This window comes from Symphodus melops (assembly GCF_947650265.1).
Source record: "Symphodus melops genome assembly, chromosome: 8".
Lineage (NCBI taxonomy): Eukaryota > Metazoa > Chordata > Actinopteri > Labriformes > Labridae > Symphodus > Symphodus melops.
In genome coordinates, this window is record NC_136698.1 from 19,436,976 (window position 1) to 19,508,630 (window position 71,655).

General features: G+C 39.2%; 5 protein-coding genes across 7 annotated transcripts in view; 1 reads left to right on the plus strand and 4 right to left on the minus strand.

Moving 5' to 3' along the window:
* Positions 1-432: 432 nt before the first annotated feature.
* On the minus strand, positions 433-13,793 carry ctns (cystinosin, lysosomal cystine transporter). 2 transcript variants are annotated; one of them, XM_079350232.1, is made up of 11 exons: positions 13,704-13,793; positions 12,584-12,689; positions 10,793-10,871; positions 10,187-10,277; positions 9,210-9,313; positions 7,160-7,297; positions 5,003-5,102; positions 3,047-3,166; positions 2,431-2,601; positions 1,312-1,429; positions 433-788 (listed from the first exon to the last, which is right to left on the minus strand). In XM_079350232.1, exons 2-11 carry the CDS (start codon positions 12,660-12,662, stop codon positions 646-648), a joined length of 1,143 nt encoding a protein of 380 aa, XP_079206358.1. In that variant the 5' UTR covers positions 12,663-12,689; positions 13,704-13,793; the 3' UTR covers positions 433-645. The 2 variants fall into 2 exon arrangements, with proteins under 2 accessions (XP_079206358.1, XP_079206357.1); XM_079350231.1 differs by having other exon boundaries at positions 13,699-13,785.
* Positions 13,794-17,543: 3,750 nt separating this feature from the next.
* Positions 17,544-26,965, minus strand: ndufa11 (NADH:ubiquinone oxidoreductase subunit A11). Of its 2 annotated transcripts, XM_079349625.1 has the most exons (5): positions 26,961-26,965; positions 21,947-22,049; positions 20,825-20,917; positions 18,216-18,338; positions 17,544-17,719 (listed from the first exon to the last, which is right to left on the minus strand). In XM_079349625.1, exons 2-5 carry the CDS (start codon positions 22,023-22,025, stop codon positions 17,607-17,609), a joined length of 408 nt encoding a protein of 135 aa, XP_079205751.1. In that variant the 5' UTR covers positions 22,026-22,049; positions 26,961-26,965; the 3' UTR covers positions 17,544-17,606. The 2 variants fall into 2 exon arrangements, with proteins under 2 accessions (XP_079205751.1, XP_079205750.1); XM_079349624.1 differs by lacking the exon at positions 26,961-26,965 and having other exon boundaries at positions 21,947-22,058.
* On the minus strand, positions 22,520-24,639 carry mrpl55 (mitochondrial ribosomal protein L55). Its single transcript, XM_079351034.1, has 3 exons — positions 24,290-24,639; positions 23,782-23,953; positions 22,520-22,944 (listed from the first exon to the last, which is right to left on the minus strand). Exons 1-3 carry the CDS (start codon positions 24,328-24,330, stop codon positions 22,795-22,797), a joined length of 363 nt encoding a protein of 120 aa, XP_079207160.1. The 5' UTR covers positions 24,331-24,639; the 3' UTR covers positions 22,520-22,794.
* Positions 26,966-28,767: 1,802 nt separating the features above from the next.
* On the minus strand, positions 28,768-50,417 carry slc5a9 (solute carrier family 5 member 9). Its single transcript, XM_079350129.1, has 13 exons — positions 50,304-50,417; positions 49,504-49,575; positions 46,977-47,081; positions 45,754-45,918; positions 45,537-45,642; positions 44,600-44,680; positions 44,209-44,414; positions 39,697-39,832; positions 38,347-38,454; positions 37,166-37,316; positions 32,158-32,326; positions 30,655-30,870; positions 28,768-29,180 (listed from the first exon to the last, which is right to left on the minus strand). Exons 1-13 carry the CDS (start codon positions 50,319-50,321, stop codon positions 28,875-28,877), a joined length of 1,839 nt encoding a protein of 612 aa, XP_079206255.1. The 5' UTR covers positions 50,322-50,417; the 3' UTR covers positions 28,768-28,874.
* A 16,254-nt stretch (positions 50,418-66,671) lies between these two features.
* Positions 66,672-71,655, plus strand: part of LOC306828589 (putative nuclease HARBI1) — a gene marked incomplete at both ends in the record, with an annotated part of 15,012 nt that continues 10,028 nt past the window's right edge. Inside the window, 2 exons of the mRNA XM_079351112.1 lie at positions 66,672-66,689; positions 70,602-70,703. Of these exons, the coding sequence (XP_079207238.1) occupies positions 66,672-66,689; positions 70,602-70,703 (120 nt within the window). The remainder of the gene's footprint in view (positions 66,690-70,601; positions 70,704-71,655) is intronic.

A 71,655-nucleotide genomic window follows, 5' to 3' on the forward strand; every position in this document is an offset into this window, starting at 1 on the left:
TTGTGTCACAATAATAAAAGTTTACATCTCCATCAGTTAGCCTATCATCTATGGAAAGATGAAATAAGGAGTTCAGAGTCAGTACAGGTGTTCAACATCTTGTTGCTCCACACATTGAGTCAAATAGGATGCAGGAAGCTCAGGGGAACTTGTAGTATATGCTTGATGATCAGCATATACTATATACATATAGTATCAGCATATAGTAACCTAGAGGTGAAAAAAATACTGAACAAGCTGTTCTTTGTATGCTGTTCTGTGACTCTGACTTATCCTTATTCTTACAGACTGAAAGGAACATCACAATAGAATAATGAGGTTGATGGATGGGGAATGGATATTGATGTGTTATGCATTATTTTTGCCTAGCCTAAGCATGAATAATGCTCTGAACTACATAATCTCAAAAAGGCAATGATTAAAGCTGTGATATTCCATTTATTAAAAAGTGATTTTATTCGTCATCATTACATAAAGTGCAGAACTTGAGACATTAAAAAAATGCAGTGATTTAACTGTTCTGGAGAAAAGCATCATATCCTGATGATGACGGCCCCAATCAGTTGTCACTGTACTTATTTCATGTCATGTGCTCCCTTGTGATTGTGTAAAAAGAAAGTCCATCAAATCAGCATGGAGTGAGCATTAGTCTTGCTCTCGAATTGCTTCATATTGTGGTGGTTGTCTGTAGAGGCAGTAGTGCTGCATCATAAAGATGATATCAAACACCACAGAGAAAAGTCCAAGGCCAAACTTTGTCGGATCACCAAATATCAGCCTCCACTCTTCTGCGGAGAGACACATATACAAAACACCAACACGTTCTGTCAGTCTGATATTCATTCTATTAAATACAAAGGTTCAGGGAAGTAATGTTTTAAAAATGAGCAAATATCCATTTACAAAAGATCATTCACAATCATTTAATTGTTGTTATTGAATTGTCAATAACAATAAAAAATAAACCTTTAGAATTTAACTCTGTTGGTTTACTTTGCAGTCAGCGAACAGCATCTAATTAGGTTGCTGCAGAATCTTTACGCATTTTACACCATACATCACATGCACACAAAATTTACATTTTCATCCTTTACCTTTGAGATGAAGAACTTAGAAAGTACTAATATAATCCCTCCCCCTGACAGTAGTTTTTAGATAGATGGATGGACGGACGGACAGACAGATACTTTATTGGCCCCGAGGGAAATTTAAGGTAGAGAAACTAAATTGTCACTTGTTGCTACTCTAAAACAACAACTTATTGCCAAAGTACAGTTTATAGTATTAGAAGGCACAAGCTGACCAATTTACCATTGTTGTGAGACTGTAAGATCATCTGAAGAATACTTAAGACTCCACCAGTGAAATCCAGCAGCACATTGCCAATACTCCAGCCCTCAGTACTTTTTCTTCTGTAGTTCATGAATGCCTGGGGGGAAAAACATCAGCGGTACATCATCTGTCCAAAGCAATAACAATAAACAATACCACTTTATTGTGTCATAAACCATTGTATGTATAAAATCAATCATAGCCTGAGGGTTGTTGTTTTTCAACACGTACGCAGTCTAAAAATACAAAGTTCACATAACTGGTATTTTAACAAATACAATATTCACAAGAACAATTACGAAAAAGGTTTTCTGTAAACAATGTCACAGCTCTTGTCAATCATATGTATAGGGGAGACTGGGGTAAGATGAGCCACTTCTCATATTTAGGATCACTACATCAAGGCAATCATAGTTTTGTCGCTAACTCATATATCTGCATATATTTCAGGATGTTGTGCATCCCTTCAAACAAACACAATGAGTGTAAACAACTGTTGAGATAACATAGCATGTTAAAAAAAAAAAAAGGTCTCGTGGCTCAACTTGCTTATGGGATAAATTGAGCATAGGCGCTGGGTTAGTTGAACTCTAGTTCACTGCCTTCAATCTCTCCCAGCAAGCCAACGTAGCTGTAATTTCTTGGCCTACAGGCTCAACTTACCACAGAGCGACCATTGTAACTTTATTAGTCCCCACAGCTAAAATGGTGCACTTTTATGCTAGGTTGATGACCTCATGTTGTAGCTCATAGATACCACAATTGATGTATAAAACAAATTTAAAATGATCTATTTTGGTCTAAACACAATTATCGTTAAAGTTATGATGGACAAGTTCACTTTTAAGAGAGAAAAATGTTTTATTGGAAATAAATGTCTAACCACTTTGCCCAAGTGCTTCTTACCTTCACAGACTTCATGAAAGGCCTTCCTCCTGAATATTTGGTCACATGATCAATTTTTGTTTTCCATTTCCTAGCAACAAGGGGTGGCTCAACTTACCCTTTGGCTCAACTTACCCCAGTCTCCCCTCCATCTTTATTAATATCTGTGGTATGGGTTTAAAGGGTCCCAAAGTGTGAATGTGTAGAGCTTACCTGTGGTACATATTTGGTCAGAGTGACTCCCAGTTTAATGTAGGAGAAATAGTAGAGATATTCCAACCAGGTGATCTGACTGGCTACAGCAAGAAAGAAGCTAATGAAGGCAAAAGTCCAACCAATCAGCAACAAGAACATGGCTGTCCAAGACACCTTCTGACTGCCCCTCTAAAAGACAGATAACACAGTATTACATATGGATACACACCTAATGAACTGCTTGAAACACTGACTTGTAATAAAAATTGCTGTTCTGAAAATTCACAGAAAGAGACTATTTTTTAATTTTATTTTACTTTATTGATCCCCTAAGGGGAAATTATGTGTTTACACTCTGATTAACATGGACGACATGGCACATCATAAAGGCTTCTTCAGTTCTGAGTGGAAAATGGAGCTGGAAATGTGGTTGCAAACATTAATATGCTTACAATCATTACTGCACAGCAGAGGGGTTTTATTTGTACCAGTCAGTTAACAACGGAACTTTTTGATCAAGCTATGATTCCCAACCATATGGATGACTGAGAATCTACACAGATGACATGATCATTTCATCTTCCCTTTTTTTTTTTTTTTTAAATTACAAACTTCTCATAATTGCAGACAGTACCTCATACATAGCAGCCTGAATGGTGTATATCAAACAGAACAGGACGGCATGGAGACTGAAGAAGACATCATTGGCATCAACAGGGTTAATTCCATTGGGATTTTCCTTCAGAAACTCTTCCTGCAGGAAAACACCAAGCAGTTAAACAGACAACAGATGTTGAAGGTACCCAAGGTGTGCAGCCCTTTATAAGAGTTGAAATTCTTAAAGGCAGCATGAGTAACATTTTACACATAAATACAACAGAAATCAAGAATATCCTCCTATTAGAATATCCCAATAATGTCTCTGAGTCATGGCTGTCTACAATGAGTGAGTGAGTGAGTCTCACTGTCTGTGATGTTATCTGAACTGTGTTTACATAGAGGGGATGGTCAGCTCCTTCCCATGCATATAAAAGCTTTTTAAGTAAAGGACTAGAAAAAGAAGAATGACATACTATACTCACTGCTTATTTGAACTTCACATAACTAAAGAGCGCTACCATTTTAGCTCACTAACCCAACAATGCAGCTCGACACAAGGAGAGGTGCGTCTAACGCTTGCCTTTAATTAATGTGCGTTCCAATTATATAAGAGAGGGGTTGGAGGTGTGTCACAGGACGTTAGTAAGATGTTAAAGTAATATAATGTAAGATGATACATTACATTTCATCAAATCACAATTGTTTCGCCTAACTTTAAAATAATTCAAATGTCCGTCACATGCGTACTCTCAAATCACGCTGTCTTCCCTCAAACCCTCATCTCCAAGCGAGCGACAGAAATGTGGAAATAGAACTGTCATCTACTGTAAGTGAAGGGAGGTTAGAATTAATACATCAGAAAATAGACACTGACAATTTTCAAGATTTGTGTATTCTTTTTATCTGTGCCTAAACTATACTCAGTGTCCATACACCTTTTTACAATACAACTGTTACACAGCAAAAGTTTGTCTTGCACATTTGGGGTCGGTTTACAACAGCATAATTTAGTGCCTTTGTTCTGGCTTCTGATATAGGTTGTGCAATACATGGCATTTCAGTGTACTATCACCCACTACACTATCAATTAGCACCAATTTAGTTGAGAAAAAAACAACAGTTTTTGTCTTTAGAAAGGACATGTTCCAATCGAAGGTTTTATTTCAAACATGAAGAACAGGCAGACATAAAAAAGCGAGTTTTAGCAAATATGCACTCTTAATTTTTATATATTTATGGGGTTTTTTTTAGTAGCTAATTACATTTACTCGTGTTTTTGTAATTCAGTCATTTTTTGGGGGGGACTTTTCAAAATTTTAAATTTTACTTTTACTTAAAGGCAGATCTAGTAATTTTCCTCAGTGCTTCGTCTGCACCCACCCCCTCCCTCTGTGCTACCTCAAAGCCACGCCCCTCACTTACATACACAAGCGCCACTGCACTAGAAGCGGACCTGAGCTCATGCTCACAGTGTGGGCTTGTGCATGCATGGGTAAAGAATGAGCAGGGAGGCGTGATTGGTTCATCAAAGTGGTACCTCGCGGCAGACATTGGTCGAAATTTTTACAGGCTTTGAACTGCTACAGATAAGAGATTTTCTTTGTTTCTTTTTTAGAGCACATGAGTTATTAATTTCACGGTCAACTAAAATCTTAAAAACTGTATCTGGAGAAAAATGATCAATCAATCAATCAATCTTTATTTATATAGCGTAAATTCATAACAGGCGTTATCTCGAGACACTTTACAAAAGCAGGTAAAGGACCTTACTGATAAACCCTACCTTTAAGTCAAATGACATCGAAGTGATACTATTGTTACTTGAGTAGAATATTTGAATTCTTTCCACCTCTGGTTATCACAATATTAAACAATGGTTTTGTCTTATACAGTATTGTGCAGGCCTACCCGATACTGTAGTTCTGTAGCTCAATGCATGACTAGAAGACAGTATAAAACTGTGGAGTGACCCTTTAAAGGATTACATTACCTTGGTGTAAGGAATCCAGAACATCCCTATATTAAAGACACTGTACGCGATGAAGCCAGTTAGGTTGAGAGCCAGGAAATCAAAGTTGAGACCTACAACACTAAAAACAAACAGGTTGTATACAGTCAGTTATTGACAGTTTTTGAGGTCCTACTTCCAGACTAATCACACAGATTGCCCTTAAGACCCAAAAACCTCAAAAAGACAGAACAGACAATACAGTAAAAAACATATGATCAGACTCCATCATTTCCACTGATCATTTCATAACCAAAATACTTTTGTACCACAAGAGGAAAGGTATTTCTTAAGCGCTTTTTAAATAGTAAGTATATTAATAACTTATAGAAAAGGTGTTTTCAATTCAATGCGTCTGTTCTTTTTATGCTTAAGTTGACAGTGAGCTGGGATTCGAAGGTGGGGAGTGAGCTGATGTCACGGATGGTTTGTGGGAGAGAGTTCCAGAGACAGGGGGCTGCATGGATAAAGGCTTTGCCATTGAAAAAAGGAGGGAAGGAGGTGGGGTGACGAGCATGGGGGAGGATCTGAGAGGTTGAAGTTATAAAGGAGATCACAAAGGTACAGAGGTGTAAGCCTATGGAGAGCCTGGAAACTGGAAGATATTAAAGTCAATAAGATATTTGACAAGGAGCCAGTGAAGTTGTTGAAGGACAGGAGTGTTGTGATCCATGGAGGGGGTTCTGGCAGCTGAGTTCTGGACCAGCTAGTTTATGGAGAAGGTCGAGAGGTAGACCAGAGAGGAGAATGTTGCAGTAGTCCATCGGTTCTCAATTTTGTTCTCACCCCCCCTCAATTGAAAAACTATTGGGAACCTGATAATATGTCATTCCCTATCTGTGCAAACCACCGTATGAGCATACAATCACCAAGGGTCCGAAATGTAACTTTTTGCCTCACTGGCCAAGGTGGAGGGTGTTTTATACCAGCCGAAGTAACAAATGATGTTTTTGTGTCACATACACATCCAACACTTAATACAGTCAGCCTGCTCATTATTAGGGTGTGCATTTAACGCGCACTATGTACTATTAGCTGCAGATACGGTGCGAGTGAACGGAAAAAGTCGAACCAACAGTTTGACCGGAGCACGAGTTCCCGACTCGGCCCGTATGGATCATGGATTAACTGTGTGCTGATGCACTAAAAGTTAAAAGGGGCGCGGCGTGCGTGGTGGCTTGCTCTATAGAGTGTGTGTGTGTGTGTGAGTGTGTGTGTGTGTGTGTGTGTGTGTGTGTGTGTGTGTGTGTGTGTGTGGTGGAAATACGCTATCACTGAACTAGTCTTTTAAAAAAAGGGTGATATGTAGTTTAGAAGGCTGCACTTAAGTCAAGGAAGAGTATTGTTAAGAGTCCAGAGTCAGCTGCCATCAGGAGATGCAGTGTAATGTGTTTGAGGAAGCAAAAAGAGGAATGAATTGAAGATAAACCCACAAAGTGCTGTTGATGTTATCAATCTACGAGAACAAAGAGGTACCATTTTATCACATTTAAAAATGCATGCTTTTCCAACTTTCTTTCTAGAAAGGAATTTGGCAGATGGATCCTTTTTTCCCCATGGCAAAAGACACAACCCTACTTGTTCCTTCTTTTAACATGTAAATGGCTGAAAAGACAGCCACAGATTGTGAAGATGCAGGAAGAGGGAACTGGGTAAAAAAGGCATGACAAGGCATGACAAGTCCTGACACGATGAGCAGTGCACACTGATACTGGCCACCAAAATAAAAGCTTACTTTACACCGTGTCCTAACCGCATGAAAGCGTTACATTTATTGCCTCACATCGTGCATGAGTTATGAGTTTCTTCTTACAAACACAATGACAGTGCTTTTCTATTGAAAGTGGACAAACTGAAGTGTGGTGCTCTGTATTTAGGAGCTGTACACTCAGAGATAGAAGGCTTACGGTGAGCTGACACAAGTCAAAGCGGAGGACGTCTCAGGAGGGCTCAGCAGTAAATTCAACATGCTTCTCTCTGTTGCCTCTGACATTGCTTTCAGGATCTGACCTCTGACTTCGACGTCTCTGAGCAACCTCATTGTAGATGTCACCACGAAGCTTGATTGTTTTGCCTCAAACTATCGCCAGGACCATAACACTGCATGAATGAACATAAAAAAAGAGGACACATATCTACCTTTTTCTCCTCCAGTTTTCCAAGGCCTGTGGATAGAATGAGACAGACCAGGCGATAAAGTAAATCCAGCCAACCACCTGGCTGATCACAGAAAGGATGTTGCTATGGACAACCATAAATTGGATCCTGATGTATGAACTGGAATAGAGGGAGTCACAATAGTAAATAAAACTGATACAATGGGGAATTAAACAAGCATATTTATAATAGTCATCATTATTATAAATTGCTTTCAAATGCATTGTGTCATGTCATTTCAGCAGAGGGGACAAACGTAATACTGTAGATGGTACACTTTTGCCAATATCCCAGTTAAGTGGAAGCCCCTGGCATAACTTTCTGAGGGAAGCATGAACATTAAACATTGGTGTGGTTGTTGATAATGTTTTCATGCGACCTGATAACTACGGTTAAGTTTGCCCATTAGAGTGGCCAGCCTTATTTGCTTGTGTGATGCATGTACTATGTAAAGGTTGTGTCGTTGTAAACTGCTGATTGATAGCATAACCATAGCATGACTTAGCCTTTTCAGTAGCTGGTTTTGGATGCAAATAAAATAGTGTACCTTTTTGTTTGTGCCCTTCAGATTTCAGAAAAAGTCAGTGCTTGTTTATTTTTTACTCTACCAACAACCCAGCAACGCTCAATTAAATGCAGCCTATTACACATAGATCCTTAGCCTCTAAATTTCTTTCAGTAAATGATCTGATATCAGACAATCATATTGATCTACTTTGTTTAACAGACACCTGGCTGTTTGAATGAATCCACCCCTCCCAGTAATTTTAATACTCATATACCTCGAGACACTGAGTGGAGTGGAGTAGCAGCTATTTTTAATTCTGGTCTTGTAATTAGCACTCGACCAAAGCTGAATTATACTTCTTTTAAAAGTCTCGCACTCTTGTAGTGTTTCACATCCAGTCTCTAGAAGCTTTCAGCCAGTTCTAGTTGTTGTAGATTATCGCCCTCCTGGCCCAGTGTCTACATTTCTATCTGAATTTGCAGAATTTCTATCAAACACAGTCGTTAGCAGTGATGGAATAACTGCTGTGGGTGAAAATCCACGTGGATGTTGTTAATGATAGCCTTAGTACAGCTTTCATGTCATTACTAGAATCAATAGGCTTCACCCAGGTACAAACAGACTGGAGATCTGATTTCCTCAACGACCTCTTCTCAACTGCAGACAAACGGTTTATAAGTGAGGTTTAGGTCTGAGCAGTTAGCTTTAGAGAGTGTGTTTAATAACTGAGTTATTAATGTGAAACTGTGATAATATTTGTTATTTGACCACTGTGTCTCGGGTTTTACTACTTTAAACCTTTTGTTTTCTTTATTTGGGCCGCTGCGTCCCATGAGTTTTTCCTCTGTGAACTCCACTGTCCAGGCTTCATGATCAGACAGAGCAGTGTAAACACTGTCTAACAATCCATTTGGCCACTGACACACACACACACACACACACACACACACACACACACACACACACACACACACACACACACACACACACACACACACACACACACACACACACACACACACACACACACACACACACACACACACACACACACACACACACACACACACACACACACACACACACACACACACACACAACAAGTTAGCAAATGGCAAAGTGCTTGTAAGTTTAACAGTGATAACATAGACATCTGTGCATAAACAAAACTAAAGTTTGTTCCATCATCCTATTATGTCACATCAGGTTTACATACACTACTATTATACAACAAGAGACATATAATAAAGAGCTAAATAGTGCAGAAACACACTGCAAGCGAACATCAGAGATGTAATTGACATTGGACAAAAAAGGGGGAATAGACAAATATTGTATTGTTGTCCAAAGAATCAATATTTGATCATAACTTGATTGATTTGGTGCTTGATAACCCTTGTTCACTGTGATGTATCTGCCTCTGAAACATTTTGTACATTTTAGTCTTAGTTGACAGTATCTGGCCCTTAGAGAAGTTAAGTACAATTAAATATCCGTTCATCCAGCCTTTACACCAAAACCCACCTGTCAAGCTCTGTGTTGTTGCTCTGTATGTGTGTGGTCACCTGACCGACATCACGGGCAGTCACATTAAAGGTGACTGAGGTTGTGTCTGCTGGAATCAAAACCTAAAACAAGAGAATTGAATAAAGATGTTGTTATAAAAGGAGTGGTAGTAGCATGGAATAAGTATGTAGATTGTTAAATGCACTTGAGCTTTTGTGGCGCTTTTCTAGTTTTCTAACTACTCAAAGCACCTTAGGGCCCTGACATATACAGCAAAGCACTGTAGCGTCTGATGGCCAACCACCACGTACGTTCTGCGCGTGCGTCAAAATAAATAACTCTCTATGTCAGCAGGTGGCAGTAGTCCATTATTACGACAGGAGAAGACCATTTTCTCGCCCCTTTTGTGCAACACTCATATTTTAGGAAGCTTACTAATCAAAAATAATACCTACTAAAAACTCTGACAGTTTTGACTGAACTGAAGTAGAAAATGGCACTGGCGTTGTCACCGTGTCTTTTAGTCTTTTAGTGGAAAAAGAAAAGAGGCGGAGGTGACAAATAAGGAGTCAGTCAGTGACAGTCCAGCTAGGACCTCCTTGGTGTGTTAGGGCCTTTATACACCGCAGGTCCCACCTACACATTTGTAAACTGAGTTTGCTGTATAAACCATCCATCAGTATTAACTAATCCTATTCATACACATTCACATACCACCGACCAAGCAGCCAAAGTAAATTGGGGTGTTAAGTGTATTGCCAAAGAACACAAAGCCATAATCTTGCATATTATAATTTGTAATGTTTAACCGGAGGAAGGTAGGCGGGCTAACAAAACAAACATCATTAAAAAATAAAAGCATTTACATCAAACATTAAAAGTGGGTGGTTACAAGTAGCAACAAAGGAAAATATTAAAGCATGTTGATGGGTTATCTTTACTATACTAGACTGAGAGCATGATTATTGATGCAGTATACTTTTTTGGTGTGTTACCTGCTCAGGCACTATAATGATAGAGGAGTAGTTCCTTTTGGAGCTGTAGGTTACATTGAACTCAATCACAGCTGACTGGTTGACAGGGAAACTGGGGAAAGACAGAAAAACATAAACAATGAAAGCTGTTTTAACAGATGATGCTGTTACATCCCCAGTGCAGACGAGTTTTCCTGTTTCTGCTGACAATAAGAGGAGAAACACATGGATGATACCTGGGTGGGCTGCCCAAGTACATTTATGTCCACCCAAGTATTTTTCCAACCTGTTTTGATAAAAAATAATAATTCTTTACATTTAGTCATCTATTCATACAATTGCTGTGGGTGCATAAAGCGAGAAAGAGAGAAGATCAGCTTCAGAGAGAGAGAAGGTCCAATGTATGTAGACCCCTCTTGCACATATCAAACTGAAGCTTCTCATGGCTTCGTTTTAAAAATATTAATGTACAGCTTCTTGTTGCCGATGTCGTGCTAAACTCCTGAAACTTTTCAAAATGTGAGGTGTAATCCTGGTGTTTGTGTCTCTGTGCGTTGTGAAGATGCTTCTTCTATGCTATTGGATTACAGTAAGTGTCATAAAACTCTTTAGGGTTTCAATGCTTACCTGGAAGTAATTGTGATATTTGCCTGAGAATGTTCCTCTAGTGTAACCACAGAAGGAGTGAAGACATACAGCCTGGACTCTGGAGGGTGGACAGAGAAGTCAAAACAAACCAGAAAGGCTGGCATCAATAATAAGCAAATTCAATTCATGATGAGGATATCACACAGCTTTAAATTCAATTAAAGTGGACCTTTTTGTGTATGGTACAGTACTAACTGTTTTTCAATGTTTTAGGGTCACATTTTTCACGTTTTGAGGGGGACAGTCTGTGGGGTGTTCAGCTCCCTTTAAAAAGCTTCTTCTTTGCTATGTTTACAATGAGTATGTTTACAGGCACAGTGAAATACTGTCCCAGTATAAAAGCAGCAGTGGATCTTATTAATGAATAAAATAAAATGGCTTTATCGTCATTATACAGTCGTACAACAATATTATTTGGCTTCACCTTAAAAATGCACAAAACTAAAAAAAAACTAAAAAAAACACAACAACAATATCAACAACATGCAATATCATTATAAATAGATATTGCAGAAATATAAAAACATTATGCACAGTACGAACTGTAAACTACTTCAGAAATATAAATAAATACTTGAGTCTGAAAGAAGTGTGTGGGTGGTGAGGGTGTGTTTTTGTGTTTTTGTGTGTGTGCGTGTCATAAGTGGGATGGTCAACACACATCCTGTCCTTTAGGGAGGGGAGAGTGCAGCCGATGATCTTCTGTGCTGTGTTGATGACTCTCTGAAGCCCCTTCCCTCTGGAAAGACGCTTCCACAGACTCTCATCAGCCACACAGTCAGAAAACATTACAGTAATGTGAAGGCTGAAACTGTTTCTTTATGCATTACATGGACATTAAATTTATTTTCTCTCATGCACCCTTTGTACATTTTGTGTTTTTTTTATTCTTTATACTTCACATTTTTTAAATTCTATTGTATATATTCTTTATTGCTTGTCACAGTTTATTTCATTTAAGAACTTGTTTCTTTTAGCCTTGTTCTTTTCATTCGCACCAATTCACCTAGAAAAATTCCTTGGCAATAAAAACCAATTTTGAACCTAGCAATCAAACAACTAGTTAGTGGCAAACTGTTTTTATTCAATCCGTGTACTATAATATATTTACCGAATTCAGCTGTCAAAATATAAACTCCCCCTGTCTGTCTAAAAGAGCTTGGTTCTCTTTAGCACTGGCCATGGTGATACCTTTATCTTTTTTTGATCCCCAGCTTTACTCAACTGATGTAGCCTGCGATGTTTAAATCAGTACGGCGACGTTTGAGGTTGATTGTGTCTGTGTTTACATCCAAGATTATATTGACAAATTTAGTCTGACTTTAAGAAATTTCAGCTTTATTTGAATTCTCATTTCATGCAAGTTGTGCCAGTTTCGGGAATCATGTCTTCCAAGTTATGCTAAACATTAAATCATTTATTAAACAAAATTCAGCCTCCAACTTGTCATCAATATTGTGTAATTTTGACATAAGTCGTCAGTGACAGCCATCTTCAAAATGCCTCAATATCACATGAAAAACATATTCTACATGTCACATTCCTATTTTTCCATCATCCCACTCATTAAGAAGTAACAGATTCACCTGTAACTGAACAGATCTAACATTTATAAAACCTATAACTTTCCATCTTGCTATATATTATTGAGTGGAGGAGGAGACCCAAGTTTAAAGGTTAACATTTATCAATAACAAGCCAGCTTTTTGACCATGTTAACTCAAAAGGGGGATGATGAATGAGGGTAAAAAGGAAAAGTAGTCAATTCACCAGAGATGCTAATCAGCATCCACAGGAGCATCAGGTAAGCTGGCAGACATCTGGCTGACATCATTATCAGACCTGACATCGCTGCACAATGATGAATACTGCAAACCTGAAGGACACAAACCAACAGTCTTAGCATTTAGCCTTACTAGGTCAGTCATAGCAATCTTGTGATAATTACAAACAGCTATTTCTGCACAAATATTGTGCAAAAAGGGAACCACACCCAGCACTTGGGTTTTCGCTGTGTGTACAGAGGCTATTATCCTCCAAGCTGCAGCCCGGGTTCAAGTCTGACCTGTGGCTCGGTTCCCACGTGTCAGTCCCCACTCTCTTTCCCTCATATCTTGCTCTATCCACCAACCCAATAAAGGCATTACAGCCACCAATGTTACAATTGTAAGAATTCCTAAAACACATTGCTATTAAAAAAGTACGGTTTGGTTAATCCAGTGTGCACAGTACAAACGTGTGTGGACACGGTGAGAAAGTTTTGAGTCCTGTAAAATGAGAACATTGGGTAGTTTTGGTTCTGCAAGTGACAGCAAGTCATATTTCAAGTCCCATGACTGACATTGTACATCCCACGTTGGGCCTATTGCGTCTGTTTCTAGAGCCCGACTGATTAATCTGATAATATCAGCATAATATATTAGCATATCAAATGACTATTGGTATGGACAAATTTGATCGCAGATATGAAATATATAGTATGTTTGTCTTGCGTTGTAATAATCATCATCAAATCATCGGAAACAAATCGTCTTGAATTCAGCCTCTTACTTTTGTATTCCTTTTTTCCCAAAGCAACACTGGACTAGATAACCTGTTCTTTTCTATATAACACCTCATAAAACGTATTTGTGCTATTGCATTTTGGCCTCAATAATGATGGAGTTCAACAACATTTCCAGTGATCAGTATTTACAGTTTTGATCAATAACAAGCTCTGGCATCTATCAACTTACACGACTTTTCTTTCAGTGTTTTTTTCTTCTTGAAAAATAAGTTAAAGCAAACAACATGCTACAGCAATTTAAAGAAATCTGTATCATACATATAAAAAGCTTCATGATCGAAACAGTGAAAGTAATGTATAACAGAAGAAAGCTCCTTACTTCACCTGCTCAGCTGCTTCCTCATCATCAGCAAGTCACGAAGTCACGGGACGCACTTCTTCTTCGTTTAAATTAAAACGGCAGCTGGTACCCAGAGACACTTTTATTACTGCCATCTGGTGTCTTCTTCTTGTTATGATCAGTTCATTACCACCACAGCTGTTTGCGTGTGTTGGGGAACTTAATGTTTTCACTAATTTTAACTAGAGGTAGAAAAAAAAAGTCAAGTCAAAAGTCAATAAAAATTACAAAGCTCCATAGCTTTTCTTTGTGAATTTCCAGTTTCATCTTTTCTCATTCTTGTATCTTTTACAGTAAATTATAAGGTGGTCTATCAATAAAGATGCCATGCTTACTGTTAGTCCATGTACAAATTATAATTTCTATGCAATAGTTCATGTTGTATATTAAAACATGCCAGTTTAAAGGGGTATTGCTTAATTTCATTTTCCAACTTGGTGAATTAAAATATATGTTGATTCATTCTCTCACAGACGACTCAACTTAACGTTGTTAAATGAAGGACGTGCAAAGCTATTCAGCGCAGCTTGTTGCATTATCCAACTTGTATAATGAAAACTGAAAAAAGGAAGTTGACAACCAGAAACAAAAACAGCTTGAATTGTATTAGCTGTGTATGTTTTTGTGTAAACTTCCTGTTTATTCTTGGCTTATTATTTTTTTTGAAAAGATTGTGCAGGTGAGTTAGGTATTTGTGGTTTGAAGAAGATGTATACTTTTGAATACAGGGGGGATTAACATTGTTCAAGCTGTGAGGTCAGCCCAAAAAGGGGATCTTCTTGTACTTTTATGTTTTAACTAAAGAGCCGTATATACAGTTAAAAGTAGGTAGGCTAATATACTACCATTTCTAGCAGTCACAGTCTTTCACTCAAATAAGTAGACGAATACATTGACATCATTCCCGACCAGGGGAAAACAAGCCTCGACGTTGTAAACAATGACATACAGTCACCAACAGATGAAGCAGCGAGGACACAAAGTGGAGCTTTTCACCTGAAGCTAACACTGATTACTAAACTCAGTGTAGACCTATGTTGCTGACATGATGACACATTAAGATATTGAACTGTAATGTCATACTATGAGTTAAGTAGCTATTGTTAACTCCCTAAACTTGTGTGTGTGTGTGTGCGCGCGTGTGTGTGCGCGTGTGTGTGCGTGTGTGTGTGTGTGTGTGTGTGTGTGTGTGTGTGAGGGAGAGGGGTCAACAATCAGAAGTAGACACTATTAACAGTCTGTACAGCATACACACTTTAATGTTACTCACAGCATGCTAACTGTTAAGAAAGCTGCATGTCAGGTACAAATAGTGTCAACAGGTGAGTTCACATCCTGTCATAGTTCACATACAGTGGTGTTAGAGTGCAGATATGATATCTAAGATATAAGCAAGCTGGTCAGAGGAAGAGAAGAGGTCTACAGAGGACTGATGGCAGTTGGTGCTTACTGTAGGTGCTACACTAATTACACTAGCTGTGACTCCTTGATACCTTCAGAGAACTGACCACTCATCTATCTGTGGTGATTGTGTGTGCAGAAAGTCACAAGGGACCGTGGTGGGATGGCTGTTGTCTGATCTACCAGCAGACCAGATTCCTGTGATCTACTGCAGTGAGAGAAGTCAAGAGGTCCTGCTGCAGTAGACAGGGACTGGATGTGTTCAGTTATATTGCTTCATGGTGATATCTTCACACAGCAACCCTAGCTCCAACTAAGACCTGCTGGACCATTGTCCACTTGATTATATTATGTTCTAGGATGTTAGGTTGGTGGAAGTGCAGCTAATAAATTCATGTTCTGTGAGTCATTTGTGTCACAACAATAAAAGTTTACATCTCCATCAGTTAGCCTATCATCTATGGAAAGATGAAATAAGGAGTTCAGAGTCAGTACAGGTGTTCAACATCTTGTTGCTCCACACATTGAGTCAAATAGGATGCAGGAAGCTCAGGGGAACTTGTAGCATATGCTTGATGACAGTGTCAGCACATAGTAACCTAGAGGTGAAGAAAATACTGAACAAGCTGTTCTTTGTATACTGTCCTGTTACACTGACTTATCAATTTCTATCTTCTTACAGACCAAAAGGAGTTTCCATCAGAAAATCACAGCAAATGATCCACTTCCTGTCAGAGCTTCATTCTCAAGTGCCAACTGGATGTTCAGAACTGATTCTGGTACCAGTAACAAGACTTTATGGGGGTCTTGACAGCTGAATGTGATCAGCTAAAGTCGCTTTACATGACGCTGTCGAGGAAAGCACGTCTCATGTCTCTTAAAAATGAATTCCTCCTCTGCTTCATTTCCTCAATGCATCCCTGGTGGGAGGGACTAAGACGCAAGTGGAGGAGACAATTTGGAGGATACTCGATGCAAATAAGGGAACTGAGTGACTCACTGACAAACAAACCTCTCTCCTGGTGTAAATGATGGTTACCGTTGGTACATTTTGGATGAAACTTTTGCACCTTTTAGTTCAACCGTCTGTTTCCCTTGTTTTAGGCCTTAAAACATTTGGGGCGGCAGTAGCTCAGTCTGTAGGGACTTGGGTTGGGAACCGGAGGGTCGCCGGTTCAAGTCCCGGCACGGACCAAGTCCGGAAATTGGTCTGGTAGCTGGAGAGGTGCCAGTCCATTTCCTGAGCACTGCCGAGGTGCCCCTGAGCAAGGCACCGAACCCCAAAACTGCTCTGGAGCGCTCGCTGTGGGCAGCCCCCTCACTCTGAGACCTCTCCATTAATGCATGTCACTGGAACCCTGTTTGTGCATGAGTGTGTATCTCGGCCTATGTGTGTGTCATTAGACAGAGTGTAAAAAACCGAATTTCCCCTCGTGGGATTAATAAAGTGTAACTTCTTCTTCTTCTTAAGAGCCAGCTCATGACATGAACGGCTCTCTTACTGCAGGGTGGCCCACAGGAAACATGTTTAGAAAGCTCATTTCTGTCTCTAGTTGTTCACTGAAGGACAAGGATCAACAGGCTGCCATACTGCATGCTGGAAATGTCTTTGGGTACTGACCATGGACTGAGTCAATCCAGGAAGTGAATGAAAGATTACAGAGGACTAATGAAGGTTTAATATTGATGTTTCTGTGTCTCATGTGGATAAATGATAAGCCACTGTAATAAACACCTCCTTGGCTCTCCATTGTTCGGCTCCATCTTTTCCCAAACATCTCACTGTCCTTCAGTTCTGTTACAGTATGCAGTGACATGTTCTTTACATACAATCAGTGCATTGGGACTCCATTCAATATTGCAACCGCAGGAGGTTATCCAAATTGAAACAGTGCCATCTGGTGGCGTTGGTGATTATATTAACAGTTTCCCACCCGGCTACAGATATTTGTCTGTATTACTCGAGCATGTAAAATTAAAATATCTTTTTCCGTTATATCTAGAAATTTGAAATTAACAATTTACTACTACTAGCTCATTCAAGCACACATCTTCGGTAACTTCTCCAGCCTCTTCCTTTTTGTCATGCAATGTTTATATTAAATTCTCAACTGTTAGTTCTTTTATCTAGCCAACTTTCACGTAGTCCTCCTAACAGTAACCTCCTTTTCCCCCCCCAAGTTTCTGATGCTGTTCCTCACACTGCCTGAATCACTCATACAAGTCACATCCTTCCCCGATGCTTTAACTCTAATGTGAGATAGAGAGACCATGAGAAGAAGAAAAAAAGGCAACCTCACTCAAATTATAGAAAGCTTAGGGTTAAGGTCTGCTAGGATCCCTAGGGTTAGGGTGGTTTCAGACAATTGGACATCCTGCCCCCCCCCACCCCCCCGATTAAAGAAAGTGGATTTACAAATTCATTATTTTTACAGGAATTTTATTAAATTAAATCTTTTACAACACACAGTCTTAGAACATCTTTCTCATAGTTTGGGGGGTCCAGAGAGCCTCCATCCCTCCATCTTGCCCACTTTGGTAAAGAATGCCAGAGTGCCGAGACCAAGACATGCCGACGTACCAGTCATAGCACTGTGGGCTGGAGATAGAAACACACACACACAGCAGTCAGTAAAGCCTCTGTAAGGTAAATACAGCATTACTTTTTACAGTTTCTCTGCATTCAAACACTAATAATATGATCTGAATTACTAAGCACTATCATTCTCTAGAAAAGGCATACTTGTATGAGTGGATGTGTATAAATATATAAATATGGATGTGTATAAATATATAAAAAAACAGATAGGTCTGAATAAAAGGGCAGCTTTATTTTTCCTAACTGAGCCCTTGGGTATCCATGTTTTTAAAAAAGTTTCAATTTGTTCTGTATCACAACACTTGAGCCCCTGTGGGGAGAATTGCTGAGGTCCAGACCTCGGTGTCTTCATAGCTATCTACGGCCTTGTCAGGAAGTGGCACCTTTCCAGCTACCAGACCCGTTTCTAGACCTGGTCCGGCTCCCATCACAGGTCCTTGCAGACTGAGCCGCCCCTGATTGACAGATTCCTCCATGACTAAGGTATGCTACTTACTTCTTGATCCCAAGAAGATCCCAGAGGCACAGCCTCCAATGAAGTAATTAACTGGGTCATCAGGGGCTTCACGAGCCTGAGCAGAGAGACACGTCGCCATGCCAAAGATGGCTCCCATGGTGGCTGGTACAACACAGATGGATACATGCATCAGGATAATACGTTTTCTTTCAATAAACAGAACGCAATAAAACATACTTCTACATTGAGAAAAACACATCCTTCAAGGTGGAGGGGTTGAAGTTGCAGCAATACAAGGACAAAAAAGAAAATTAAATAAAATTAACCACAGATAAGATACATCACGTGACAAAAAATAGAACATGAAGTAAAAATGACAAGTGATGACAGAAAGTGACATGAAATGATATGAGTTATGTAAACGGAGCTGTAAGAGTACAACATTTTAACTTGACTTAGTATGGAAGCATACAGTATGATGTCAGGTAATACATCCAGTACTGTTCTTTGGTTTAGCATTCTTCATAGTCACAGATCCTATGCCAGGTTTTGACCAAGAATAAATGAGTGGAAGGAGGAGTGAGTTTATGTTGTTTCAGGAAAAACGCACAGAGCTTGAAAGATGTCCATGTTTACACAGTTCGACATTCAACAAGTGTGTTGCCAACTTGGATGTCAATCGTTTGCCATGTGATGTAAAAGGACAACCAGAAGAAGTTCCAATAGTAAGTAGCTAAAAGAGACAGACGGTGCTGGAATACGGGGACAAGGACAGTCCAATTTAAAAGACTTATCTGGCTCTCTCCACTGATTGTCTGAATCAATTTGATACTGATACAAATTGTCTACATTCCAGATTCAATACGATATCGATTAATTTATGGCTATTCAGGTGACAATACCAGTTATGTTTCAATATGATTTGCTTATCAGAGAAAAAAATATCCGAACACACAAGTCACTTTAAATCATCACTGGTCACCTCAACCTGACATTCACTGCACATGATTTCTTAATTGTCCTGTACAGTTCACCTCACTATGTATATTCTATTAAACACAAATACCTCCAATTGCTTTTGTATTCATCTTAGCTTTTCTGTTTTTGACTTTGAATAACCTACTTCTCTGTCTTGCAGCTGCAATGCCCGAATTTCCCCTCTGGGGATCTATAAAGTATTATCTATCTAATAAAAAGTTGAAAGACAACATATTATTCAAACAGTCCCCTGTGCTCTAAATGAAACATCTGTGCTGTGCTTTGGTCAAATATAACATGAATCAAGCAGCAGAGGTGTTTTGTGACCCTGTGGAGACCAGCTCTCTCAGAACACTCTGTTTTGATGTGTGTGTCTCTTTAAATGAAATGACACCCTGAATTTTCCCAGTAGAAATTGCTCCTCTGTAGAGGCGATAAAAATGGCGGACCTATGCAAAAGTTTTGCTTTAGGCTGGAGGAGGGGTCCATGTGAGGAGACACCAGGGGAGGGGATTTTCACCAGACTAACCGACTTGTGATGTCACAAACTGAGAAAATTTAAAACAGAGCACCTTTCTGTGTGATAAGACGACGATGCAGACCACGAACAAAAGACTGGATGGATTTATTCCAAATTGTGTGGGTCAATAGACTCTCAGGTTACCCACAAAAATATTCAAAAACACAGTCAAAGTCAATTTTTCATAATATGTCCCCTTTAAGTTATCAAAAAGTTTCAGGTTTACATTGAAAAATGATCCAAAAGCAGTTGCATGAATGTACTTAAGTCCCATCAGAAAACAGTTCAGCTCGAATCATTGCCTTGTGGCTTTGTCAACCAATCAGAGGCTGAATCTGCAGACAGCTGTCATGTAAAGGCCAATGAGAAACCGAGACAAGAGCCTGAAACGGACGACACAGCCTGCACAGACATCGCAAAAACAAAACTGATTTGAATGGAAGAGGGGAAAGGGAATAACAGCCTATTCAATCTTTTTATGGATTTTATGAATCAGATCATTCTTATGAAGATTTTTTTAAACCCAGGCCAGTCAATTACTTGGCCAGCTGCAGTTTTCTGTGGGTCGAGTAAAACCTATTCAAAAAGGTTCAGTTCAGTCATTTTGTTCATATAGCCACACCTTGCAATCTTCATAATTCAAATGTACGTTACATCTTTTCTAATGGAAGAGGACAAATCGGCTTTCTTTTAAATCCTCTCAATCTGTGAATGACAGATAAAGACTCAACATATGATATCCCCATTTACAGACCACAATCACTTTTGGAATGAAAACAAACACTGCCAAAAGCCAGGCAATGTTAATGCTCCATGTATTCTCTGATGACCTAATCTTATTTTATCTTCCTATTCTCACCCACTATTAAGATATTCTGTTTACCTTTTACTGTCTCTCTTCAATGGTGTGAAGACTGTAGAAAGTTCATCGATAATGATAGACAGCCTTTATTTCAAGTTATGAATACAAAATTAATAATAAAAAACCAATACCTTGAAACAGTTTCATAGCTTCTCAATGTGACTTATGTATCAAGAAGGGAAAACATTTTCATTGTACTCTCAAGCATCGGGATTTTAGACTTCATAGAGTTGAGCTGAACTATGACACTAAAGACAAAGTTTGAATGTCAAAGTGTATATTATTTACCCATGGTGACAGTTGTGTTAGAGGCCCTCTGTAACGCTGCCAATGCAGAATCAGGCTGGAATGCCACGATGTGATAGGCTGAACCTACCAGGCCTGAAACGAAAAGACACAGATGCAATTTTGAAATCAAAATAAATTCTAAATTCTCATTTAGGGCTTACTATATCCCCGTTTACATCTGGAATCAGCATACCTTCTTGGCGATCACATCACAAGTGGATAGCTTTAATTACAGGTGTGAACAAACCCAATCCTTATGGAGACTTCAGCTCATAGTTTAGCACAGTGTTGTTTAATAGGTGCATATCCAGCTGCAGATACTCCTCCAAGCGCTCCTCCATTCCTGTTATAAAGCTCTTTTTTCGTTGCTCCTGTATTATAACAGTGAGGTAAATATGCTTTAAGAGAGATGTGTGGTTACCATATTTGTTTATTAGAGGAGTTTCTGAATGCAAATGTCTCCAACATGTACAATCCTGAATTCAGATGTCTTTGAAGATCTAAATGTCATTGGTAAGACAGAATTTAGAGCACACCCTGTTGACCAATGAGCATCTTAGAGCCTTGAACACAAGACTATTGAAAACACATATTTTAGCACGTGTACTACATGCAGAGAAGTAAACCATGTATAATACAGTTTAATTAAATTACCCTCAGTTTTCATGAATTCCAAAATTTAACTTTTCACTCCTTGGCAACTCTGAGCATGCGTGTTCCTCAACTCTGAGCATGTCATCTAAAACTTTAAATAAAGAACAGAGGCGGCTAATAACCAAATAAATTATGAAGGACTGTTCAAACTGTACCAGGCACACAGCTCAATGTTTACAAAGAGCCTCCAATGCAGCAGTGATCATGTTTATTTTATATGTTAGCAGCAATAACTTTTGATTAGACTTAGATGTTTAGATATAACTGTATGCTATTTGGAAGCCGACCTGTGACAAAAGCAGGATTTGTTTAGCTCTTGCTGTCTATATTGTGACGGTGACCTGCAACCATTTCTAGGCTAGCATGCTAGCTCAAAGCATGAAGCACACTTACACTTTGTTAAAGAGTAAGTTCAGAATCGCAACAAGGCACGACGGTCTGTCATGTTGTGCCCCTGCTGATACTCACCCAAAGCTGTGGCTATTTTGGTAGTTATCCATGTTTTTTCGACGCAGTCTCTTCCTTCTTGTAGGTCCCAGTAACCCATGGCGGATTTAGCAAGGACACACTGTGAGGAGCGCAACTCTCGCGAGAACCTTATTCATGGGAAGTTCCTGGATGAGTATGATGCACTACCGCCTCCTAGTGGAAAGCATAGTAGAAAGCTGTGGCTTGCAACTCAAAGTGAAAGAGTTGTCAGCCTTTCAGACCGTAGTCAGAGCGCACAGAGGAGACTGTCTGCTCCAGGGCCGAAGTATCCTTCACTTTACTGGGGTGAAGCAAAAGGATAACCCCTAATAAATTGTGACCCTGGAACATAAGTAGAAACAAAAAAGAGTTAAAAATGATCCAGCCGTAAAATATTCTTTATCACTAAACTATGTAAAATAAATACTAAAAAAAAGGGGAACATAGTGGCTGGAGCCATGCATCCTGACTGCAGTTGAGCTTGGCTCTTTTTTGTCCGACCACAGATACAGCAGATTAGAGGTTGATAGGAAGATGGAGGTCTGGTATTGTCCACAAGAAAACAAAACAAGATCAGGTTTGCACAAAACAATATTTATTAATTTAACAAAGTTACATGTCCATGTTTGTCAGGTTACACATCAGGTTACACTTTGAAGAAGTGTAGCACTACTGTACTTCATGTAGAGTTCTTTGTCAAACTGCAATTAAAATATACTAGGTCTGGGTTTCATTGCCCCACAACTTAAGTCTTTATCAACATTTCAAAAGTGTAAAAAGATAAAAGAATAATAAACTGAGAATTATTGAAGGGATGCTGGGACGTGTTTGCTGTATTTTCAGAATCATTATTTCTTCTTCCAGAAATGGCTGTATTTGTCAGCTTTGAAGTCATCTTCATATTGGACAGCTGTTTGTTTGACTGTTTTCTTTACATCTCTCTTTTTCTGTCGAGCTCGACGCTCTTCTTCAGACAGAGTGGATAGGTTTACTGGCATCTTTTAAAAGAAAGAGAAACAACAATAAATGTAAATTATTATGATCATATGCTGTACATATTAACAAGGACAGGTTAGGGCAGGATGTTGAAAAACAGTTGTAGTCAAAATGTGACTTTATATTTATTTATAAATGGTAAGAATGTCTCAACATGTCATTAAAATCTACATAAAAGTAAACTGTTGACAGAGCATCAGATGAAAAAATAAAGTAATTAAAGTAAATGGAAAAAGGTAGAGTATTAGATATAGAATTTAAAGTAATCAAGTGACATCATGGTTTTCATGGTTATCAAGGTTATTATAGTCTCGGCTCAAAGACTAAAAATGTCTAATGCCACAAAAACAACGCAAAGGGTTAAAGGTTAGGATGTGTCAGTGACAGGTCGAACAATTTAAATATAGTCTAACTGAGAAAACCTTTTTTAATCTACAAATCAAAATAACATTTTTAAATGTGTTCAAAGTTGTGTATGATTAGTATAAGTATCATCATCATGACTTGCAAAGCCTAAATAGTAAGTTGCTGGAATCCTACTGTATTTTCATCCAAGTCTATTCCTAATGCTTTTACTGCTTGTGACATGGACAAATTGTTGCTGGTAGCAACCTAAGATGTAAACATAGATCAACCTGTGTTACGGATTTGAAACTGCTGACAAAAGCAATTTATCAGACTGTTGTTAAAGGCATATTAACAGTATAGAATATATAAGTATAACTTTGCTGAACATTAAATTGATTTTTACATGAATGTATTCTAACTCTGTCGCCACAAATTAATGACAAACTAGAAGCCCTAAACGGAGCAGGGAGTCAGGAAGATAGTGTACAAACCAAGAGGAGGCGCTTAGGTTCACTGTATCTGATATTGACTGTAGATCCATCTGGCCGGACCAGCATCACAGGGTACTGTCTCTCATATTTCTGACGACCACAGCGCACCACTGCCGCCCTGTTGGAGTTCAGCTGAGGAGTTTGACTGTGGAGCAGAGATGCCGGGACTTTCCTGATGAACACATACAAAACACAGTTACTTTTTGATAGTGTTTCCCGTAGTCATTTCCACTGTTGTGGATCTTGAACAAGCTTTGTTGGTACATACAACTGGGGGAAAAACTATTGACACATTGGATGTACGGCCAAAGCACGTTTAAAAACGGACCGCGTCATCTCCATACAAGTAATGGACATTTAAGTTCAAATAGCAAGTTAACTCTGCTTACCTTATTATTAGGTTATATCTAAAGCTGAGTTATAAAATGTGACCCATGCTGACCCTTATCTACCCCATAGACAGTTTCAGAAACCCGACTACACACCCAACATTTCATGTGAGTCTTACCATAATGACAAAGTCCGTTTAGTACAAAGCTTCAGAAACATGTCGGCGGAGAAAGAATCAGCCAATCAAACGTGTTTATTAGTTGTTTAGCAGCAGCAGCAGTCAAATGGGCTAAAGTACTTTAGCAAAGGGTCGAAGAAGACGAAGATTTTCTTCTGTTGCTTTTTATGGCAGCTGTCATCAGTTAGTGTTGCTTTACCGCCGCCTGCTGGATTAAATCAGTGTGACACTACACGCGTTACCTCGGAGTGAAATGTCTGACACGGGCTGGATTTCAAGTGTCTTATTTGCACCGAGTGTCCTCCAAGTTGTCTCCTCCACTTGCGTCTTAGTCCCGCCCAACAGAGATGCACGGAGGAAACGAAGCCGAGGAGAGAGGACCGAGGAAATCAGTTTTGAGAGACATGAGACGTCCTTTCCTCGACAGCGTCACATGACGCGACATCAGCTGATCGTTCAGCTGTCAATCAGCCTAACAGCTGTTTAGGTTCACACAAACACGCACTGTATTATTGAAATTGATTGATTAGAATCTAAATAATGAAAATAAGTAAGATAAGTAAGTGTGAATGTAAAACGTGTTTGTGACTGACAGACTTCCTCTTCATCAAACTGTCATCCTCATCATCATGTGATGATGAACAGAACATGAAGGATGTATTGATTAGAAGTTATAGAGCTTCATATTTGGTTGTTAATGTTCAGACTGTCAGACTCGTTTTAATCCCAGCTCATCACAGACACAGACTCTTTAAAGACCCACTGATGTCCATAATCTGTTTAAATGTCCGACACCCTGTTTAGCGTCTTTTTAATGTTCGTCTTTTCTCTGGTATTAAACTCTGCTCGTGTCGAGAAATTTCGCTCCACGGATCTGCCTCCTCGCTCCTCTCGCCTCCGTTCGCGATAAGAGCTTTGAGATGATCCTTAACATGGCGGCTCTGGAACTACTTCCGGCTTGGCCGAGGACTGAGGACTGAGGAGACTGCTAATAAAGGGACTTGAGATGAAGCCACAGTCAAAAGTTGTTCGGTTGTTTTTTTTTTTTTTTTTTACTTTATTGGCGTGAATACACATTTAAAACTGTAGGGCAAAATATTCATAATTCCTTTAAGTAGAAAAAACACAGATAACTCAGGGAAATATAATCTTAGCAAAAAACAAAACAGAATACAACATCATATTGAATGAATACACAAGAAAACAAACCAGAATTTTTTGTTTTCGAAATTTCTGTGTCCATTCTTGAATGATTTTAAGAGAACTGGCTCATGTGCCCTTAGGGCTAGACACTTAAACCCCAAGCTGCTCCTGCTGCTTCAGTGGCACATGAATGTATATGAATGGGATTAGCTACTTTTAATGGTTATTGGCCACTTTACATTGCAACCTCTACCAACAGTGTGTGATAGATCTGAATGTGTAAGTGTGACCTGCTGTGTGAAAGTGCTTTGAGTATTTGGAACACAAGAAAAGCGCTATTAAAGCTCAAGTCCCTTTACCAGGCATGTACTATTAGTTTGGATTTAATTAATTTAAGGTACTTAGAGGGTTCAATTTAAATAAAGTGACATATATGAGGTACAGAAACCTGTACATTCCATGAACTGCCACCAGAGTATGAGAGCATGATACAAAAAGATGTAAGGTGTCTAAACATGGCAGGAAGTGCTTTCATTTCTCTGAAATCCAAATCTTAATCTGAAAATGCTTCATCCACACAGTTGCTCCAGTCAGAGAGAAAATAAGGATACACGACTCAGTCCTTTCCAGGTCTTTATATGCAACAGCATAACAACAATGATTCGCCAGCTTCATTGAAGTGAAGGATGATACTGTGATGTGATGATGAGGTGGTGTGACAATAATTTCTTCATGAATGCATCACGCATTTAACTTGGCGATGCATCGGCACAATGAACATTTGCGGAGGCTCCTGCTCTCATTGGTTGGGTCTCCTTGCTCTACGCTAGCACCAGAGTCAATAGACTGGTATAGTGATGACATATTTTTGCAGGCCAACACGAAAGAAATGGCGGCGGTGGTTCCTACGGGAATTTGCCTATGGGATTTTTTTCATTGGATTTTGGATCATTGCCGAAAATAAGATCTGTGTCAAATACGTTTCTGATGCATAGCTGTTTTGTTCAGCGGGATAATATTTACAGATGAACACCATTTATATGAAGTTTGAAGAGTGAATGCAGTCGAGAGAAGTGAAAAGCTAACGTTATGCTATAGCAAACTACACCGCAGTCAGTTGATTTTGACGTCACAACTGTTTTTCCTCATCGATCTAATCAGTGACTTTGACAAGTTTGCGAAACCGTAGATTAATATGTTGTTTATTAACCTAATATTTACTAGACCTCTGAAAAACATGACCAGAGGCTGTAAGGAGGGATAGTAAGAGAGTTCCCGGCGTGATGACGTTTAATGTCTGCAACAACCACTGTAGTTTCAGTTAGCTACTTTTTAGCAACTGCCGTTTTAAGTACGTGTAAAAACTTTAAAATTCACAAGTGGGGGTCTTAGCTAACCTATTTTAGGGTCTAACAAAACATCAACATCTCTTAAGCTTGTGTCAACCACAGAACTTATTTCAGGCGTCTAAACACAAACCCATTCAAAATACAAAAAAAGGGGCCACGCCCTTTTCTGTAGAATCGTAAGGAGCACAACGGTAGATTATTGGTCCTGACATGGTTAACATACATAAAAATTGTCATGGATATACCTAGAAGAAGAAAAACTCTATGGGGAGGCATTTTGGATAGGTTAAAAAGGGGTGCACATAGACATCCAAGTTTGACGATATGCTGTTGCCACGCCCTTCTACGGGGTGCAGCAATTGACTGTTTTTCACAAGTTATGGAGGGTTTGTGCCTTTTCTGAAAAACAACTATGATCCAATCTTTTTATTAACATTTCAAGTGTTAGTCAGATACAGAGATTAGATAGATTGTTCACACAACAATGCATTCATTTTAATACTTCTATAAATGTGGACTGGAGAGTTGTAATGTTTCGGGTCAGGATCCTTTTAATGACAGACACACTCACGCTTGGCTGCATGCGCTCTGAGCGCTGATACAGCACGCTGCAAAGAATAATGTCCTATGATTTGGATGACTGCAGTGAACGCACCAAAAAAAAAGTTCAGATCCCAGACCCGCGTGTGGGGAGATTTCTTATCAGGATGCAGAAAATACAAGAGAGTACCGGATCACATCTGCCAAACACATTTGTGGTTGTGTGCTTTGTATTGAAAGACCTAACAGCGGACATTGCTCTCTTTTTTCTCTCTCTGGTGTACTGCAGAGTATAAAGTCAATTGCAGGGGATTTTTTTCCAGGGATCCCCCGACATGTTGCTTTTGATGTTTTCAGGGGGGCTCAAGTGTCAATCAGGGGGTCTCAGACCCCCCAGGACTCCCTGTATTTTGCACCCTGTGTGTCACTAACAGACGGTTTACAAATCATTTGGTAATCATGAACACTTTATTTATTGTATGAAATGTTACTACGTTTGTATAAATAAACTGTAAACATCACATAAATTGTAGTAATAAAACTCATTAGCAAAAATTTTAAACTATAATTTAATTATTTGTTAGCAGTAACATAACTATGAACTAGTTTATTAGCTATATTTTTACCTTTATAAATTATAGTTATTATAAAGTGTTACCAACAATTCTTTTTAAGGAATTTCAAAAGTAAAAGTCAAGTAAAAAATTAAAGTGAATAAAAGGAGCCTCTTGGCTCAGCTGACCTGATCTCCTTTTCACAGTTTTGGAACCCTCACGGCAAATGCTCTATCCCCTTAACTTTGGAATTTGGAACAACCAGAAGACCTCTGCCCGAGGATCTCAGAGTGCGAGTCGGCTTATATGGTAGTGAAAACACTTTTACCAAGAACAAACCAATTGACATTTTAAAAGCGGAATACTTTTATGAGTGCTGAGTACAAGTGGCAGAGCACGAAGCAAATGATATACAATCGACTCTATGTACCAAATGCTGGAATGCCCCAGAGGTGATTGAGTGAGCAGTCAATTACGGTAGTTTGTTTGGGCATAGACAGTTCAAAATGTGTTATATGGAGTTTGGAGTGATCGCATGATTTTTTTCTGTAGAACCTGCCTAGGACATTAGGGCACAGTCTTTCCACGCTCACCACTATATTCCTGCATCTCATCCCATTTTAAAGCACGACGCAGAGATGGCTGTTCCTCATGAGCCTGGATTTGCCCATGATTTCCGTCTCTTAAGGAAGTTTTTTCTTGCCACTGTAACTTCGCTAAATTTTTCCAAGTCTCATGATGGATTAACGCTGGGTCTTTGAAATATAGCAATGAGTAAGGTCTTTTAACTGCTTTTTGTAGGGTTGTGTCATGTCTCAAGATAACAGTTCCGATAAATTGGCTTTATACTGATAAAGATTGACTAACTGATTGATTGATGATACAGAACAGAATACAGATCCAGCAAAGCAGTCCAGTAATATCACTAATGGTTCTAATAGCAACCCAGGTCACAAGTTTAACCTTATTAAATGTAATACAAAAGAAAGTTTTAGAACATTAAGCCCAGTATCCCCAGAGAAACACATTAACTGCCAGTAGTAATAAAGCATTAACGTTGCAGACATGACGCCACAGGGGCTTCTCCTGTAGGGAGTTCAGTTCACTGTTATTAGTTACTAGAGATTCAGAGCCAGAGCTACTGTTGTTCAGACCACAGATCCACATAGTTGCTCTCCACCACCATGACACATTTGTCTGATGGTCAGAGTCAGAGTTCGTTGCATCAGAAGGCACTGGGACCTGTGCTGTGAGGTCAACACGTGGCTCCTGGTTGTATCTGGACCACCAGGTCAGCCTGTAAAGCTAAAAACACAATCAAACAGGAGATAGAGTGTCAGTGTTATTGTTCTTTGATTGAAACTTTGTTTTAAAGTTATTTTCTTCAAACTGATTCATGTAGCACATAGAAAATCACATTTTTCAATTTTACTGCAGTTTAGACAAATGACAGTCTATCTTGTGTGCATATTGTTTGTACATTGTTTGCCTAATTAAGGAGAAGCCCAGCTATCTGACACACCACTAGTGTTGAGTGGTAGAGTCATGTGGGCACAGAATTTTATTTTTTATTTTTTTTGTGTGTGGATGAGTGTTTATTTGAAAAATGATTAATGGAACAATTAACCTTCATTAAATGTGTTTTCAAATTTAAAATCAGTACTGTCTGTGTACGCCAGCCTTGTTTGCACATTAATACTCAATATCCAATATTCAATTTTTATGCCCTTTTGTCCTTCCTGCCTTTGTTCCTGCAGCTGTGTAACTTTAGTCTTTGGGAGTCTGTTTGTCTTAAACATATTTATATTGTTAGTAGTGTGGTCAGATTTTGTAGATATGACAATCTGCTTAAGTGATGATTGTGATAGGTTGAATGAAGCTAACTCCACCCTTTTATGTGAACGCGCTCTTGGCAATTCTGGGTTTACCTATGAGGTCGATAACCAGCGGTTAAGCATGATCTCTTATGTCAGGCTTAGAGAAGCCAGATCACCCAAAGAGACCCTGAATATGTGGAACTCGCTTTGTAGTACAGGCCCCAGGTCACAAAATGTACCTGATTTCTGCTATTGATGGAAAGGAAATCGAGGTTTTAAACTCTTACAAATACCTGGGTATTTTAATTAATGATTCCCTTAATCTTCAGACATACATTGTGACTGTTGAAAAAGCTGAGACTAAAACTGGGTTTTTAACAAGTTGTGTTTTTCATTTCATTTTAAAAAAACCCCCAAATGTTAAAAAACGTTTTTTTACCTGTCTTAGACTATGATGATATTTTTTTACATTGCCTCTGCTTAGTCTCTCCACATGGTTGATACAGCGTACCATGCATCCTAGAGGTTCATTAAAAACTGTACACTCTGCCTCGCCATTGTGGGTTTTACTCTTGGTTTTTAAATTTTGAAGACATACGTTTGTAACAAAGAGCAGTGGTGATTTTAGAGTCTGTTGGGGCCCTAAGCAAAAAAACTATTGGTGGGGCCTTCCAAATGGTCTGAGGCCCCAAGCAGTTGCCTGCCATGCCTATTGGCAGGCAGCGCCTCTGACTAAGGTCGCTTTCACAAATAAAGTTCAGCTAGTCAAATACAGTGAACTGATATCAAAGTAAACGTCTTTGTTGCAGAGTTAAAGTTGTTATTAACTGTGCCCACCTCTGGCTAGAGTTTTTGAACTCCTAAAAATATGAGAAGCTAATAAAGGTTTCTTTTTTGTCTATTCCTATTCCACTTGTGTTTCTAACTTTATAGATAAGAAGATTATTAAATTTATGACTTACATGCTCTTCAGGTATTGGGGCAGTAGCCAAGCTGACAGCAACAATGGTAAGGCATGTGAGAGCCAACAGGATCAGTGCAAAGTAGAGGTAGTGGACATCAGCCAGGATAGCAGGACGGGGATCCTTCTGTCCACAGGAGGGACGCACATAAGAGAACTCCAGAACCATACGAATTAATCCCACCACTAGTCCAGTCATCAGACCCCAGAATGCACCCTGAGACACACACAGATGCAAAAAATCAATCTCAAGTAGTGCAGAGACAGATAAAACTGGAAAAAAGCCACCAATGTATTGAATAGTGCTTTTTAACTTTTGACCATAGGGATTCCCAACCAAAGTACATTTAGTCAAATGTACCTTTTCAAACATCGATTCAAGTCAAATCCTCTTACTTCCATCAAATGTATATACACACAAATGAAGACTACAAAATTAAGAAGCTACCAAATAAAGACAAACTTTGTTTCTTGATGATTACTTTACTTTTTTTTTTTTTAAAGTTTTATTTTTGGCCTTTTTGCCTTTATTTGAGAGGGAGGACAGTGGATAGATTTGGAAAGGGGGAGAGAGAGCGGGGAGAGACATGCGGGAAATAGGCACACAGGCCGGACGCGAAGCCGGGCCGCCCGCTCGCGAGGACTGAGCCTCAATACATGGGGTCGCGCGCACTGCCGCTGCGCCACCGGCGACCCCATTACTTTACTTTTTAACAATGTAAAATATTGACAGTGATGACAAGATAAGGCAGAGGAGACAAAAATCACAGTTGCACTGTTACTGCTCTTCCTGAATTCTTACTAAAGTGTTTTGATAATCAAAAAGTGAAGAGCTGTAAGAATATCAAATTAGAATTTATATCTTCTCCTTAAGGTGCGAGGCCTGGATTATTCCCTCATCCTTGGAACTTTCCCCATTTACTCTCCCGTCTCTCTATCTGTCCTCTACAATAAAGGCATAAAAGCCCCTAAAAAAAACGTTCAGGAAATTGTTTTTGTAAAATTGAATGAAATCTAACGCTCAGCCAATAATAATCACGGATAGTTTACCTTTTACTTTGGCCCTAAATAGTCTGTGATAAACAATATACTATGTTTCATCTGATTATTTTTTGGAGCCAAAATAATCCACAAATTATGCTTTTTAGAACTGGAATTCAAGCTGTATACACTCAGATCAGTGAGGTATACAGACCATAAATAACAAACAGAAGTTCAAAACGTGTAATGTTCACAAGAGCTGTAGTTGATCTAACACAACAAGTAGTGATAATACAAGTAATATTGCAGTTATTATGATGATTTTAAATGGATCTGTCATTTTTGAGCGGGAACACAAAATTATTTAACATGAAACGAACACAACATGAGGGATATGAATACAAAACAAGTGACAGCTTCAGATGCTATTCTCAATGTCTTTTGGTAATAAAAGACCTAAATAGATTCCTAATATTGAGGTTAAAGCAATGTAAGAGGTTTTGTGTTTGTGTTTGATACCTACCTGTTCGTTTGCACGTGGCCAGAAGATAGCCATTAGGAATACTGCTGTAATTGGCGGAGCAAGAAAACTGGTCACTGATTGGATATAATCAAAGAGCTGTCCACTATTTGCTGTTTGGATGACTGGAATCCACAACAGACTAACGCACACCAAAACCAGGATGAACACCCTAATGAGAACACAAAAATATGTCAGCTTTGGTTAAGGTAAAAAGAAAAAAACCAAAAACGTTTTTGTTGAATATCGACTGGATTCATTACAAACGCAAATAAAGGAACAATAGTTGTTACATGGGCTTTCATTGGAGTTTATTTAAAAACAGAAAACTTGAACAAAGCTGGAATATTAGGACTTTTTTTCAAGGGTGCCTCGCTCTGAGAGGTGAATAGTGTTATTGTGTAGCAGGCAGTCTAACGTCACCCCTTAGCCCCAGGTCGACACAAGTGTCTCCCTGTTATGCAATGCATCTCCGTGTAATTAATGAGTGCAGTTAAAGACCACTTCCTGCTCAACAAAGGTACCACGCTCCCATTTGGACAAAACAAGCCCTGAAAATCAGTGCCGGCCTGTGGCATAGGCAGTATAGGCCAATGCTTGGGGCAAGTACTGCAAGTACACAAGCATACTTTTTTTAAAGACAAAAACGCACAAAATAAAACAGTACTGAAAGAAAAAACAAGAGTATAATCCCCCAACCCCAACCTGGAACACAGGGTATCACTCTTCTGTAATACGTAAAAACGACAGAAAAAAACAATGATAGAAATATTAGTGATCAGAAAAAAATAAATAAAATAATAATAAATACTTTGATTTACTCTCCTATGTAATATCTAGTAGAGTTTAAAGTTTGGCTAAATGCATTAATACTGGATTCCAGATACTGGGAAATTTACCCCACTGGATGCAGGAGAGTAAATAACGTCCAAGATCCTTTGGAATTTTGCAAATGACTGCCGTCCCAAAATAAAATCTGTCTGATCGGTACAACATCATGCATTGTGGTTTCCAAACACAATGCAAGAACTTTGGCTAGGATCTTTACATCGCTATTTAAGAGATAGGTGGATATGAACTACAGTCTGTGTTATCTTTACCTGGCTTGAATAGGAGGATAATTGATGTTGCAGTTAATGTTTTTGGTAGATCTGTGTAATAAAGAGTCGTTAAACATATCAAGTAAAATTAGGCACAGTTGATTTGAGAAGCTTTTAAAGAATTCAATAGTAAAGCCATCTGGGTCAGGCGTCTTACCACATTGCCAATGTGGTATTCACAATCTCTGCTTGTTTTAGGGGGCGCTCAGTCTCACTCCTGTGCTCTGCATCTATGGAAGGTAGGTCTTGATTATTGGACGTTTCAGATGTATCTCGGTAATTATAAAATGAAGTAAAAGTTGTGTTGATTGCTTCAGGGTCAATAGTTAATACACCATTGGGTTTCTTTATCTTTGGAATTTGTTGCGTGACTGATTGACTTTTTAACTGGTGTGCTAAAAAAGCGTCCGGCTTTATCACCATGCTCATATATATATCCCCGGGTCTCAAGCAAGAGCCGTTATGTCTTTTCAACTGACAGCAGGTTGTACTGAGTTTGGAATTCAAGCTTTTCCTTGTATAGTTCAGGAGAGGGAGAGCTAGAATACAGAGCATCAATTGCATTTATTGATGCTAGTAGCTGGTCTTTTTTAAGTCATCACATCTTATTAGTTTTAATAGAGAAAGATATAATCTCACCTCTGATTATGACCTTCAGTGTTTCCCAGAGCAGAGATGGGGAAATCTTCTCTTTGTTATTGAATTCCATAAAATAAGAAGTTTTTTGGGAAATCATTTTACAGAAGTCATTGTCAGCTAGGAAAGATTTGTCTAATTTCCAGGGAGGACGATTTAAATTGTTAAGAGGAAGTAGGAGATCTAGAAGCACAGGAGCGTAACCTGATTAAATTATAGTTGAGTATTCAGCCTCTGTAACAAACAGAAGAAGACCTCTATCAAAAAAGAAGTAATCTATTCTTCTATAATGATGAACTGGATAGAAGAAAGAATAGGATCAGTTCTGTGAATTCAAGGGTCGCCACTGTCAACCCCTCCTATATGATACATAAAAACTAATAATGATTTAGCCATTTGAGGTTTATAGATTTTACATTGGATTGGTCTAGTGTTGGATTTATTGTGCAACTGAGGTCAACACCAAAAATTATGTGTAAATTCAGATTTGGTGCAATTAACTAAAACAGCAGGCTTTCGAAAAAGAAGTCCAGATACCATAATGAAGCACCCTGTGGGTCTGAATGTGCTGTTGTAGCTTAAATGATTTTTTGTGTGTAAAAATAGCAGTTCCACAACTCCTGGAGTTTAAGTTTGAGTTAAACACATGCCCCACCCAGTTTTTCCTAAATCTGATTTGGTCCTTTACTAGAAGGTGAGTTTCTTGAAGAAATGCAATTTCACATTTCAAATACTTTAGATGGTTAAATATTCTAGTCCTTTTAATTGGTCCATTGAAACCCTTTATGTTCCTTGGGACAAAGCATACATTGTATTTTCCTTTTCTATATCTGTCAACCATGATTGGCCCTTAGAATAAAGTCATTGTGGCAAAGTAGGTAAATAGATCTGACAAAATATACAGCATCAAAAGTAATCTTTGTCGTAAAAACAATATAAAATAAAGGTTGACAAAATCTAGAAGTGTCCCTTCCCATAACCCCATCCCCTATACAGAACAGAAACAGAACATAAACTTTAAAGCCAATACTTGTCCCTTGTTCTGAGGCAAGCTGCAGGCAAAACAGTTTGCAAAAACTTCTGGTGAAACAGCTTTTTACTTGTCTACTCAAGAGGGCTCCCAACAGATTAATATAAAATGAACTTTTCCTTATTAACAGCCTTGGTTATGACAGCATTCATGTAAAAATAAAATGATAGCCAAGGGTTATTAAAAAATAATACTAATAAAATAGCATAACGTGATATATATTGGAACAAAACCACAGTAATGAAATTAAAATATTTGAAACTAAGTGAGAGGGCTGCTAATGTTAAACAGGCCCCGGTTTGATCAGGCCCAATCCCGTTTGCCTTTCCACAGCCACCCGTGCCCTATATGGTCGGCGGCGTGTAAGTCGGATGACGATAGCCGCTATGTAAATAGCGTCATATGATAGCAGCTAACCGCTAACAGCTAACCACTAACTAATAAATTCAACAAAGGAGAAAAACGCTACACAAACAAAACCACCGCTGGAAGACATCCAGCAGTTTATCTACTCTGTCACTGGCATGTGACTCTTTATTACAAAAACTCAATCAAGCTTTGTTTTAGAGAAGGCTGTGTGCTGCAAGGAGAAATACAGACAAAAACAATCATCTGTGTATTACAGTCAATGGTTTAAACACGGTGGAGTTTTGTTTGCCGACGTAACACGGGAAGTGACGATTCTTTCAACAAATCAACGGACTGCAGCCTTGTTTCCACCTTTTCGGGTCGGCACGATATTTTTGGCACCCCAACGGAAGGGTCCCAAAAAGTAGGACGGTACGGATATTTGGGAATGTTTCCCGGGGTTAGTCTATGGAAATGCCGCAAAATGCGCGCCGTACTGAGCCGGACTGCTCGGTGGAAACAGAGCTTAACATAGTGTTAATGAGTCCAGCACTGGGCAACAATAGGAGTGTGATACCTTCAGCTCAATTCCAGATCAGCTATTAGGATGAGTTCACAGTCTAGTTTAAAGTCACACAACAACAGTCCGGGCAGATTACCATTCTCAAGTTGCAGGTGTGAAGGTGCATGTGTGTTTACTCTTTTACAAACCTCTGTTCATAAAACTTTTGGGCGTCAACTGGGGTGTCAAAAGTGGTCAGTCCATCTCCTTGAATTACTCATGGTCGCGCAGGGTACAGTAGCTGGAACCGCACGTTCTTTAAGTACATAGCTTGCTTAATATCATTGAATGAGGCTGCGCTGAGATCTTTATATATCCTCACTATGGCGCCCTGGTACTTCAGATTATGGGTCCTAGCATAACGCAGCACTGCCTCCTTCTGTTGGGATCTGGAAACACACCAAGAATGTCAGGAAGTTTTCTTTGGCCAGATTTGAACATCAAGGTCCGGTGCACTCTCTCCAGCTCTAGTGGTGCAGGAAAGACATTAGTGCCCATTATCTGCATCAACACCTCCAACATGATCTTAAGTTGGTCTTTACCATCCTCACTAGCCTCTGGGATATTCAAAAAGCCCAGGTTGGCTCTCTGTGAGCGATTCTCAAGCTCATCGAGCTGGTCTAAAGGGGACTGGTTTTGAGTTCATAGGTTACTGATGATGCACTCCACTGAAGCCAGAGTTCAAAGTTGTCTCCGGCCACAGACTCCACAGCGGTAAGGTGATTCTGGAAAGAGTTAACTGTCGTCTGCAGCGAATCAAGAGGACTGAAGTGGTTTTGTGGATTCTTGAATAAGAAATGATGTCTTCTCGAAGTGTTGACCTCTGTTTTTTGAACTCTGCTGCCAGCTGATCCATAGGGATGAGCGCAGTTACCTCTGTACTTTCCTTGGCTGAAGTCGGGGTTTTTGAGGTAGTGCTGTTAGCTGTGTAAGAAGCTAGCTTCCCTGCTGCACTCGTGGCTGCAACCGTAGCTTGAATGATAATGCCTTGTTTGGCACTCTTGAGTTGCTCATTTTGCCGTGAAATATTTATAATAAAACAAAGACCAACATTGAAGTCAAAAGGTAACAGGAAAAGTCCAGTTAAATATGAAGTTATTTGAAAACTGGCTGGGAGCAGTCAGCAGCACGTCCTTCCCCTACATTGCAACCGAAAGTCCCTTTTGCATTTTTGTTAATAATAGTTTATTTTGCATCTGCACTTTGGTCCAGGATCCCTATTTCTCAATTTGTGAAATTATTGAGTTGCTAATTTCCACCTGTAGTCCATCTAAAAATTCATCTAAAGACAAACTATAAAGCTCAACAGAGGACAATAAAGGAACACACCCCTACCTTCCAACAATCATGAGTTCTCTCTCTGAAGCTTTCGGCCTGGCTTTATGGTATAGATCCAGTGTAAACAGAGTTGAGCTGCTGTTAAAGATTGAAGTCAGTGAAGACATCAGAGCTGCTAACATTACTGCTAGCATCAAACCACGAAGACCTGTGCAGAAATAAGTATCAGAAAGATTAAATATTAGGAATTTTGATTGTCAATAGAAATGAAATAATTGCTGAATGTTTTTGATATGTACAGTTTATTTTTTTATACTACTTATACTTTCATATTGAAATTTTATTCCAACAAACATATTTTCAACAAAGTTAAGTTAATAGAGGAAAAAAATGAAATAAGAAAAATAGAAAAATAGGAAGTGGGAGCTTTTTTAGGGGAGAGGTTTTAGCATTTCTACATTTGATATGTTTAAATATTTTATGGACACATATGCACACACATATTCTATAACCTGCATATGATTACACATTTATATTATTATTAACTGGTGTGCTCCTTTCCATACGGGTATTCACTTTATAAGAAATTATGCATATTTGTACGCAGCTGAAACATTTACTAATAGGTATTTCCTACACGCCCACATTTTAAATCTAATCAATGTCCTATTTTTTATTTAATTAATCAACCAATTAATTTACCTATTTGAACACAAGCAGGTGTTAAGGTGTTTAATGATCTATTTTTTAAAAGAGAGAGGCTTAGTTTCTTAAATGTTGATGATGGTTATAATTTTCCTTCAGTTAAGGTCCATCCCTTTTTAAATGGGTAAACATTAGAAGTATTCTGTGAGTTCCTTTCTCCTTAACGATTACTTGTTGATCAACTCTGGGGGTTCAGTTTATTCTAGACTTCTATTATTTGCATCAGTGCTGTAATTCTGATTATTCTAAATAATACATTTCTGTCTTTTCCTAGGCCAGCTGAAGTATGATAACCAAAAGCCTGAATAAAACCTAGCTTTAGTTTTAAAGCACTGATAGTGTGCAGTGTGCCTACAAACAGCAGATGGAACAAATCTCACACCTCTCAGGTGTGGTCAGAATTTTTTTTTACTGTGCTCGCAGTTCAACCTGCAAGAAGTTCAATCTACCTCAGGACAGCTGAATCAAATAAACAATGAAAAACAAATTAAACTAAGTGCCTGTGTATGTGTGCATGTGTGTATAAGACTCACCCACAGGCATTAGCTCCACCACGAGTTTAGGGTATGCAATGTTGGAGCAACCAACTGAAGCTCCACAAATATTCTGACACACTTCTGGATCCACACAACCTACCTCATCTACAGAGACACATATAGTGCACAGTCAGGTTGAAGTTTTTATGCCAAAAACACCTGAACAGAACAGTTGAAAACATTTTTTTTTACCTACATCTACTCAGAAGGACCTCTCGGGTGAGGATGCCGTGTTAGAGCCTGAAATGTAACAACTAACCAAAATGTTATAAAAAAAAAAGTAACCAAACCCAAAATGTAATAACTGGTCGATAATGTAACAAAATGCTGAGAACAAAACTTGGTACATTTTTACCCAAAATTTAACAATAATTGTTACTTTATTAGAAGTAAAATATTTTGCCTGCCCCATAATGTAATAACAAAAAGTTTCTACATTTTGGGTTTAGCGCTTTGCTACATTATCGACCAGTTATTACATTTTGGGTTTTATTAAATTCTTTTTATAAAATGTTGGGCTCTAACCTGCCTTAACTTGGCTACAATCCTTGTTGGATGACTACCGCAATGTCTGGTGATGACAACCCTCAAAAATATTTTCATTACTTGTTGATAACATAAAAACACCATGGTTTTCCAGATTTTGGAAAATATCTTAAGAATTTGGCAAACATTTCTAATTAATAACCATGATGTCTTCTTCCTTCAACCTTCAAAGATGTTGTCCTTTATTTGAAACATTAGATGTTTTAAATTAAATACAGGAACAAAAAAATCCCCAATCAATTAATAATGATTAGAAAAAGTCCCAGAGAAAAAAATGTAACAGAATGATTTTGGCCGGTTTACCATTTGCTCATAATGTCATGATGCATGATAACAAAATATATATTGACATAAATTTTACAAAGCTAATTTGAAAGCAAAAACAGCAGTCTTAGATTGGCAGGTTGTCTCTCAACCGGAAGGTCGACGGTTAGATCCCCAGCTCCTGCATATGTTGATGTGGTCCTTTAGCAATGCAGTGCAGTTGCTTTAGCTACTTTCTCAATGATGTGTGAGTGGTTACTAATGGATTATTTAATACTGTATGGACACTGCTGTTATTGTGTAAATGGGTAGGTGTGACCTGCTATGTAAAATCGAGTAGTAAGAAGACTAGAATAGCACTGTACAAGCTCAAGTTAATTTACCATTTACTAAAGATGAAATTCTAAATGAACACACACATATTTATCTTACCACAAGACAAGAAAAGAAAGAACAAGAAAAGGCAGGCTTAAGAAACAGACAATATATTTCAGAAGATTACATCACAGTCCAACTTACAGAGGCAGACAGACTGACCTGGAAACAGTGCTCTGCTGATCATACCCGGCATGACAACAAAGAACATAGGCAGCAGTTTCAGGTAGCCACCCAATACACTGCCTCCTTTTGCATGAGTCAAAGACTTGGCTGACAGTGACCTCTGGACTATAACCTGTAAACACACAAACAAACACACACAAAGATAATAAAATAGAAATTATATTTCAGTTGTATAAATGAAACAAATTAGAGCTTGTAGATGATACTCAAGCGTTTTCCAGTGCCAGTGGTGTATACAAGATGGTGTATTTCAAATGTTTCTAGTGCTTTGAATTAAAGGCATTTATATTGTATAAAACCATCCTGAGTACCTGAACCTGGATCATTTATACACAATACATTTTTGGTCTTAAGTTTTCCCCCAAGCCAGGAGCCAAGGATAGAGTGAAGAAACATTTTGGGGGGATTTGCAGTTGTTAATGCGGAGGAGGAGGAGGAGGAGGAGGAGGAGGAGGAGGAGGAGCAGAAGAAGAAGAAGAAGAAGAAGAAGAAGAAGAAGAAGAAGAAGAAGAAGAAGAAGAAGAAGAAGAAGAAGAAGAAGAAGAAGAAGAAGAAGAAGAAGAAGAAGAAGAAGAAGAAGAAGAAGAAGAAGAAGAAGAAGAAATATCCATTCTAATAAATATAAATCATCAAAAGGATAATAAACAACCATTCTTATAAATAAAGAATGTCATGGACTTGGACCCGTAGGATAAGAGTCAGGGACTCATAAGGAAAGGGTCAGGGATCCATAAGAAAGTATGTCACTTCCTTGTTATTTATTGACAGCTGATACTGCTGGCTTGGAAAAGCCCGCTCAGCAGTTCAGAGAATGGGGTGGGGATTAGTGAGCGGGGTTTGTTGTCGTTCTTTGAGCCCCGCAAGGATCCTTCTGTTTGATCCAGATCCATTGACTGCTTCTTTAGGCCGTTTTAAAGATTGATCTAATTGTCTGTCGCAGAGCCTGTCCATTAATGCCAAGGTCTTTCAGCCACAAAACATCTGCATCCTACTTCAACTGGGTAGATTTTTGCTTTCCATCCACATTGTTGAACGTCTACTGCCAGTTCTGTGTACCACAGTTTCTTGCGCTCATCGGCCTCTTCTGTTAAATTCTGCCATGGGACTGTGAGCTCTGTGATGTAGATAGACCTCAGTGATGGGTACCCGAGTACCAAGTTTGGCGTAAGGGTGGGGGCTACAATCTCAGGTGGAAATATTTGTTGCTGGCCAATAGCGACTATTTTCCAGTACCGGGCCGTAAATTTGAGGTACAAAAGTTTGTTTTTTCCACTAAATTTATTTTTGTCATAGCGTTGAATGCTTTGTCGTTAAACACAACATTTATATCATAGTTTTTGGGTGTCTATGTAGATATCTTTCATGCAAGTCCTTAGCTATAAGCTAAGATAGTTCATGAATATAAGAGTCTGGGTTAGTTTTAACAACCACAAAACTGTTACTGTGGCAAAATTGTTTGGCATATGCCATGTCACACTGTACAGATTTTGTGAAGAGAGAAAGAATTTAGAAGGGAAGGGATTGAGCGAACTTCCACATGGGGGCTACCACAGTGGAAAGAAGGTCTTCACTGACGAACAGGAGAAAGAACTGACAGAGTATTGGATGAGGTCTGCTGATGCATATTATGGGCTGTGTCCAGGTAAACGCTGGTAAAGCATTAATCAGGGGAAAGTTATAAATTTTTATTGGTGGCAATGTACAATATAATGGAAATGGCATTATTGAACATCTATTACAATTATTGTGATTAAAATTACAGGTGAGAAAACTTGCTTATCAGCTTGCAGTGAAATATGGATGCAAATATCCAAAGTCATGGGACGAATCATCAAAGGCTGGAGCAGACTGGTTTAAAGCCTACAGGAAAAGAAACCCACATCTATACATTAGGAGTGCAGAGGCCACCAGCCTGGCAAGGGTTGCCAGTTTTAATAAAAACAATGTGGCATATATATGACATACCAGGTCTTGTGAAGACAGCAATTCCAGCTGCAGCTACACCAAAAAATGTACAGGCTAGATTCCAGTGCACTGGAATTTGGCCATACAATCCAGACATAGGCCACTTGTTCCATATTTTGTATATAGAACACACTTTTATTCATTTCTCATCCTCAAGTTTCAGGTTAAAGTTATGATATGATGTTTTGGTTCAGCGTAAGTTCAGACAGGACTGGTCTTCTTTCTTTAATTCACCCCCTCATTCATTCTCAAACCACTCATCCTACCACTTCCTCTATCTCTCGTCCTGGTGATCAGCTGACCATGGGCATGTATCATCTCGGAATTAACCAATAACCTGCGTTAAAGCTCTGTCTTGTAGAGTGGGTGTCTCATTCTGCCGCTGAAAGAGCTGCTCAGAGCCCCCGCAGTGCCATGCATGGGGTGAGAGGGGTTGTCCATTATGGATGTCAGCTTCACAAACATCCTCCTCTCAGCCAACTCCTGTATAGAGTCCAGAGGACAGTCCAGAACAAAACTGGCCCTCCTGACCAGTCTGTTCAGTTTCTACTTGTCTCTGTCTACATGTTGCTCCTTCTTCCCCAGCAAACCACTAAATAGAAAAGTGCAGACGCCACAACAGAGTCATAAAATGTCTGTACACACAGGAGCAGATGTAGAACCGATGTAAATCCCAGACAGGTACTCCAGCACATTCTGTCTGGGCATGTAGTAAACTTCATTCATATTGGTAGTGTATTTTTCAGTTTTACTCTGAGGCTTTTGGTAAGAATTTGGTACTCAGCACCATGGTAGCGATCCTTGGAGCAATAAACTTGAAAGAAGAGCTATTCAATTAAGGATGGTGGTTGCAAAAAAAATAATTTTATTTTTGGATTCTGTGCCTCCTTTTTTATTTTGGCTGGGAGAATTGTCAAATAATTTACACCTGGAAAGACTTCTATAAGATTCTACTGTATAATAAAGATAGAGGAGACAAGTTTGATAAAACGTGGGACCTGATACTGAATTACTTTAAAAAAAAAAAAGAGCTCTGAGAGATTGGCTATTGTATAAAACCTCACTGTGCAAATGTTTGTGATGTTGTTTGTCGAATTCATTTATCTTTATTACTTTGAGATGTTTTTGTTTATAGTACCCATTCTTGATTGACCATGGGATATGGTTGCTGTTATCTAAGATGTGCTAGGATCTGTATATTCTGTGTTATTTTCTGTCTTTCTTCCCCTCCTTTTCATTTTTTTTTTTAAAAATCAATAAGAATATTTCAAAAAAGAAAAGAAGTACATTTCACACAAGCACCTTGAGTGCCGAGTGCCCTGATAATTCTGTTTTCCCAGATGTCTGGCAATATGTATCCACGCTGATTTGATGTGCTTACACTTCTGTATTACCGGGAGAGCAAAAGTGATCAGATACTATTAAACAAATGCTTTTTATTCTGTTTATTATACTTATATTGGTCGTCATCCACTATTCCACTTTATTCTGTTTGATATCAGTTCTCCATCATAGCACTACGGTCACTTTATTATTTATTCATCTTTTTTTATGTAGCTCTATAGTGTATATTTAGTCTGTTTTTCTATTATCTGACATGCACCACTATCACTTTATTATTTAGTATCTGCCTACTTGCACAAAGCTCTGTGTATATAAATACATATTTATTTCCTGTTACTGCATTGTAGTTTTGTCCATATCTGTTCACTACTACATATACTGTATGTCTGTTTACATCTTTAGTCTGATCACTGTCCACTGAAACTACTTTTTTTAATTAAACTTTGTAATTTTGTATTTTATAACTTTGCACTTGCATCTCGACACTTTATTCTTTTATTGACACTTTATTTTTGGTTTAACTTTTAGTATAGCTGCACTGTCGTTCATTTACTGCTCTGTGTGCCTTTGAATTGCCCCCCGGGGACAAATACTTTTTTTTAATATTGAATTGAAACAAAGTGACACAGATGTACATTGAATTTGTGAGAGAAACCGACCTTTGCCAATTGAAGGGCTGTATTATATTAGCCTTAGGGTTGACACACTTTCCTTAACCAAAAAATCACAATAAAAAGAAAGCGCAGTAGAAAGATCTCATAATGAAAATAATATTGAAGGACAGCATCTCTTTGCAGTGTTTATGCTACTTTGCCAAGCTTTTATCAAGGAAATCCAAACTGGGAATTGTTTTCTGCTACTCTTTCAAGAAACATGTGGAAAGATTCCAGAGGACACTTCTACACCAGTGTCAAACTCCATGTTTGAAGGCTTATGTTAGCTGTTGGACCTGGGGTTTACGCAAAAAAACTTTTCTAATCTCCAAATTGGGAGTGATTGCAAAAAATGCCTATGCTGATATGGCTCTCACTTAAACATAACTCAGAATAAACATTTGTATGATTTAACGCCTGTTGCATTGGAAGTGCAAGGGCTAATATTTGCCTAGTTTGAGTTTTTCAATCCCCCCTTCCACACACACAAACAAGCACTCAAAATGTGAACATAGGGTAACATTACCTGATCTGTGCACCAGACCCAGGTAGCCAGGACGGTTAGCCCAAACACCAGACCAGGCCATGGTAAATCACCTACAATTGGGTCTCTGAACAAGTGGAACGAATCACTCCGAGGTTGGTGGCAAGTCGTGTTAGCAACTATCACTGAGGGAACAGCTGACATATAACGATCAACAAGGCCTTCATACCAGTCAACCTTGGAGAACGCTGAAAAAAGGAAATCATAGAAAACACAGAGACACAGATCAAGGTTCAATTCATCGTTTTTTCTTTTTGAATAATGTTAAAATAAACGTCAGTAGCAAGTTATTGTTGGCCAACTGAGTTCTGAGCAGGAGGCTAACAGTTCTCAAAGTCTTTGTCCATTGTGTGTGAGTGGTTGTATTTCCTACCAATGAACATCAACGCAAAGGCTCCCCCAACCATGATCACAGTCTGAAGTGCATCAGTGTAGATAACTGCTGCCAAACCACCTGCCGAAAACCAAGGTTATTGTGCATGTTGTATGTGTCACTATTTTTAAAAGGTGCTGCATGAACCAGAAGTCAACACAGAACTTGTGTTAGACATAATATGAATTATAATTATGAGTTAATCATATTAACAACTTAATGATAACAGTAATAGAACCTTTAAAAAGCAGATGATTACAAAGTCCTTTGACACAAAGAAAAGGCAGAACTCAGTTATATCACAGACTAAGTACTCAGACCTGCCAGAGTGTCTATACAATTAAGGCAATTACAAAATGAAAGCAAGGATAAATCCATAATGAACAATTAAAGTACAACCGACGACCCTCCGGTTCCCAACCCAAGTCCCGACAGACTAAGCTATTGTCACCCCATTGAGATGTTCCTCCTATAGTGAACTGGCAATTGACCCTATCACGAATCACCTCTAAATTCAGTCTAAATGTCTCTTTAAAACACTGAATCATGCTCTGGTAAAGTAAAAGTTGATATTCATGCGTAATACTGGTTTTTATTGCCATCCTGCCTTCAAACCTCAGAATTACACAATGGATCTCTGATTTCTTTGGTGATATCTATTTGATAGAACACATACATGATATAAACAAAACCATAGGATAGCGTGAAGTTACTTCATAAATCACAAGTGGAAAATATTTTAATTATAATGTGGATTGATATAACAACAATACATCAGCCAGAGAGCTGTGTCGGTTATTTATAGCATTGATCTGCTATGGAGTAGGCAGGCCATTATTATGAATAATTGGTCAATCAATTAAAATTTAAACCCCTGGAAAATCTTCCAATGGAATTAGATGTTTTTGTGTTTTCGTTTGGCTATATATGTGCATACCTGCAACAGTGTAAGCAGCAGTGACGAGCAGCAGTATGGCAGTTGATAGATAGAGATCCCAGCCCAGAGAGACCTGGATGAACAACGCCCCTGAAAAGATATCAGTCTGACACACACACACACACACACAAATGTTTCTCCTGTGCCTGAATTGTATCTCAATTATGCAGTAGTAAGTAACCATAAACAAAAGAGTGTTAAGTTATATGTGTCTTACTGATATTTTTGTAAAGATGTAGAGGATGAGGGACAAAACAGACATGTATATCCGTATCCTAACGCCTCCAAAGCGTTTGGCAAGGTATTCAGGCATGGTTACTACACCAGCAGAGATGTAGACGGGGATAAAGATCCAGCCAAGAGCCACAAGAACCCAAGCTGCCTTCACAGACACATAAAGGGAAGTTATAGCAACAGTTAGTTAATCTACCTGCAAATGAACCTAAGGCTACATTCTGAACCCCGTCCTGTACTGCCTGTACGCAACCTTTTACCCACTTTTTTCTCTAACACAATCATTAGGTTCGGTCTCAGTGCGGCTTTGGTGGGCCTTATTACAAGTAACATTTGAAAGAAAGTCTACGGTCAATTGCAGGGTGTGACCTGCTGGTATTAGAAGTACAATTGTCTCCTTAAAATCAGGAAGCCTATAGGTATAGCTATGAGTGGCCTGAAAAGCAGCGAATTAACTAATCCATCTTAATACTGAATTGAAACTTAGACTAGTGTGTACAGTATACCAGGGCAGCATTGAGAGGCTCTCAGAGCACGCTCACACTAGCAATCTGTACCGTGCCTGAGCACGACTGACTTTTGGACATAACGTCGTAATACAGGACATACATGCTTGATGTTATTATGAACCGTGCTCAGTTTACAAACAGGCGGACTCGAGAATTAAAAAAGTCCACATCTACAGAGTGCATGACAGCTACTTTACTGACTTTTTTAAGTCACTTTAATCAGCTACAGCCACAAATTAATTAAAGAAATAAATAGACATGCCATTGAGTCCGCGTCAACACATCTGAGAACAACAAGGAGAACAAGGCAGCTGCTTTGTACCTCATTTTGAGTACCCATTTACTATGCTAGTGCATGAAGTGTACCGTACCGAACCATACCTCTTCAGTGTGCCTAGAAAGTGCAAAGTGCCTGAGCATGGTACCGAGCGGTCACACTGGCCTAACGAACTAGACTTTAGGGTTGAAGCGAGCTTTGACACGACACAGATGTGCTAGTGTGACGGCGCCCTCAGAAAGAGTTCTATCCATAGGCCACAAGGATTCTGAAATAGGTCAATGCTAGGAGCTGCCCACCACATCCCACCCCTTCCACACACATATACGTATTAGTCAAACACGTAAACTTACCACTAAATAATTGATTCATATTTTTCATTACAAAAACTGAAAAATAGATCAAGACTGTGTTTCTTACATTCCATTCAAATCCCCCGACGGCTATGCCTCCAGCTGCTCCTGTTCCTGCGAGACCAATAAATAATCCGCTTCCAACATTACTAGACATCAAAGAGGCTCCAATCTATAAACAAATTAATATAATACACATTTACAAAAAAAGCTTTCATTAACTTTGCAAAAGTTTATAGATTATTGAATAAATTACACATTTAAAGTGCCAAGTCGCAACAATCCGAAACAATGGAAAAATATTTCAGCCAATGTGGTCAAATGTAATTTTCTGATGTCTTTTGGCAAAATACTGTACCCTAAATTGCTTCCGATGATTGAGTCAGTGGTGGGTGTGTGTAAATGGTAAATGGACTAAAGCTCATATCGAAGTTTTTCATGTCCCATGTTCATGTTTTTCATGTCCCATCTACCCATTCACACCCACTGTTTTTATGTAAAGTGACCATCAGAAGTAACTGATTCCATTCATATGGATGTATGCATACGCTGCAGACGAAGCAGCGGTAGCAATTTATCTTTCTGTCTGAGGATGATTTGTTGTATATTCCCTGCCTGTTTTGACGCTATAATAAAGTTATGAAAAAAAATTAGCGAGTCTGTATATTATTGTTCTATTCAGATTAGCTTGACACCTATTTGCCTTTAGTGTTTTGTCCAAGGACACGTCAGGTTTCTCTTTTTGTTTACCCCAAAAACATCACTAAGTGTACTGGGGTTAAACTACATACGTCCGATAATTGGTGAGCTACATGTAGCTCGATGAGACCAGGAAAAAATTACAAAAGGTACCATATTCTGCTTTTTCTGCTTTTATATTTTCTTTATTGTGTTTTCCAAGTGTCTTGTGCATGATTAGGCATATCTATGTGCACAAAATCAAAGTCTTCTCTTATGTCCTCATGTTAGCTGTAGCAGTAGCAGCATGTAGCGCTCGGTCCCTAGCCCCCCAAATGAAATTTGCCATTGTGCCATATTGCCTGTGTGATATCACTGATCCAAGTCTGTTGGTTCTTTGTAGCAAGACCAAGCCCGTGCTGCACACCCATGTGACATTTGTGCTGAGTGACTGACCAATTACAACAGAGCGGACTGGCCAACCAATCAGATCAGACTAGACCCACGTGGGGACCCTGATCGCGGGGGATTCAGAGCGTTGCAAACACAGACAGATGAGAGACGCTGCATGGAGTGGCAGTACAGTAAAACAGATACTTTCAAGTTTGGTATCAAATGAAAGTAGACAAATTTAAGTTCAAAGTGAAATTATTTGGCAGGCCACAAACAAAATAAATTATTATAACTCTGACATGCAGTGTTCTACCATCACCAAATTTGTCATGCAAAAAGGGTCCTACCCTGAATACATCCACGAGTGATTTTTTTTTTCATACACATTATTTCTGAGAGGAAGTAAAACTTTTCATGTTGGTATAATAAGTGGGCGTGGCTAAATGTCTCAATGGAGCCCCCTTGACATTTTTAAAAAGGCCTCCCCAAGGATGTTTTTTTCACCTACATGCACAACTATTTTTATGAACATTTACTATGTCAGGTCCTACATAACATCTTCTGGCACACATTTAAACTCTGGTGGCACATGATGACACTGATTGTGACACTGATTAGTGGTTGTGGCTCAGTTGGTAGAGTCTGTCAAACAGAAGGTCGAGGGTTTGATCTGAGCAACATGGCCGATGTGTCCTTGGCCAAGACACTACACACAAAAACGGGCATAGTTACCACTGCTTTGGTTTATGAATGGATTCATTTTCTTTGATGCGTGATACTACATAGCCACTAACATACATACATTTATGTGAAAGGATATGAATGGGTAGGTGTGACATGCAGTGTTAAAGCTCTTTGAGTAGTCAGAAGACTAGAAACGCACTACACAAGCTCAAGTCCATTTACCATTTTACTGTACCATATGCTGCTCATATCCAGCCATATAAGCTCCAAATTATGAAAGAGATTCACAAGATTGAAAGACTGACTTTGTGATTGAGAATAAGAAAGGACTTATGCAATGCAAAATGGTCAAAATGTAGACAACATTTGGGGTTTGCCCCAATCTCTCTATAACAACTTCACAGTATATGTCGTTTTACAGTTTTTTTCTTTTTTTAACCATGTAAATTACGAGACGCTGTTTAAAGACCCCATGCGAATTGTACCACTTAGGCGATGACCTAAGCATTTAACATACTTGAATGTGCGACAAATATTCAGATATTATTTTGTTGATGTTTTTCATTAGAAAAAATAAAAAATGTGTTTAAAAAAAAAAAAAAGTTAAAATAAAAAAACACTTTTGCCAGGGACAGCCCTTTCTGGTACCCCTCAAATCAAACAAATATTAAATTGAACTTGACTTGCCATCAAAACCCGCAGAAGCCGGGGATCAAACCCCCAAACTACTGGTAGAGAGACGGCCAACTCACTCGACTAAGCCACAGCCGTTAATCTTACAAAACTGGGTTAATAGAAAGCAGACAAAAAAATTACCTTTTGAACAGATTGATACTTACAGGCCACCAGGTCATGGAACGGCCAGCTAGGAAGTAACCACCCACAGTATTGCGATTGGCTCGTACCGATGACTAGAGGACAGAAAATTAGAGTGAAAGACAATTCGGATCGCGCTAAACCCTTCATTTTACCAAAACATTCCAAACAAAGTATGTATTGGATGGATCTCAAAAAGTGGCAACCTCCAGTCTTTGAAAACTAAGCCAATGCGGAAATCCTGCAGTCCCTAAAGTGTCCCTTTAAGGCTGGCTACATGAACACTGGAATATACAGTCACATACAGTGTACGGCAAAAAAGCAGCTTGTACAGCATAAATTAACATGTTTGGTCCAAAAGCAAAATAGGTCTGAGTCCTTAGGCACACTCTGTACTAATTAATTCCATTTTCATTTGTTCTGGTTTAGTTTGAAAACGATACCTGTTATCTATAGTTAGGGCTGTAGCTGACCAGATTGAAAGGTGGGAGCCATGTAACAGCTTGTCATTAGGCTTAAAACCTGCCTCAGGTCCAGCTATCAGTCTGTTGTTAGGTTGACTCTTCTCGCCACAGGCCCTGTTTGTGCATATGTGTGAGAAGCATGTCTCTTCCAGTGTGAAAAACCAGACTCCCTCAGGGATTAATAAAGTATTTCAAAATAAAAAGTAGTGAATATAACATTATAGTATAGTATAAAATCTGAGTGGTAAGAAGACAAGTAAATTACATTCTGCCTACCACTTTTTTTTTTTTACTCATAATTCAATTCATAATGTAAGTATTCAGTCAGTTTTTTAAGTTATTTTAACTCCAAGTCTTACCCAGATTCCAACCACCATGACAAAGATAAAGTACACGACAACCACAGCCAAGTCAGCAGCATCCAGTCTGAGATTTGTGTTGGAGGGTCTTGCAGTGGTGAACCCAGGGGAGCTGTTGCCTGCATGCAGATTATGAAATGGAACATCATTCTTTTACATTTTTGATGTCTTTTTGACCTACACAACGGTACACAATATCTTTAGAATACCTGTCAAAACTATTTCTCATCAAGATTGAAGGTGATGCCAATCATAGGATTTCATGTTTATGACCAATAGTCCAAAAGTAATTCTGCCTTTGTAAGGGCATCTTTTAAAGGTTACCTTAACATTTGGACATAGTTCCAAAGTTTGCTGAAGGTTGTTTACATTTTCAAAAATCCTGATTTCATCTGTGGCCCAACCTCATATTACATTTAAACTAATGGGCATTAACACCATATTTACGAAATTCCTGTACATTTATAAATGCATTAATTTGTTTCAGAAATGTTTTTAGTTTTTTTTTAAAAAGAGGGAAAATATCTAAATAAATAAATAATAAAATGAAGCTACTGGAGGGAATGGGGAGGGTGGGATGGCACGGTAGGGACAACTGTGCCAATATATGTGCCTGTCAGTTCTTATGGATTCTCATTGTCATCCATTTGCAACATATCTGAGACAACGACAACAACAGTCCAGTGAAAGGGGCCCAAATCTTTTTAAGTTTCATCTTTCAGAATAGAGATGATTACATATAAAAAGTATTTCTTATTTCTTCCACGTCTCAGCCCACAAGTGCTTCATCCAAGTGTTCCAAGCACTCAGCCAGCACTTTTCTTCGCAGTAAAACATGCCATAAAGTGAGGGACTCTATTTCCTTTGTGTTTAATCATGGGCTGGGGCTAGTAGGCTATTTATGGATCTAGATGGGTTCAGATTTGACAAGGGGAATAATTACAGGCAATGGATATGGTTTTGGTCGTATAGCACTGCTCTGTTACGCTTTAAGGACGCAAGCTGATCAGTGTTTGGTGGGCTAAATTTCAACCAAAGCGCTAGCTAACAGGTTATTAAGAATGTGTTTTACCTTCTAATCTGGCCTGTTGTGTCTCCAGTATATAAACCAGATGTATACAAACCTCTGCTTTCATGTGACGTTTACATGTCTTTCACCTGTTCTGAGTGTAACAGAGTTTATATTGCCTGTTGTTCCAGTTGCATGATGTAGGATTTGTTTATGTTGTATCATTGGCTCAAAGGCATCCTCCCTCAGGTTGAGTACATAGATTCAGTTGGAAACCATAATGCCGTACCACTCTATGAGAGACGTGCTGGTGGTGAGTTGCTGTGCAAATATTGGGTTTTGTCTGTATTAACACTTACAGTCTCATGAATACACTGTGATGTATGTATATTTCTATTAGATTCATGTTTTTATTTTTTTGTGAGCTAAAATGTCAGTATAACAACATTGTACACAAATTAGCTAGCTTACAGCCCTTTGTGTTGAATTTGTTTGCTCTCTTTGTAATGTACTGCCTGTGTGTGTTCCTACATGAGCAAAGTGTATGACTTACCAGTACTTAGTCTGTACCTGTTCAGGTACATTATTATATGTAAAACTGTATAGTGTGTCTTATATTGGTTACGAACCGTAATGTGTAAAAAAATATTCTATGAGAGACGTGCGTGTGTGTTGTCTGTGTGTGATCCTACACTTTCTACAATAGAGGGGTTCATAGGCATGATCAAATACTGGATCAGAGTGGATTTTGAGCCAAAAACTTAATAGAAATATTTTGGGGAACTTTTTAGAGACTTGTTTAAATAGGTGACTTTCAAAGTAATTATTATTATTATTTATTTTTTTGTTGGCAACAACTTAAATAGTTCGTTTTAGTTAATAGTTAATAGTAGTTTTATCAGAAAAGCAAAACAGTGTGTCCTAAAAGCAGCTGAGTGCATATAAACAGGGAAGTGAGTTTGGTCCGCGGTCACTTAACTTTGGTGACGTATAGCTCGCTGTTTTCGCGGGGGACTACTCTGATTGGTGAAAGTTGTGGGGAAATCTATTTTGATTGTTCAAATTTGCAGAAAAGTTGTGGTGATTCGACAAAATTGCAAGGTTTTCCTTGCAAATATATTCAGTGAGGCAGAAATAAAAAGCTGGGTCACACAATTAACCCTTGCACAGGTGCGCGAGTATCAAAACATTACTCGAATAAGTGGGTCAGCTGCGAGTACTCCAGTCCTCGTTCTTCATCCGACTTCATGAGCAACAGAGACGAAAATAGAAATGGGGTTTTGGGGTAAAAACAGCACGCTGTATTGGCTGCATCACTCGCATTAGGACATTGAAATGGGGAATAATTGAATCAGGCTGATTTTGTCGCTGACGCTCGATCAGCTTTAACAGAACAAAATAAATACATTGTACGTGATCTGAAAATTAGATATATTAAACAAAGGGTTTAACTTATTTAAAGCTTCTTTTATCCTGTGAACCTTGCTTCTAACTTGGCAAGCTGCATATTTTCATTGCTATGCAGACAATACCCTGTTATACGTATCAATGAAGCCAGAAGACACCAATGAGTTACGTATATTGAAAGCCTGCTTCAAGGACATCAGTACTTGGATGACCAGAGATGACCTTTTTGCTGCTTAACTCAGACAAGACTGAAGTTATTGTGATTGGACCTGAGAACCTCAGAGACCTTTTCTGATGATACAATGGCCCTTAGTGGTATCAGAATGAAAAAAGTGACGTACACGCAAAACATACATGGCACCAATGAGAACATCCTTATTCTGGAGAGAGGACTAACTTTTATGTTTCGCTAATAAAACATGAAATATAATTGAAGGTAGGCTATAATATAGAGAACATGGGCAAAATAAATACGGCCCAATCCGGCACGCATCCTGGTGAGATCGCTTCTTTTATATTCTGGTACATCCTTGATCGATCATCTACCTTTGTTGGATTGCTTTTTTTCCCTTTTTTTTAATTAACTTTTTTGGATGAATTGTTTGTTTTGGATGAGCAATCGGCCGCGTTGGCAGATGTTTTCCTTCTTTTTTTGTGGACTAAAAACACAATTTAAATGGAACTTTCATAGATCACATTACATTTGTTTGTGACTTTTAGTTTATTTTGGATTCATAAAGAGTTAAATTAAAGTGATATTTTTGTTACAATTACATTCTGTATAAGCCACAGTGTTTTTACGTCATTTATACACAAATAAGATGCAGTTATCAGAAACCGGCATACTACTATTGATCATGTATACAGGGATATAAATAACCAGGTTTCTCTGCGAGAATATAAACGTCATATCCCGAATATGATCAAAACCGGGATACAGGTCATGATTGGGATACTCAAGTCCATGTAAACACACTCATTGGCCCCCTATAAATTCTAGAATAGAATTTGAAATCCTTTTTCTCACTTACAAAGCTCTAAATGGTCAGGCACCATCCTATCTTATTGTAGCACTTATGGTGCTTTCTGTACCCTTATGTAGTGCAAGATAGACTGAAGAGATAACTGGGCCTGATCAGAAGATTCAAGATTCGTCGGAGCCTAGGGGATGCAACACCAAAGGAGACACACACAAAGTTGCAGGAAAACAATGAATTTACTCTGCAAATTGTTTTAGAAGAATTATATACAAGAGCAGCACAGCATGCTCACTTTGAAAAGAAATAAAATAAAGTGCCCTCAAAAATGGTAAAGTCCTTTCGATGTTCTTTAAATCCTTCAAAGTTTGTTTAGTCGTTCAATGTTCGTTTTGTCTCTCCATGTTCGTTCGAAACTGTAACCAGTCGGGTTACCATTACCAGTTAGTGTGGTTCAGGCTACGGCTTGCCATCCAGATCTGGAGAATCTTCGGGAATCCAATCCAGAACTCCATAACAAAAAAACCTGACCATGCTACATCTCACGCGGGACACAAGGTTTCCCAGCTCAGTGGTTTCACAGCCTTTGGGACTCTCAGTATCAATCACGGTGTATTTCCACCAAAAACTGCTACTGACACGTTAGCTTCCCCGGAGCAGGTAAAGGAATTTATCAATATCAATATTTATTCCTACTCTGACATATGGGGATTTTAATTAGTTACATCAATATTTATATTTTAATCCCGGTTTTAAGACTGGGTTACATTATAGAGTTCATTGTGCTGTACTACCCATTGAGAACATTATGCTCCCAGAATGCAGGCCTGCTCGTGGTACCTACAGTTTCTAAATATACTACAGGAGATAGAGCCTTCAGTTATCAGGCGCCACTCCTCTGTAATTGTCTACCAGTCGGGGTCCAGGAGGCAGACACACTATGTACTTTCAAGAAAATGTCATGTTTTGTTTCTTTATTTCATCTTGTTTTAGTTTTCATTCTTTCCCTTGTGCTCTGTGTATGTTTGATTCCTAGTGTGGTTTTCTTTAGTCCTTAGTGTGTTTCCCTGTATCCTTCCCATATCGAAGTATTCACGAAAACTAACGGAGGCGTATTGATTTGTATATTGATTTGACTTATAATTAGTCACAGCCTTTGAATTTATTTCATTTCTTTTCATTGCGTGTGTGAAGAAGATTCTTGTATCATTTTTGTGGAGATTATTTGTTGTTATTTGATGAGGATTTAATACGTGAAATTGTAATAGGCCTAAAAAACCTTGTTTATAAAAAAAGAAAATGAAAAGAGACGCAGATCATAGAAGTTAGCACTGCAATAATTTACCTTAACTTTAAACTATCTTAAATCCAGAGGTAAACTCTGAACGTGATGTTGATGTTATAAAATCATCAAAGAGAAGTTTCCTGGTATCTAATAGAGCCTACCTTTTATTTCTATTCACACCCTGTGGTTTTTAGGATTATTTCACCAGTAAGAAGGCACAGGAGAGACATTTTTACATTAGTTTTTTGTAGTCCATTTTCTGTAAACTGTAGTTCCACCACAGCAGAAACCTCCGCCGCCATCACATTATATTACATCACCTAGTGAAAGTGTGGTCGAATTGTCAAAACATCGCAATCGCCTTTTCCTAAGTCCTTTATGAATTCTCCTAACACCCTTCCCGTGACGTTTTCACGGGGTTAAGGTAAAGTGGATAGTGAAAGTAGATAGGAGGGACAATCCGAATGCACCCCTTGTGTTTCCCTCCTGTCTGATTACCCTGATTGTCCTCACCTGTCTCATTAGTCTCACCTGCGTCCGATTAACCCTGCCTATTTAGTCTCTGTGTTTCCTCAGTCTCTTGTCAGTTTATTGTTGTTTGTACATTGGTCATGCCTAGTCTGAGCCCATCATTTGTTTCCCTGCTTCTTTGGATTTTCTTTGTTATTGCTCCACTCGGTTTTCGGGATGTTTTGGATTTATGTTGAGTAAATTTTGTTTAATAAATATTTTGGTTTTCTGCAACTGGGTCCTCCTTCCCTGATTTCTGCCTGCTTCCGTGACAGAGTAGACTTAAACCTTCTCTTTACGCTGCGATCATTCCAGTTACTGAGCCCTCCTTTTTCTGGGAGCTCCTGTGCTCTCTTTGGTATGTGAGGATAATGATAAAGATTTACTGATTTCCACCTCTAATGGGGGCCACCCTGTCAGAACGATAGCTTCAAGCAAATTGATTCTTTTTTTGCTTTGATATACGATTTACAATTTTGTTTGTTTTGTTAGGCTAATTTGATTTCCATTAAATTTTAATTTGAGCAAGAGGTCTTCAAATTAAGTCTGAATCTTACATGCTGTTGTGAAAAATAACAGACGCACTTTGAAATGGCTAGTTGTGATAAGAGCTGTGTGTAATCACTTCCTTAACAGCTGTTGTAAAAGTGAAGATTCCCATTCAGTATAAAAAAGAGCGAAAAACAGTCCAGACCTGTAGGGAAAGTCGTAGTCATGTTGTCTCCAATCTTGTAGATCTTGTTGAACTCTTGTAGACACAAAATCTTCTGACTTTCCACTGCACATGAGCACTGACTATGATCCTCTGCTTGTTAACCTGACCGACGTAAGTTAGTCAATGCAGGCTAGAGTTGTTTAATTATTAGTCAGAGGTTGTTTTTTTTTTTTTAAGTTCAAACTGCGCTCTGTAATAAACGGAGAAGCCTCACTGCATTGTCACAACTTAAAGGAGAAACATCCCAAAAACCTTATCACCTCTTCTGATACTCAGACCTTCATCTGACCCCCTCCTCTCTGCGACTCACAAAAGAAAAAAATTAGTCTTATCTCACAGACCATCAAACTTGTCAGACACCTAACTCAGTCCCCCCTTCCTCTAAGAGCTTTCTTACAAAAATTAAACATTAACTCGGTGGAAATCAACATTTCACATATCTAGATAATGTCATGAGGACTGCTCCAAAAGATTCTCCTGACCTTGCTCTTCACACATGCTCCTCACAATGGGAGATTTACTTGTATGCTTCATATATTGTTATTTTGGGGTTGATATAATAGTTCAACCTTTGTAAAGAATGTTCACTGTAAAAAAAAAAAAGGCTACTGTCCCTTTAAGACTTAAGAACTCCAGACTGGCTCGAGAAGCTGCAGGAAGAGAACGATGTTTGTATTTGTAGTATGACAAGAGCATGCCTCTCCCACATGATCACCTTAATGAGCAATTAAACCATTTGGTCACATCGCCTTGCTCACTGAGGTCTTTTTTGTCTGTAATGAAGCAATTTATGTAGCTGTGGATTTATTAACCATAATATTTAAGATTGGGTTTTTATATGGCGCACTACTATCTGTCTGTTTTAAGACAATCAGGAATAATCAAATATTTCTCCTGTCCTTGTTTTTTTCTAGGTTTGTTTTACTCTCACTATCGGAAGCAGTGTTGGGTGTGATGTTAGGCAGTTGTGCCTTACAGGCACCCGTAGAATCATGTCATACGTAAGTTCAATTAAGCACCGTTGAAAGAAAACAGCGTTTGTAACTGTTTAGAACCAACTCAGTCTCATGTCAAAATATGTAATACCTATGTTGGTCCACAGTGCAAAACTTATAATAACGTGGCACTCTGCACTTTATTAATTTAACTTTGAACTGAAATCCCTCCTTTTAGTTATGTGATGTTATGGTGTGTTTTATGTGCTTTTATTATTTTTTTGTGCTGCCTTGTAAATGTTTTGAAAATAGTGTTATGCTCTATGGTACAAGACAAATTCCCCTAGGGGCAATAAAGGTTTTCATTCATTCAGTTCATTCATTAAATAAATAAAGGCTCTAAAATTGTGAGGTGCCTACGTTTTCTTTGCCTATTATTTTCGATTGGCATTGTTCGGGCCACGTGACTGTGGAGTTTCTCCCTGGTGAAAACAAAAAATACGGCGGACATCCCTTGTATTTTCTTGGGATGTTGTTTTCTACTGTTGTTGTTGGTGATACCCTAGGTCGGCAGTAAAGCAAATGCTAGGGGCGCCTGTCATGGTTTGGTTTTGTTTCTGGATTTCATCTTGTTTTAGTTTTTATTCTTTCCCTTGGGTTCTCTGTGTGTGTGTGTGTGTGTGTGTGTGTGTGGTATCCTTGTGTCCTTCTGTGTTGTCTGTGTCCTGTTACTTGTGTTTTCAGGTTTTTAGTTGGTGTCTAATGTTTCTTAGTCCTGTTTTATATTGTAATATCTTGTCTTAGTTTTAGTGTTTTCAGTGTCAGGTTTTACTTTGTACTTGTCCTCAGTTTTCTGGTCTTGTACTCTTTGTTCCTTGTGTTTCCCTCCTGTCTGATTACCCTGATTGTCCTCACCTGTCTCGTTAGTCTCACGTGTCCAATTAACCCTGCCTATTTAGTGTCTGTGTTTTCTCAGTCTCTTGTAGGTTCATTGTTGTTGGTAGATTGTTTGTAGTCTGTCTGTATCATGCCTAGTCTGAACCAGTCATTCGTTCACTCTGTTCCCTGGATTTATTTGGTTATTTTTGTTCTCGTGCCTTTCTGGACGTTTTAGGATTTATTATTTTGAGTAAGTTTATGTTTTGCCTTTTGATTAAATCTTTTGTTTTGTTTGCTGCTCTTGGGTCCTCCTCCCCTGTTTTCTGCCCGCACCTGTGACAGCGCCAGCCTCCATAAGGGGCACTGCTGGCGCCCCAAAAGAGTGAGGAAGGAAAGTTGAAGATAAGAAATATAAACAAAATATGACTGCAATCGACTTTGCCTGTTTTAAAAAAAACTAAATCAATATGTTCCAAAAGTTTTCTGGCGACTCTTCCATCGTGGGGTGCATCACTGATGACCAGGAGGAGTATAGACTGGTGTAGTAATGACATATTTTTGTAGGCAACCCGAAAAAATGGCACTGGTGGTTCCTACGAAAATTCGCCTATGGGATTTTTGCATTGGATTTTGGATCATTGCAGAAAATAAGCTGTGTCAAACACGTTTCTGATACATGCTGTTTTGTTCAGCGGGATAATCTTTACAGATAATCATTTATATGAAGTTTGAAGAGTTAATGCAGCCGACAGAAGTAAAAAGCTAACGTTATGCGCTCGCGAACTACACTGCGGTCGGTTTGTAATGATGTCACGACCGTTATGCTTCATTGATCTAATCAGTGGATTTGACAAGATAGCTAAACGTTAGCTTAGTTTCTTTCCCAAAAAGAATGACATTCCTGATTGCAAATAAGAATCACAAATGAACAACGAAAATAATGAAATTATAACAATGGAACTGCCCCATCTAATAACATTATTCTCTCAGGGTTTCTTGATTGCTAATACTTTGCATAACTCCATACTAGGGATGTCCGATAATATCGGAGGGCCGATATTATCGGCCGATATTGACTTAAAAATGTAATATTTGGAAATATCGGTATCAGATTTTTACAACCGATATTGGAATTTCCGAGTCTGCATGAACGCAGCATGGGACGTTTATGGGCGCGCGCTTGATGACGTTAAACAACAACAAATACGACACGCTGGACTCGTGGCTAACAAGTTAGCTCACCCGGTGAATGAGGTGTCCGTGGTTTGGAACTATTTCCAAGTGTCAACTACGGACAATAAATTTGCAATTTGCAATGACTGCAAAGCGTCGGTTATGCGAGGAGGAAACAAGGTGTCTTCCTTTAATACATCAATTCTAATAACCCATGTCAAGAAGAATCACGCAGAGTTGCATGCTACATTTGCGCAGCAAAGTGATGAAAATAAGCAACAGCCGAAACCGAAGAAAACCACACAGTTGTCGCTTAAAGAGTCAACTGAGAAAAAACAATGTGGCAGCAATGGAGAGGCTGCTGGCGGAAGTGCAGATGACCCAGGCCGGGAGGACCAGTACTGCCCACCTAAGAAGGCTCGAATTGGAAGCATGAACCTGCGGGACATGTACCAAGAAATCCTTGCAGAGAATGAAGTTGCAGCTCAAGCACCTACAAGCGAGACAGTGCAGGTGAGTAATTGATTAACTTAATCATCAAACTAAATTTAATCTGCTGTGCTGAGTGCGTCACATTAAAAATATACATTACATGCAATGAATACAATAACCATTTGGCAGTCAGTGCTTCAAAGAAAAATAAACAATAGAAATTCTATTAAAGAAATGCCATCCCCTCCAAAGGATGCCCTTTGGAGTACTGGAGGCATCAGGAGAGAGGATTTTGTTACTCTCAAAAGAGATTGAGCCCAGTTTGAGTATATTATTTGACAAGTTATGGCCAGTCATTCATTGACTATGTTTGTTTACAACTAATGGACTGAAGATATGCCTCTTCCTTTTTTTTATATTGTCTGTGGTGTTGTTTGAGGCTGTTTGTTGTTGAGGTTTCTCTCTAACACTAAATAAATATGGCACTTTTTTCCATAATTTAAGTTGTTCTCTTATTTTTCTCAGTGTGTACATTTGAAAAGCCATGTTTCATTCACATATGCATCCAGTGGGGCATCACAATAAAATTAGGCATAATGTGTTAATTCCACAGGAGATATTTTATGTTGTTGTTACCTAACAGTTTTGATGTAAAAAGCCTGCATATATCGGTATCGGTGATATCGGTATCGTAAATTAAGAGTTGGACAATATCGGAATATCGGATATCGGTAGAAAAGCCAATATCGAGCATCCCTACTCCATACTGATCTTTTTTCCCCCTCTCTTCTTCCATTCTTCATCAGCCACTGCGACACAGCATGAATGGTACCATCTTCTGCACTTTGTGCACTCAATCTGAAATGATACATTTACAAATGTTACAATACACAATACCTTTTATGAATTCTACCACTTTCAATTATTTCCATGAATACACTAAAGGGGAACTTTTGATGCATTGTCAATTGTATCTATAAATTCTATCTAATTTAACTGATGAACTCAACGAAAACATTGCATTCTGAATTCAGGCAAATATTAACAATGTGCAAAATTAGAGCAATACATTTATGTCTTACCCATTTTGTGTCTTCACTTTTTCCAGCAGGGTTTTTCTGGCCACAACTTCAGCAATGATCTTTTTTACTGAAAACTCAACACACGCATTAGTTCAATTTAAAAAGATGAAGTTATGATGGTGAAATAGTCTCTGCTCAGATAAGTCAATTTGTAACATACCAGAACATTGCAGTATTAATTCTGCCATGTCTGTCCTGACACACACTATATTGTGTCTTGAGCCGTTGAGTTGGATGTTTTCAGGCACAGCAGGAAAGCTCTCCACTGTGGTTGTAGACATCTACCATGTGCAATAAATATATCACAGCATATAAACTATATTATAGTTACCATACAATAGTGTAGACACCTTTAAGTATTTTCTTGTAAAAAACAAACAAAAAAACAGTTAAGGTTATGCAAGGTCTTTGATGTCTTTATTATTAGTGAAAGGAAGTTACCGGCATTACAAAAACAAGTTTGAGATGAATGATGGACAATGAAATGGATTGGTTTGGCCATCAAGCACAAGGGGAGCACTGTTGATGACCTCTTCAAAGTGTGTCAGAAGTGGAGTCTGTGTCACATCATTCTGAAAGAAAAGAGTAATTTAAATGTTTAAAAAGCTTAATCCTTTGATTAAATGTAACATTTGGAAATGGCAGTCCCCATTTGCTGCATGAGCAGCTGCAGGTTTGTTCAAATGTTTGTCAACCTCGTTTCCTGTGCAAGGACTGGAAAACAGTACTGTGGCACTCAGGACAAAAACATCCAATTCCTGTAATGGCACTGTGGAAAATAAAGCACATTTGTCACAGACAGGGGTAGAAAAACAAGGAGGACCCAATTGCAGATGTTGGGTCCAGCCAGGATGGCAAAGTTCAGGCTGTGTATGTTTGGAGAACTACGACAAAAGACTCTTTATCCCAGCATGCCTTGCAGGTACTCCCAGAATGCCTTGCCACACCTAACACATAGGTGTGAAGTCTGGGAGGTATAAAGCCGGCCATGCTTCATTGTTCTGCCTCTTTCAAACGTCGTCTGGCGACGTCCGAGGATACCCAACTCTGTTCCTGTTTCCAGCATGCTTCTCTTTGTTTAAAAGTTTTGGCGCGCAGCTGATCCAAGGCCTTGAAGCACACCGACGTCCTAATTTCCGAGCCTAGATCATCCACTTGAACGCATCTCAGAAGTATAGCGTTCTATTTCTCCCGTATTAAAACGGTATTGAGAGAGACTGTAAGGATTACGTCTCGTTCCGTCCTTTAAAGAAAGGACACCCACGGAGATCACCTCGCTCGACTGAGGACACGACGGCCCTGCTCAACCCCACTGGACACGCACCGCCATCACCTTACAACTGCAGAAAGGCCGCTCCAGAACCTCTTTTCTTCCTTTCATCAACCGTGGACGAAACGGTTTCAAGTGAGGCTTAGCTAGGTCTGGGCAGTTAGATATAGAGAGTGTGTTTAATAACTGAGTTATTATAGTGAAACGGTGATAATATTTGCTTGGTGTTTGACCACTGTGTCTTAGATTTTACCAGAGTAAAATCTCTTTTGTTCTCCTTATTTGTGCCGCTGTGTCCCGGGTGTTTATCTGTGAGCTCCCACGTCATAACCGGGTAATAGACTCACTATCAGAAAGACTAGTGTGAACGCCGTCTGATACAAATCCGGCCACTAGCTTCTGGTACGCGACGTAAACTGTGCTCTGAGTTGTGGTGAGCTCCAGTCCGAGATTGAGCTGTCGAGGTGCGTTGTTTTCTCTCGCCCTCTCGCCTTTACACACACACCTTTCGGTAAACGCACACACATAGAGACCTGTGGCTTTCCAGACGCTGCTGAAACGTAGATCACGTTCTGTGTCCGCCATCACGTGACCACGCGTGGTCGCCGCCATTTTTGATCGCTGTCTGTCTGTCTGTCTCTGTCTGTCCCTCCCCCTCTCACTCTCTCACTCTCTCTCACACACACACACACACACATACACACATGTGCCACGCTTGTTTGTTCTGTTTGTTACCTGTAGTTTGGTTTATAATGGTTGTTTGTTTGATTGAGTTTCATTGATTAACTTGATGTTGCTTTGTTAAATAAATTCTATTATATTTTACAAAGTCGTTGTTTGTGATCACTGTGAATTTGCTTTGTGACTTAGGCTGGGTGAAAGGGCTTTGTGTTCGGATTTCACACCTTCAATTAAATACAGATTATTAATTATTAATGATATTGGTATTTAATTAAATAATTTGAGACTGATATTGGTAATATTTTGGTTGTTCCCTGTTTACAGGGTGGTGCCCCGAGGTTTATTAAACGCAGTTTAATAACAATTATTGATTTAGATGAATAATTAAATAAACTTAATTATTAATTTATTTTGACAATCAAATTTTACGTCATAAAACCCAACATAACCGTTGGTCAGGTATTCGCTCCTGAAAATTCCCAACACAGAAAACCAAAACATTTATTAAACAAAAGGGAAAAACAAAACTTACTCAAAATAAATCCAAAACGTCCCGAAAACCAAGTGGAGCAAAAACAAAGTAAATCCAAAGAAGCAGGGAAACAAATGACAGGCTCAGACTAGGCATGACCAACGTACAAACAACAATGAACCTACAAGAGACTGAGGAAACACAGAGACTAAATAGGCAGGGTTAATCGGACACAGGTGGGACTTATAGATACAGTACATACAGGTACAAAGTAAAACCTGACACTGAAAACACTAAAACAAGATATTACAAAATAAAACAGGAAACACTTAAAACAACACTTAAAACAGACTAAGAAATATTAAACACCAAACTAAGAACCTGAAAAGACAAATAACAGGAAACAAGCTTATAGACAACATAGAAGGATACAAGGAAACACACTAAGGACTAAAGTAAACCACACTAAGAATCATACATACACAGAACACAAGGGAAAGAATGAAGACAAAAACAAGATGAAATACAGAAACAAAACCAAACCGTGACAAAATTAAGCCAACACTTTAGTTTTTTGGTAACCTGTCGCTACTGGAAAGGGGGAAGCCCCTTTCAAAATATTTTGAACGACAAGCTCATGCACATAGTATGGTGCAAATGTTGACTTTGCTGTATGTTTCATGCTTCCAGTGGCATCCAGGTATACGGTATCCCATTTGCATCTCTGATGAAAAATGAAATGTTTCTTTTGGACCAAAGCCTAATTCCTTTTGGATGCATTATCACCTTCTGAAGGAATTCATTTTCAACATTTGCCTTTTGTTCTATAATTTTCTGGAAAATTGAGAACTCATTTGGATCTGACCTTTTAGCTTGTCTGATTCGCCACCCGATGGTCTGAAGCACAGCAGGGGTTGGGATTTCATCCCTGCATCCAGAAAGCATAGCATCCTCGCTGAGGTCCTCCAGTGATTCTAAATAAATGGCCCTAGGGAGCTTATACGCTCAAGTGACTTGTTCATTGAAGTTCGGGAATCTGCATGTACCGGCCTTCTCTTAAATTCTGTCGTACTGTGACAAATCTGCACACCATTAAACTCCTCGAGACCTTTAAGGGTGGGAATGTCTTCAATTGTAACTTTGACATTTACCTGACAATCACCAAAGCGGCAATAGCCTATGCAGGTGAAAAGTGGGCCTGTTCTTGAAGATCCTTTAATTTTTACGTTATGGAGCTTGCAGTAGGGCTGGACGACTTGAGTCCCTTTGAAATTACGTTTGTCCATTGCAGTCCTTGAAACTGTTTTCCAATTTGTTATGAATGAGGGTAATTTGTAGGTGAATGTTGTGATTGCGTTCTGTATTGTGCGTCTGTCTCTGTGTATCCCTTTAGGGCGGTAGCTCTCGGATTGGTTGGAGAAGTCAGAGAAGACCTGAAAAAGGAGAACGCCTAAAGTGGAGCGGCGCCCCTTTCTTTCCTTGCTGCTCACTCTCAAAAAGATTGTCATGGACACGAAGATGTTCTTTCTTCTGTAGTAGGGGAGAGTAGTTTTGTTTTATTTTTCTTTTCTCCTGTTTATTTTCGAGGGAGGTAGGTTAGATACCTGTATTTTATTTCATTGTTTTCTTTGATTCAGGTAAGGTAGTTTTGGGGTGAATCCAGAAGTTTTGTTTGTTATTTTAAAGGCGCTCTCCCTGAAGTCTTGTTTATTTGTGTTTCAATATAAAGAAAAACACAATGACAAATGAGCTGCCTCCTCACTCCTCCTATCAAAAAAAAAAAAACAGGGCTTTGGAGGCAAGGGCTTTTTAAAAAAAACTCAGGCTTGTCTTCTTCAGTTGTGCCGTCAGATGTGTCAATTGACTCTGAAAGCACGTAATGTTTTTCTATATCCTGTGTTCTGAGGTTTTTTAAGTCACCTTGTGCGTGTTGGTTTTCTTACGCCCCGTTTACACGGAGACACTGTGACAGTAAAACAAAACAGTTGAGTATCGGATTGGCCTTTCGTTCACACGGCATAAATTTGGACATGCGCTGTAGTCGAGAACAAACAAACAATGGCGGCGGATTTACTTGTGCTATGTGCTTCAGCAGCTATTCGCGTTGTATAGTCTCTTAAAACAGAACCTTGATATGATCCATCGGGTAGTCGCCGCCCAAAGAGCATCGAATACTTGCGGCAAATTGTTCAACCTTTATCCAAGCACAGGGTGACCATACGCAGCAACTAGCCACTAAAGAGGATGTTGTTGTACTGGTGTGTGTCGCGTTGTAAAGTTCCACTGCCCACTACTGGCCGGTCATGAGACCTACATCATTTTCACTCAGGTCAGACCTGCCGTGTAGACGGTCTGTACTTCGAATCCGGAGTGTGGTCGATTCGATGCGTTTCTGTCACAGCGTCTCCGTGTAAACGGGGCCTTAGAGAAGAGAAGACACTCAGGGTCAAAATGAACAAACCAGAAGGTTTAATAAAGCAAGGAAATACAATGCAGATACCAAGTGTTATTCTCAGCTGAGAGGTCCACCTCATTGACTTGCAGGTCAGACACAAAAACCAGAGAATTGACCACAAATGTCAGAAGTCACAAGATTATAAAGTTATCATTTATGTGCTTCCTCTAGAATGTTCGTATGCTGTGTCAGAAGTTTTAGCAGAAGTGGCGTGATGTTCAGTTTCTGGTAGAGGTGTCCTTGAGGTGTTGCAATATGAGGACATTCAGTACACAGTCAGTTCAGTACTGCAGAGTTAGGACATTGGCCCAAGAAAATACTTTTAACAGTACAGTGTTTTGATAAATGGTTATATAATTCCCCCTTTTGACACAATTTTATTTGTCCCCACTCCTTTTTTCTCTGGCTATTGAGGCCCTCGTTATTGCTGTAAGAGCACATCTACTATAGATAGCGTTGTGGTTGGGCATAATCTCTCGTTACGCAGATGATATCTTGATGTACCTGTCCAATGCAGCATCAACACTTCCTGCCCTCAGTAGTGTATGAGAAGAATATGGCTGTGTCTCTGGCTATAAAATAAACTTAAATAAAAGTTTGATATTATCCCTCAATATGGCTGTCCAGCAACTACCAAGTGGTAACATCCTATTTCGTTGGGAGCCCCATAAGATTTGTAATTTGTCTCTCATCATGTTCATGCCAATCTAGCCTTGGCCTCAGCAAATCTTGTGATTTCTCCATCTCTCAATTTTTGCCATCATTGGATTTAGTTCAGCTGATCAATGGGCTGTGCCTGTCTGCAGTCTTTGGGAAGGTGTATGCCAGGACTTCATGTGAGACACATGTTCGGCAGACCTCTCATGCTGCTTCAGGTGAGCTCTGAGGTTTCTCCATATGTTAAACCCACCTGAACTTAAATGTTTGTTCCCGTTTTCAAAAAGTCGGCAACAAAAGCACATAACACAGTTCCCTGATTCAGTGTAGATAAGCCACGTCCTATTAATCTTATCCCCTTTTTTCATTTGGAAGTAGTAGTTATTACTAGTAAGTCTCCGACCCTCTTAATTTTTTGGGGAATCATTTCACAGTCTCAACATTCAGGTAAATGTTTCAATTTCAAACGCCCAAGTTTACATTAAATCGTCACATTAAAATCAATATGTTGCTTATGTCTGGAGTTCTTTTCATTGTGTTAACATCGTATAGTACTATATGGGGTGTTTTATTTCATTCACACACACCTTATTTCAGTTTTCTTGAACGATAATGTTTTTGTCATGTACCCAGAAGCGTGTCCCTTTGGGGAAAGTTAAGTACTGTTACTCTATCTAAAGCAGGGGTGTCCAAACTTTTTGTAAAGAGGGCCAGATTTGATAAAGTGAAGATGCCCGGGGCCCAGTAGTTCCTTCTGATGTTTTTTGTAACAACAAAAGTCACATGCAAATGTGCACTATTATACAACAATTTTCATCGTCACAATTCTCTTTATTTTTTAAATGGCAGTGTAACCAAATATAAGCCACTCAGGCAGACGTGAACAACTCTAAAAACACAATTCTGCCTTTAATTCATATCTGGAGAGTCAGATAACATTGAACATTGAACTGTATGGAATACCTTAATTTTCCTTGAGTTTGGTAAATATCTTTGCTTCATGAACATTTTAAACAGGAGTTATATGTGATGCAAAGTTGTCTGTTATCATTAAAGTTTAAAACAAGTTATTTTTGCTCGTCTTTTACAAGATCTTTCAGAGAGTACACATCTACAGGTACACAACATCAACAGTTATAACCAAATCTTATTCAAGATGTTTAATAAAATAAAAAAAGTGCCATAAGTCCAAGTACATAATTATGCTTTTGGCTTTTCACTGTTAATAGTGACAGATTCAAAACATTCAATTTCAGATTGATCAAGAAATAACTTGCTGTCACTAATGACAAGGGTGATACTGAGATCTGGATTTCAGTAAAGAAGCCAGGTCTGGTTTGAGGGAAGTCGTTGAAATGTGTAAAATGTCACGCAAGTGGGGGTCACTTAGTCTTGACCTCAGTCGGTTCTTGTTTAAGTTCATGACAGAGAATGTCTGCTCACACAGATATGTGGAGCCGAATAAGCTCAGCATTTTCTTAGCAAATGTTTGCATTTCTGGAAACCTGCCTTTATCCAGCTGCCTGTAAAAGTCAACAAGAGTAAGCTGCTGGTGTTTAACTGCGCTGCTCATCATCACACTGCAGCTCAATGAGCTCCAGCTGCAGCTGTGGAGGAGCATCGTCAGGGTCCACGACGGAAGAGAGAAGAGAAAAGCAAGCATGTCCTTTTCAATAACAGCAAAATCCCGAAAGCGTTTGTTAAATTCCATAGAAAGAGATGCGATAGCTGTTGCATAACTCATCATTTGCGCACCGATGTTGTCCTGTGGAAAACTGTCGATGACCTCTTTCAAAGCTGGGAAGTGCGTAGTGCAGGGCTCTGTTTGGACAATTGTCTTTGGAAAAGTTGCAGCTTGGTTCTAAAGGCCTTTATGTGAGCGTACAGCTGGCTCATCACTGCATCTTGTCCTTACAGATTAACATTCAGCGCATTCAGATGCTTCGTTATGTCAACCAAAAAAGCGAAATCTGCCAGCCATACAGGATCGGACAGTTCTCCCATCGGTTGCCTCTTTTCGCATAAAAAACGTCCAATTTCCTCTCTGAGAGAGAAAAATCGCTGCATTGGGGACCCCCGACATAGCCACCTCACATCGTTGTGATATATATTACGTTTCCATATTCAGCCTGAATGTCAAGCAAGAACTGCTGAAACTGTCGGTGGTATAGAGCTTTAGAGCGAATAGAATTGATTGCCTTTACCACTGGTTTCTGAAGGATAAAAGTTGCTATTTAAAACTTTTCCTATGTTGTTAATAGAAATCTGACTCCTCTAAATAATTACCTCAAATCTCTGCGCATTCTTTTGATGGGATGAGAGGAATGACTGGAGGCGTCTCTATCAGGTTAACAGAGTTTATTAACCTGATGAATCAAGTTACAGAGTCTCTGGGTTCAACACTACGTGTCCCTGACGACAGACAGATACCTGGTCGCGAAGTCTGAGCCCCGACTATCTTTCCCTGAACCCTTTTATATTTTATTAGACAGAGAATATCTAATCAAATTATGCATTTGAGAATGTGCGGTTTCCTTCCTCCGATTGGGCAGCTTTCCAAATTATGCGCCTCCTGATGTTTGGTTCCGCTTCTCTCATTGGTGCATCATACTCCTGAATCCTTTGTCCAATCTGTAGGGGAAGACACTTCCTACCTGTTTCTTATCACAACCTGACAACTCGTCAACTAACTAATTCTTTTTAGAGAAGACAATTTAGGTCATTAAGAATCAAGGCTCACTCAACCTATATAAAAGTGGGTGAGTAATTAACTGTTCAGGGCTTTAAACTAAACCTATGTTTGATTTGGTGAGTGATTCAGTTTAAAGGGCCACATCAAAACACATGTTGGAATGTGCACTCACTTGTGCGAGCACTCTTCACAGAATACCTTTAACCTCTGAACTAAAATCTCAAACAATTAGATTAAAACACATATAATAACTGATATAATATAAATGTGAGCAACAATCATTCATACAATGGATATCTAATCATTCCTTTGTATTTGGTGATCAAACCTTTATTCAACAATACACTATTGCAATAAACAGAGTATAAGCAGAAAAAGGCCTAATATTCTATAATTTCATAACATGATCAAATTTCAAATAATTAAAATAATAAAATCAAACAGTTTGGCGCAGAGAGCCTGCTGGTGAATTATACAGTGAAGTTTAATAGCGTTACCTCCTTCTTCGCTGACTTTATTGCAGATCAGTGTGGACAATCCACTTCGCTCACCAGCCATGGCAGGCGCACCATTGGTAATGATCTCAGAAACTTTACTCCATGGTAGTTTCAGATCATCAACAGCTTCACAAACAGAAACGAAAAAATCTGTTCCTCAGCAGCTCCTCTGTTACGTTCATGTTGTCATCAACTCCTTTCAAAAAAATCAAGAGCTGTGCAGTGTCAGATACATCGGGGCTTTCATCACAGGCTAATGAGAAATAATCAAAAGCCACTCCCCTGTCCCCCATTTGTCTCTGAATATCTGATGTCCTCGACTCTCCGTGCCACGGTGTTACGTGCCAGGCAAACGTTCTCCACCATTTTCAGGACACAGTCTTTGATAAATGTACCTTCCGTGAAAGGTTTGCCATGTTTAGCTATTAACATGGCCACTATGTAGCTTGCTTTGGTGGTACTTTCCTTTGACTCACAGGCCCGCATGAAAAATCGCTGTGGTGATGCCAGAGCAGCTTGCGGTTGTTTCACTTTTTCAGCGTGGTCACTCCCTGTTAGCTTGTCGTATGTGTTAGCATGTTTAGTTTGGTAGTGTCTCTTTATGTTAAAATCTTTAAACAAGGCAACAGTCTCTTGACAAATAAGACAAACACAATTGCCTCGATCTTCAGTGAAGAAGTACTGTAATTCCCACCTTTCCTAAAAGCGGCGCCCCTCAATATCAACTTTCCTCTTTTTCTTTGCAGTTGCCATGGCAGTAATGACCGGAGAAGGGTTTGCCGCAAGGATGCAGAGCCAGATAGCATTAATTAGTGGTGCTGCCACCATGTGGTGAAAGGAGAAATTCCATTTTAAAGTTTTGTGATTTATTTGTTCTGTTAGATAGTGCTAGCAGGCCATAAATAATATATTATAAGACCGAAGTTGCGGGCCGTATGAAATCTTACCGCGGGCCGTGATTGGCCCCTGGGCCAGACTTTGGACATGCCTGATGTAAAGGCAACTCATTGACAACACATTGTCGGCATAATCAGAGGTGATTAATTTTTTCTAGCACATGTATTTACACAACACAGTCATCAGTTGGAGCAGCTGTCTCACCACTTTACAGTCCCTTGAAAGGCATTTATGTTAATACTTTTGTATTGTGAACTCCAAATGATATTCCAGATGACCTGTGACCATACATGTATGGTAACCAGCATTGATGCCAAGTGGCCTGGCTCAGTCCATGACTCCCGCATCTTCAGGGAGTCTACATTGTGCCACAGGGTAAGGCAACTATACTTGTATATTATATTTCAATCAGGAGAGACTTAATTAAGAATGAACAATTATTTATTAACAATGAATGTGCAACAATTATAATGAAATGTGCAAAGTCTTTTGGGGGCTAGACTCCGTCATGACGACTTCATGAGCTCTGAGGGGTAATGAGGCCGACGCAGGATAGGATGCCCCCCTGTGGAGTCAAGACACGGGTGGTGGTGAAGAGGAGTGGGCTTCAGCCTGGGCCTGAACTCTGCTGAGCTGGATGGAGGTGACTGGGGTGGCGGAGGGTTGCGGCGTATGCCTGAGCAACAGTATGACTGTGGAGGAGAGAGAGTTTTTAAACTGTTGACAGCAAGCCATTGATTGGTAGAGACAGTTTGTGGCAGAATCTGGTTGGTTAATTCCAGGAAGATACACGCCCATGATCAGCTGCTCGCTGGAGAGGAGGTGTGGTTTTAAGAATGAATGAAGAGGTGAATGAATGAAAGAATAACACCAGTCTTCCTGTCTGAACTTACGCTGAGCTCCATTTCAATCAGGAGAGACTTCACACGTCGTGTGGCACGCATGTTGGGCTCGCTGGCCGCAGACAAGTAGCCCGGCACGACTATACTGTACCTGACCTATAGCCCTCTGGCCCGGCGTGTTTTGGGTCTGCAAGACCCAACACATGGCCAGCATGACTGCTAATCTGCCCTGTAATCATGTGACCTGCATGTAGGGTTCAGCGACCGCTGACATGTGACCCGGCAAACGAGAACTGACCAGCAGCCTGAAAGACTGCTAGTCTTTAGTCATGTGGCCTGCACATCGGGTTTGGCGACCACTCAGTTGTGGCCCGGCAAGACTCTAAAGCCTACCCTGTAGTCATCTGGCCTGGCGTATCCGGGGTCTGCCAAAACCTGATACATGGCCAGCATGATTACTAAGCTGCCCTGTGGTCATGTGGCCC

Bases quoted from the DNA above. Each gene is read 5' to 3' on its own strand.
- slc5a9 (XM_079350129.1), bottom strand. The intron at 45,643-45,753 runs GTAAGACACATA...TGTGTGTGTCAG, and splicing joins ACATCTTTACAAAAATATCA to ACTGATATCTTTTCAGGGGC. The intron at 30,871-32,157 runs GTAGGTATCAAA...TGTGTGTCTCAG, and splicing joins GGCCACGTGCAAACGAACAG to GGTGCATTCTGGGGTCTGAT.
- ndufa11 (XM_079349625.1), bottom strand. From the start codon at position 22,025: ATGGGTTACTGGGACCTACAAGAAGGAAGAGACTGCGTCGAAAAAACA. The intron at 20,918-21,946 runs GTGAGTATCAGC...TTTTCGTTTCAG, and splicing joins CAAAATAGCCACAGCTTTGG to GCCTGGTAGGTTCAGCCTAT. The intron at 17,720-18,215 runs GTAAGTAGCATA...TTCTATCTCCAG, and splicing joins GATCTTCTTGGGATCAAGAA to CCCACAGTGCTATGACTGGT.
- mrpl55 (XM_079351034.1), bottom strand. From the start codon at position 24,330: ATGTTTCTGAAGCTTTGTACTAAACGGACTTTGTCATTATG. The intron at 23,954-24,289 runs GTAAGACTCACA...TGTGTTCATCAG, and splicing joins AAACGGACTTTGTCATTATG to GAAAGTCCCGGCATCTCTGC. The intron at 22,945-23,781 runs GTTTGTACACTA...TTCTTTTAAAAG, and splicing joins AACCTAAGCGCCTCCTCTTG to ATGCCAGTAAACCTATCCAC.
- ctns (XM_079350232.1), bottom strand. From the start codon at position 12,662: ATGTCAGGTCTGATAATGATGTCAGCCAGATGTCTGCCAGCTTACCTG. The intron at 5,103-7,159 runs GTAGATATGTGT...GTTTGTTTTTAG, and splicing joins GAAAACTGGAGGAGAAAAAG to TGTTGTAGGTCTCAACTTTG. The intron at 3,167-5,002 runs GTAATGTAATCC...GTTTTCCTGCAG, and splicing joins TCTGGATTCCTTACACCAAG to GAAGAGTTTCTGAAGGAAAA.